The following is a 71,914-nucleotide window of genomic DNA, read 5'->3' as shown; positions in this document are numbered from 1 at the left end:
AATATACTCAAAAACCAAATCAAACTCACTGCCATTGAGTCCATTCCAGCATAGTCAATAAACATCCTGGGGCCTACGATGTGCCCCAAATGGATGTATATTTTTTGGTGGAGAATCAAGCTACCCAATCTTTGTTGACGTATCTCCAAGTGGCAGCTCTGCTCCCTGGGCTTGATCCTATTTGGATGATTAGAAGAAGGCAGACCAATGTCAGTTAACTTTTTCAGGAATCCCTTTAGGTATCCATTTCTTTTTTTAGATATCCATTTCTATGATGAAAGCATACATTTAGGCTGCTGTCCTGTCCCGTGGGACATTCAACATGGATCCTGGAGGAGAGAGTGGGAATTGGGGGGGGGTACAAGAGGCACGGAAAATGAGGACAAGACAGTATCCTGATCAAGGCCTGATTTAATGAACAAAGAGTCACAGCTTATAATGTCCAACAAAGGGGGTAAGCCTCCGCTGCACATGCAAATTAGGCTACCTTGGCAACAGACCAATCAGGGAGTTCAGGGGAGCGGCCCTGCCCTGTGAGTCTTCAAATGAGGTACACTGCGGAGTGGCATGCTTATGCAAATCAAGCACAGGCGAGGACAATCTTTTACCCAATCAAGGGGATGCAGGACTCGGGTGCTTATCTAAAGAGCATCACCCCTTGTTTGCTCAAGCTTTACAGCTGCAGTGCTCTGTCAAGTAGGCTGGGGTAGAAGATTACCCAGAGCTCAGGCTAATAAGTTCCAAGTAATGGCCGGGCCTCACGGCTCCAGGCAGACTGCTACTGTGAATATTCGTACTTGTCACAAAAAAGAGAATAATAGATTGCAATATGTATTAAAATCTCTATAATGGACAGCTGGGGAGGGGGGAGGAGTCGGGGGAGGGAAACAGCATTTCTATTCAGGTCTCCCTCCCCTTATTGGTACTCTTGAAATAAAAAGAATAAATTAACCATTTATCTGCCGCTATGCTACAAGTACAACACCTAACAACAACATACTACAAGTAACTGATAAACTTGCCAATTGCAAGAAAGTCCAACTGAAGTTTCTACATTCTTTCATAACATTTTGACTGAATAATAGCGTTTCCCTTCATTTTCTTTTAGCCCAAGAATAAGGTCCCTGTGCAGTTACCAAGGCCCCCTGTTTCCCTTGGATGGATACTTCAGCAGAAATAAAACAAGGTATCACACAGGTCGATCAATGGTCCCTCAGCTCAGTATCTATCGTGTCAAACTCCCCCTTTTACTAAATGTTTCAACTCGCCATGCTCAGGGATTAGATCATTATTATAACTGATAATGGAACCATCACAATTTATGTGGAAGTCATTGTTAAGGTTTTGACCCAGAAACCAATTTTTTTTTGTTTTTTAATCTATGAGAAGAACAGTGTATATTGACAAAAGCTATTTCTCATGTAAGTCTGAGCTCACTGCTGGGACCAATTCCCTGTAATCATCAAACAGTTCTTCCTAATGTCCCATTTCTTTCTCTCCCGAAGACATCACAGAAGCACAATCCCAAAGGCATGGCCTGGTGACGACCTTGGATGATGCCTGGTGCAATCCTTGGGTCTTAAAAGCTTTTAACTGGCAGGGGGCCATCCATGAAAAATAAGGCAATTTTTAAAGTATGATAAAATGTACAGGGAGGGGACCCTGGCCAAAGCCTGTGAGAAAATCTCATTTTAAAAGAGCCGTTTTTCTCTCCTGTGTGTAACTTTTAGTCACCCTTTAAAATGAACGCAGAAGGAAGTATTTTTCTCTGTGGTCAAGCAGCCCGCAGGATGAATCACAACTTGATGTAAAGAAAACGCAAATCCTCCCAAGTGCATCGGTGGACAATGAGAGCCTGGAGAAAAGACAGAGACGTGGTCATGGAGTTCGTCTGGCTTGGATCCACCATGGACACTCAGGGCAGCGGCAGCTGAGAAAACAGACAATGGAGCGCACGGGGCAAACTGGGATGCAAGACCTCTTTAGAGTGTGTAAGTGCAAGGATGCCTTTCTGAAGACGGGAATGCCACTGACCCAGGCCATGGTCCTTCTCAATCGCCTCATGTGCACGTGGAAGCTGGACAAGCAACAAGGAAGAGGGATGCATGGAGCATTTGAATGAGGGTGTTGGCGACGGCTATTGAAAGTACTGTGGGCTTCCCAAAAACAAACAAACAAAAACCAGTCTTGGAAGCAGTACAGCCAGAATGCTCCTTACAAGCAGGGATGGTGAGATTTCATCTCACTTACCATTTATACTCGATATAAGCCGACCCAAATATCAGCCGAGGCACCTAATGTTACCACAAAAACCGCGTTAAAAATATACTGGAAAGCTTGGCTTATTAACGGTATTCTGGAGATATTATCAGGAGAGACCCGTCCCTGAATAAGGGCCTCAGTCTCGGTCAAGTAGAAGGTCACTGGGGAAAGAAAGAAAAAAGATGAAAAAAGCAAGGCCATCTAGGAGATAGACTGACACAGTGGCTGAGACAATGAGCTCCAACCGAGCGTTGGGGAGGGTGGGAGAGGGTGGTAGTGTTCCTTTCTGTGGCACACAGGGTTGCTTTGAGCTGGATCTGATCTGAAGGCACCCACAACATGGTCAAGCAGAGGGACAATGTCACAGCCTGTTCCCCAAAGGCCTTGTTGCAAAGCATTATCAAAAAATCTCTTTTGCAATGTACCCCCCCCCCCACAAAACACATGATTGAGAAAGCAAGTTTAATAGCCAGTCCTCAGCCCTGCGTGTTCTGTAATTTCTGACACTGACTCATGTGTCATGAACCAGCCCTCGCTTTTAGAAAACCCATCCTTAAGACCAACCAGAATATCACAGCCTCTGATCTTCATCCAAACCCTCTAACCATGTTTGTGCCTTGGATTTCATGGCTTCATTTTTTAAAACATTTTATTGGAGAGCTCTTACAGCTCTTGTAATAATCCACACATCAATTGTATGGAGCATATTTGTACATATGTTGCCATCATTATTTTCTAGAGCAGTGGTTCTCAACCCCCTAATGACACAACCCTTTAATACAGTTCCCCATGTTGTGGTGACTCCCAACCACAAAATTATTTTCATTGCTACTTCATCACTGTCATTTTGCTACTGTTATGAATCGTCATGCAAATATCTGATAGGCAGGTTGTATTTTCATTGTTACAAATTGAACATAATTGAAGCATAGTGATTAATCACAAAAACAATATCTAATTCTATATTGTGAAATATTTATTTCTAATTACAAATAAATGAAATTTTGTCTTGAAGCCTGGTGTAGCATGGGTAACAGTTTTCAGGCCGGGTACTCACATGTGGGTGTATCTGCATATGGGTGGACCTGCCTGGAGATGGATAGAGGAGCGGTGTCTTGGTTCCTAAGACCATCGGAAATATGTTTTCTCATGGTCTTAGGCAACTCCTGTGAAAGGGCAGTTTGACTCCCAAAGGGGTTGCCACCCACAGGTTGAGAACTGCTGTTCTAGACATTTATTTTCTATTGAGCCCTTGGTGTCAGCTCCCCGCCCCCCCCCCTGCCACCCACGACCCCTGGTGACTCCCTCCTGGTATTGCTACTCCCATTCCTGTTCTTGGATTCTGTGTGTCGTAAGCTCTTATGTCTCATCTGTACCTGTGCACATGCTTCAGTCTAGCCCCCAGTGGAAGGCAGTACTGGGGTCATGATAGTGAGGGGGTGGTGAGGAAGCCTTGAGGAACCAGAGGAGTATTGTGTGTTTCAGTGGAGCTTTACTGCACCCTGATTGACTCATCTCTTCCCTGTGACCCTCTGTTTGGGATGTCCCATTTTCTACAGATGGACTTTGGGCCTGTGCTTGGACCTCCCCCCACACACACCTGTCCTTAACAATATGGCTTTTTGTTTGTTTGTTTTGGGTCTTCTGATGTCCGCTACCTGGTCACAGAGACACCTCATAATCACACCAACTGGATGTGCTTCTCCCATGTGGGCTTGTTGCTTCTCTGCTAGATGGCCACTTGTTTACCTTCAAGCCTTTAAGACCCCAGGCATTATATCTTTCCATGGGAGTGAAAAGTATCATCTTTTCCCCTCAGAGCAGCTTGCAGAGTTGAACTGCTGACCTGTGGCTAGCAGCCCAATGCCTAACCCACTACACTTTAATGATGGCCATTCCCCATAGGGATCAATCATCAGTGATCTTGCATAGGCTTCAGTCACAGAAACCCTGGGGCAGAGCCTCATGTCCTGTGTGGCTGACACCTGTGGAGTGTGACATATATTAAAAAGTATATGAATGAGACAAGATTGGTCATGAATTAGTAAATGTTGATGCTATTGATGGGCCCATGGGTTTCATTGCACTATTCTACTGAATAGATTTCAGATCTAACCTTAATAGAAGAAGAAAATTAAAAATCCTGATACCTGGACTCCACCCAAGGTGCCGGAAGTGATCTGGAGTCAGCCTGCAACAGCCCTGGGAGATTCTCATCCTACCTAGCCCCACACAATGATAGGGAGGAAGATTAGGGAGAAAAGGGGTTGGCTCCACTGAATGCTTACAGAACACGAAAATAAGCTCTTCGTGCCACAGTCTGAAAGCAATCAGGCACACGTTAGACCCCAGTTGGTGTAGGAGGGGACAAAAAGCAGAGACTGGGGGGCAGGCTTTCTCTTTCGACTCCCAAAGGCCAATTCTTCCCCATGTGCACAGCACGCCCTCACTTGACCTCACAGGGCTCGCCCTCTCCCTCCAAAGCTGGCTTTTCGGGGGGTCTGCGTCCCTCTTTTGGGCCATTTTCCAGGTGGTTTGCATGCTTCTCTTAGCGGTCATGTTCAGTCCCGAACTCTCTCCCCCCTCCTGCCATGTGGCCTTGCACATTTGCCAGGAACAGTGTGGACTAGCTGAGACTGTATTACCCGAAACTTCCCTTTCCTTCATAAAAGTTGCTTGGTCTTACTGAAGTGCTTCTGCAGCGTGAATTCTTTCAGCAGGAAGAAGGAAGACCCAAGGTAAACCCACCCAGAAACCTAACATAATCGTATATCCCAGTTGGTCTGCTGAGCCCCAAACTCCAAGCGGAAGCAAAGAAAGGGGAATCGGCCACGTAGTAACCTAGTTTGGGTTTCAAACTGCCTTCAACCCTTGCTAGTAACTAGAGTCCAAATCTAGTCTAGCTAATGCCTTCTTGCTTCTGCAAATAAGGTAAGCTACCACGTAACAGGCATGTTTTACTGGGAGATTATTAACAAAACAGGATGTTTCAACAGCACACCAGACATCCAACAGCACACCAGACATCCAACAGCACACCAGACGTCTCAGCAGGACAGCAGACATCCTGCAGAGCACTGGGCACCTTGAGATAAGACTGTGAAAACAGAAATGAGGAGTGCTAGTGTAGGAAATTCCCCAGCCCCATGAAGCTGCCAGTCCTAAAAATGCTTGACTAACCGCTTTTGTGGACAGTATAAAAGCCCAGCCGTATCTGTGCTGAGCGCTGCTCTCTTAAGCTCCCGTGGTGAGCCGACAGTCCCTGCCCAGCCAATAAGGCTCTTCAATCTCAACTCTGCTGCTCCATCTTACAATTGCTAACTCCGTGGACCAAAAAGGGGAGTCCTACACTCACAGTCAGCTGTCCCCTTCCCCTCCCTCCTCCTCCCTACTCTCCCGACAGACCTTGACCATCCTGGGGCTGTCTCCAGTCTCTGCCTGCCCAATTAGGGAGACAAGTAAACTATTTTGTTAGACCATGTTAAACCCGCACACTGTGCTCTTCTGCTAAGAATGTAACAGTTTGAGTCTCCCTCCCCTGGAGCCAGCACACTACTTGAAACTAGAAAAATCTTGGAATTTCTTTGTCCTGGATAGAGTGTGTTTTCAGCTCTCAATGAAGCTGTTTAATAAAGGCTTTGATTGTTAATAAAGTGGTGTGGTTGATCTTGCTGGTCACCCATGCGACCTAACTGTAAATCTTTGTCATTAAGGTAAAGAGAGCCGCTGTCACCCAACAAACACGGGGAAACACACACACACACACACACACACACACACACACACACACACACACACACACACACACACACACACACCCTGGTCCAGCTAGCTCCCTGCTGCCCCACACCCAGTCAGCTACTACCTGGAGTACCTCAAGTACCTGCCCCAAACGAACCTCGATTTGTACCTGGATTCCCAGCATGGCCTGCCGGGAAATGTAGGGCCAGGTAATCAAGCACACTGCGCCCCCAATCCTCGGGCGGCTTTAGGGTCCTGCCTGCACACCCAGCCACTAGGATCTGCCCCGGGCGGAAAGCCTCCCTGGAACGCCATCCAGCCCGGAATGCGGTCCAAGTCCGCTTCTCAAGCGGGAGTCGTTTCTACCTGGCAAACCCCACCCCTTTCGAAAAAGATCTCGTAAGTCCCTCGTCACTCCCCGGAGTGCCAAGCAATGTAAGGATTTAAGGCTGCGTCTTACCCGATTGCCTTGCCCGCCGCCGTGTGCGTTTTGAGGCGCGCCCCCTTCTGCAAAACCACCCAGAAGCCAGGGGAACTGCAGAGGCTGGACGCCCGGGCCAGCGCAGCCAGCCAAGGCCGCCTTCGGCCCCAGCCTTGCCCGACCCCGCTCGCCGCAGGACAGGGCACGCTGGGATCCAGGACCAGGGAGGCCCTCGCTTGGTCCACTTGGGTACCGAGTTCTGGGGAACCAACCCAGAGCTACAGTTCCTAGAATCCTCGCCGCCGGCGCCTCCCGTGGGCGGTCACGGGCTTGTCCCGCTTTGGCCCAGACGTGGCGACAGCCTCCCTCCTTTAAGGTCCCTTAATTCATCAAACCAGCAGTGGTTCCCCAGTGCCGTCTCCGTTTGCCCCCCGAGGCGACAGCTTCCCCGGGGACGCCGATCGGTACCCCTCGGCTGGGAAGACTCCCGGTGGCTCCGCGCAGACCGCCGAGCAGTCTGGCTGGAAACCGCGCTTTGGACGGAACCTTGGCGCCCTGGTGGCGCTGTAGGGTAAGCACCGGGTTGCCAGCGGCAAGGTCCGGAAGCTCAAACACACTCGCCGCGCGGCTGCAGAGAGAAACGACTGTCGGCCCTGGTACAGATTTATAGCCACAAACCCTAGATGGGGTCGCCATGTGCCAGACGCTGTGGCTGCGGCTGCTGCTGCTGGTGTCACGTGCCCTCGAGTCCGTCCGACCCTACTATGAAGGAAGCACCACAGGCCCTGCGCACAATTGCGCTTCGGCTGGAGCCCATTGCGGCAGCAGCCGCCGGGTACCATTCATCTTCAGTGGACCAAGATCAAGGATTACAGTAAATCAGTGTCCCGAACAGAAATCCTCACGACTAGACCAATAGATGACACCGTGACAAAATGGAGAAAAGATTGAAGCTGTCAAGGGTTTCGTTTAACTTGAATCCACAAAGATGGAAGAAACCGTCAAGAACTCAAAGCCCCCACCCCCCTTGCATTGGGCAGATTTGTAGGAGATCTCTTTTAAGTGTTAATGAGTGAGAATGTCATTTTTAAAAATTAAAAGATCATTTTATTGGGAGCTTTTACACCTCTTATAACAATCCATACATCAATTGTATCAGGCATATTTGTATATACGTTGCCATCATTCTTTTCTAGACAAATACTTTCTATTGAGCCCTTGGTATCAGCTCCTCTTTTTTCTCCTCCCCCCACCTGAGTGAACCCTTGATACATTAAGGACTAAGTTGTCATGGTTCCACTCTTTCAGACCCCAGAAATCATGGCCCCAATCTTTGAGAATGCGGCAGATCTGTTCCTGATGGTCCTTATCTCTTCTGTTTCCTAGTTCCTTAGTGATTTAAGACTGATTCTCAGAGAGGCCAGCACCACCTCTGCCCTGTTGCAGTCAAGAGTTACAAAGCCCTTCAGCGCTACCAACGGTGCCTGGAGGCACCCAACTCTGCCACGGAGCTTCAGCAGGATGCTGCTTAGATTCTTGCTTCATACACTGGCTGGCCAGCATAACCCCACTGAGAAGTTCCCAAGGCCCTTGAGCTCCACCAGTAAGCTTGCTTGAAGGCATTCTGCTCTTTAGCTTCATGGGTTGGTTCCCATATCATGGCATGCCAACCTCTTAGTACAACTGTTGCTATTTATCTTCTACTTTTCCCACACTGTCTGTGCCATCTCCAGCCTTGCAGCTCTCCTCATTTCCTTCTGTGCTCTCATCGAACATTACATCTGCTGCCCATAATTCCACCAACATTCTCTTCAAGGGAATCTAGGCTTCTACTGTGAGGTACCTGAAAGCTCTTCTGGATTCTACTCATTAGCAAGTTCAAAACTGCTTCCATATTTTAGCAGCATCTCACTTTCCTGCAACCATATTCTTAGTTCTGTATAACAAAGTTCTGTTATAAGAGAAATCCCACACATCCATGTCTTTAACAAACTGAATCTGATCGTCTCATGGTCGAGGAGTCTAGCAGTTTGTGTTCAGAACACCAGCTCTCAGGGAAGGAAGGTTTTCATTCTCCCTCTCTCCCCCCACCCCCAGTCCTGGCCCTCCTAGCCTTGCAATATCTGTAGTCTTGTGTCGTCCCTTGGAAATCTTTATGTGTCTTGGCATCGATCTTCTCCTGAGTCTAGGAGGTTCATATACAACCCAGGGACTCTGAGTCCAAAGGGTACACTTTATTCCCAGGGTTTGCTGGTTTGTTTGTTTTTGTTGGTTTGGTTGTTTAAAAGAGATTCATTCAAGATCTAGCCTAATCCTGTAGGCTGCAACCCGCCCCATTGACATACGTGGCACCAATCTTGCCTCACTAACAGCACTAAAACACACAGGATGTTGCTTCTTGGCCTGCGGGCTAAGATCAAGTGTGGTGAAACACGTCGGATAATGACATCAGGTCACAAAATAGAGAATAATTACATAGCACAGTGGCTAATGGCCTAGGCAAGTTAATGTATACTTTGAGGGAACACAATTCAATTAATACTTACCAATTTGTATACCTTTTATTTGCCTTAATGCTCTAGCTAGGATTTGTAATACACTAATTGAATAATAATGGTGATAAAAGCATCCTTGTTTCATTTCTGTTATCAGGGGAGAATGCTTTGAAATAACATTGGCAATTGGGTTTGTAGATAGGCCCTCTATAATTATGTTGAGGGATTCCCTTTCATCTATCTACCTATCTATATTTAAATCAATTTTTCCATCTATTTATATTTCTCTGGGAGTTTTTTTTTCATTAGGAATGGACTTTATCGAGTGTCTTATTTTTAATCGACTAAGATGATCCTTGGTCCTTGTCTTTGTTTTACATTTATTGGTTTTCTAATGTTGACGCACCTTGCAGACCTGTTATAAAGCCTAGTTGGTCATGATTCATTGCTTTCTTGATATGCTGTTGATTTTTGTTGGCTAGACTTTTGTTGAGAATGTTTGTGTCTAGATCAATGAGGAATATTGATCTATAACTTTATTTTTAGTGTTTAACTCTCATTTTAATCTCTTCTATTGTATGGTTTTAAAGCAAGGGCTTTTCAATGTCCTCATATTTTATTTTCCCGTTCTACCTGCTATTCATTTCTAGTCTTGTGGTGTTGTGATCAGAGAAGATACTTTGAATTATTTTGAGTTTGTTTTTTACTTTTTGAGCCTGTTTTGAGGCCCAAAATATAGTCTGTTCTGGAGAGTGATACACGTATGTTAGAGAAGAAAGTGTACTGTCTAGCTGTTGAGTGGAGTGTTCTATGAGGTCAGGCTGTTCCTGTCCTTTCGAGTTTCTGTATCTTTGTTGAGATTCTTTTTTGTTGTTCTGTCCTTGGAATCACCCCACTTTGCACATAAAACAAAGCAAAAATAAACAACCTCCGAAGCCCCCTTCCCTTGAGTGATTCCAACTCAGACGGGGGTGGGGGGAGGCTACCTGGAGTCTCATAGGTGGTAGCTCTTTAGGAGCACAGGTAGCCTCCTCTCTCTGACATGAGGTGGTTGGTAAGTTTGAACACCCAACTCTGTGTTTAGCATCCCAATGCTTACCTGACAGCACCCTCAGGCCCCCTTTTCTTCTTTGAAAGTCTCCTCCAATTATTGCTGAACTGTTTTCCTTTTCAATAAAATTAGAGCTTGTTTTCCCATATTTTTGGAGCACTGTCATGGAATGCATAAGCATTTATTTTTATTTTTAAATAATTTTATTCAGGCTCGTACAACTCTTATCACAATCCATATATCCATCCATTGTGTGTCAAGCACAATTGTACATTTGTTGCCCACATCATTCTCAAAACATTTGCTTTCTACCTGAGCCCTTGGTATCAGTTCCTCATTTTTCCCCTCCCTCCCCACTGCCCCTCCCTTATGAACCCTTAGATAATTTATAAAGTATTATTATTTTGTCATATCTTACACTATCCAATGTCTCCTTTCACCCACTTTTCTGTTGTCTGTCCCCCAGGGAGGTTATATGTAGATCCCTGTAATCCGTTCCCCCTGTCTACCCCACCTTCCCTCCACCCTCCCAGTATCGCCACTCTCAGCACTGGTCCGGAAGGGATCATCCACCCTGGATTCCCTGTGCTTCCAGAGCCTATCTGTACCAGTGTACATCCTCTGGTCTAGCCAGATTTGTAAGGTAGAATTGGGATCATGCTAGTGGGGGGACAGAGGAAACATTTAGGAACTAGAGGAAAGTTATATGTTTCATCGCTGCTACACTGCACACTGACTGGCTCATCTCCTCCCCAAGACCTTTCTGTAAAGGGATGTCCAGTTGCCTACAGATGGGCTTTGGGTCCCCAATCTGTACTCCCCCTCTTTCACAATGATAGGATTTTTCGTTCTATGATGCCTGATGCCTGATACCTGATCCCATTGACACCTTGTGATCACATAGGCTGGTGTGCTTCTTCCATGTAGGCTTGGCTGCTTCTGAGCTAGATGGCCGCTTTTTACCTTCAAGCCTTTAAGACCCCAGATGCTATATCTTTTGATAGCCGGGAATCATCAGCTTTCTTCACCACATTTGCTTATGCACACATTTGTCTTCAGCGATCATTTCGGGTAGGTGAGCATCCGTATAAGTATTTATTATGATCATGTTCTGTTCTTCGTTTGACTCTTTAATCATTAGATAATGTACTTTGTCTTTTTAATTATATCTCCCCTAATATCTATTTTATCAGAAATTAATATTTTTATTCCTGCTATTTTTGGTTGCCATTTGCTTGATATGTTTTACCATCCTTTGATTTTTAGTCTATTTTTGTCTCTGTGTCTAAGGTGTGTGCTTTTTTATTTTTAAGGTGTGTGCTTTTAAGCATATTGCTGGGTCACTTAAAAAAAATCTACTGTGCCACTCATGTCTCATGACTTATGCATTTAAACCAAATTTTTACATTCAGTTTGATTTTTGTGAGAATTGATGGGTATGAATTTACTGTTGTCATTTTGCTGTGGTGGTAGTGGTGACAATTTCTTTGTTTTGCTAAATTTTCCGTTCTGAGTTCTTTTTATTTATGGGTTTTCTTTTCATTTATTTGTTGTTTATTATATTTTTGTTTCCTGAGTCCCTATAGTTTTATTTTTTATTTCATTAAGTTTCTTAATTTTCCTTTATGACTACTCTATGATTTACTTTTGTCTATCCTGCTTTAAGCACTTCATTATTTCTTAATAGTCCCTTGACTCCCTCCCCCTATAGAACTTCTTTGCTAACTATTTATTCACAATTTTTATTTGAAGTTCTCATCCCAGACAAATGGACAAATCTGGACCCTGTTTTAAATTTTATGGCTTTAACTTACTCTTGAGATTTCTTTGTCTGGGTTGGCACCTGCTGATGCTGTTGTGTGCCTCAGCTTGCTGTTTGTTGTTACTGGTTTCAACTGTTTGTTGTTACTTGCTGTTTGTTGTTACTGGTTTTCTGAGGCACCTCTAAGATTTTTGTAAGGTTTGCTTGTCTGTTTTACAAATTCCTTTTTTGTTGCTGTTTGCCTAGCAGTGTGCTAGTGTCGACATTGTATTTGGCACTATTTCTGTAATTTTGCTGGATCTATGATTCTTGGTTGGCATTGTTTTTGTCTTTTGTGGTTTTATGTGCTATCTCATTGCCTTCTGGTGCACGCGGCTTCTGACAATAAATCAGAACTTAGTCTCATTGGTGCACCTTTGCAGGTGAAAATTTTTTTTTTGCTTTGTTTTGCGTTTTGAGCTGCTTCAGAATTCTCTGTCGTTGGTTCTGGAAAGTTGGATTATGACATGTCTTGGTGACTTTCTTTTGTGGCCTATCCTGCATGGGATGCGTTGAACTTCTTGGATAGAAAACTTCTCAGCTTTCATGCTACTAGGGAAGTGTTGGCAGCACTTCTTCGATAGTTCTGTGGTTTTTAGTGTCCTCCTCTTCTGGAATTCCCATCAGATGTCGATTATTTCTCTTGACAGTGTCCCACATAACTCTTACTCTTTCTTCGCTCTTTTTTTTTCTGATCTCCTTCACATAACTCATTATCAAGAGACTTGTCCTCTAGATTAAGGATTCAAATTTCCACTGATTAAATTCTACTTCTTGGTCCTTTCATTGCCTTGTCTATTTTTCATATGCTATTGTACATTTCTGATTTTCCATTTGCATTTTTGTATGGCTTGCAGTTGGCTATTTATCATTTTGTTCTTGTATTGTTTGCCTGAATTCTTCTGGATTTCCCCCTTATAATTTGCCTCTATTTTCCGTGATCTCTTTGAATATCCATCTACGTCTTTTGAATTCATTATGGTTCTATGAACCTTTTTCCCTTAGGAAGATTTTCTGTTCCTTTATTTTGGTAACCTGCTTGAGCCATCTTGTCCTGCGTGTTTATGTGGCTTGATATTGTCTTCTATTTCCCAGACATTAAAGTGTTGTTTTACCTGTTTATTGCTTGTAATCTCATTTGCTTCATCTTGTAGTTTATGTTTTGACATATCCAGATGGCAAGGTGGCATGCTCTGCTGGTCACTGACCTGGCAGCATGAGAGCATTCACCACCTGTCTCCAAGTGCACGGGACAGTGGTTGACATTGTACAGTGTGCTTCTTCCAGGTTGGTGCCAGCAGTTAGTGACCCACTGAAAGTCAGGGTAGGGCATTTTTTGGTGAGTTCTCTTACATTTTCTCCATCTTCTGCCCCCAGTCAAGTACTAACTACTTTTAACACAAACCCTACAGAACTTTCTCTTCTCTTTCTGCATTGCTCTTGCTAATGTTCAGGTATAGAATTTGCCTGGATAATTGCAACACTTCACACCATTCAAACCTAATCTCCCACTCTCTTAAGTTTCCTCTCACCTTCCTAAAGCATGCCTCACCCCCATTCACTGCTGTACCATTGCATTCAGAAAAGCTGGTGTTTCCATGTTTAGGGCAAACTTCTAATTTTGCAAAATTAACTTGCTCTCCAATATTAATACAGGGCGAATTCCTCTCTCAAAAGTAAGCTTCTTTTAATGGCAGTGTTCAATTGGTGCAGAAGGTATAGGCCCTCTTATTTCTATCCATGATTACATGAGAACATAGATTTTATCCCATGTTCATGCATATTGGAAAGAAATAATAGGAATAACATGATATTTACTGATGGGAAAGATCACAATTTTGATAGCGCCTCATGGATCCATAATCAATGCTCACAGAAGCAGCAGTCAAGAATAAATTTGCTGAACACGACCTCTGAAAAGTGTTGAAAAACAAGGAGGCTGCTCTGAGGACCATGAGACACTTGATCCAAGCCATGGTATGTTCAGTTGCTTTATCTTCACATGAAAGTTGGACATTGAGTAAGAAAGTCGAAGACGAATCGATGCATTTGAATTACGATGCTGGCTAAGAATATTGAAAGTACCATGGACTTCAAAAAAAAAACACAAGTCTGTCTTGGAAGAAGCACAGCTGAATGTGCCTTCTCAGTAAGGATGGTGAGGTTTCATCTCATATACTTTGGAAATGTCAGGAGAGACCAGTCCCTGGAGAGGGACATTATGCTTTGTCAAGTACAGGGGCAGCCACAAAAAGGAAGGGCCTCGGCAAGATGGATGAACCCAACAATGGGCTGCCCCCCAGGCTGAAACGTGGGAGGGGAGGTGCAGGGCCGGCAATGGTCCGCTCTGCTGTGATGGGCTCCCTATGAGTCGGAACGGACTCCAGGCACCAAACAACATGCTTCTTGAGACTCTTTCATCATCTGTTCTCTTCTAGAAACAAAAGCCCAACCAAATCCAGTTACACAACTAAATCTGTTCAGAATACAATGGTGTACAACTGGTTGTTGTCAGTTGCCACTGAGTCAATACTGACTCATGGTGACCCTAAATTGGCCAGAATGAAATGTTGCCATCTTCATGGTTTGGGGTGTTTGAGTCCATTGTGGACCACTGTCCCTAATTTCACAGTCAAGTTCCTCAGATGGCCAGGCATCTTGAATGTCCCCTCACCGACACCTATCTACTCTGTAGTGGCTTTCACATGGACACGTCACACAAAGTGTCCACTTTGCTGCCCAACCAGTAGCATTTCCACAAGCTCTTTTGTCAGACCATAAAGAGGGGCATCTGAGACAAATAATTCTAAGTACCATTAAAACAGGAAGGAAGGAAGGAAGGATGGAAGGAAGGAAGGGGAAAGTGGGGTAAAGGTGGAAACTGATGACCAGGTGCTTTGTCAAATATTCACTAGGTCAAGTATTTCCACATTAAACTTATTAATTTTTCAGTATCCAGCCCAACCTGTCAGAAAACTCAGCAAATATCAACATGAACGAGGTCATTGTGAAAGGTGAGCACTAATGGAGGGTTCTGGATTCCAGGCCAAAGCTCAATGAGAGGACATAGCTTTTGCTTTTTTTTTTTTTTTTTTTTGCATTTTATAACTTTATTGTAAATTAGATGAAGGTTTACAGAGCAGATCATCATTCTTGCAGTTAACAAATCCTACACATTTGGTTTCAACTCATCCACTGCAATTCCCTTTATGTAGCGTCACTTCTCCACGTTCTCTCCGCATTTGGTTTCTATTCCCCCTTCTTCCTAAGGCTCTGAGTATTGTCATTGGGTAAATGCAGCCCTTCTGTTCCTAAGTGGTTGGTTGTTAGACCCAGAGTGAGTGAGTTCAGTGCTAGAGCTGAAGGGTGACAAAGGGGTCTTAGTCTCTGGGGTCCTGCCTGTGTCTAGCTTACCAGTAAGATGGGTCTCTTTTCTGATTTGGCGTTTTGTCCCACATTTTCCTCCCACTTTATGTAGGACCTTCTTCTGTGGTCCTTTTCAGAATAATTAGTTGTGGTAGCCAGGCACCATCTAATTCTTCTGGTCTTAGGGTTGTAGAGACTGCTATTCGTGTGGTCCATTAGGCCGTATTGTGGGGACTAATTGCTTCCGTATGCCCTTTGATTTTCTTCACCCTTCTTTCTTCCAGAAGTGGAGAGATCAATGGTTGCATGTTAGATAGCAGCTCATGAGCATTGAAGACTCCTGCTGCTACACAAGCAAGGAGGATGTAGAGCACTGTCATTGTGAACTAGGGTTTGCCAGTAGACCTTGGTGTCCCCCAAGCTATGGTTCTGATGCCGAGCAATTTATTTCCACAAAGAGATTGGCTATGCCGATGATGTATTTATAACTTTGCCAGGAGTGTGTTCCGCCTCATTCATGGGTATGTTTATAGCAAAGGTAAATACATATATACTAATATCCTTTGACAAATATGTATATATTATATATTCGTGAGGATACTCCTATTCTCCCTCCCACACCTGTTTGGTCTGCATGTCTATCTAAGCATCTACTCATAGATCACCCTATTGAAGAATTGTGTATTAACAAGATCTATCTCTGTTACCTTTAACTTTTGCAAACCTCCTAATGTCTTTATATATATATTTACCAACCTCCCTTTGAGGTCTATTGTCTTCCCCATCAAGTAAGTTAGCTTTTGTCTACCTGTGACTTCCTCTCCCACTTGTGGTAACCATCAAAATATGTTTAGTATGAAACATTTAGTATGAAAGTAATTTCTTGATTTTTATAATGGCTTCATTCAGTATTTTTCCTTTTGCAATTGACTAATTTTACTCAGCTTAATGTCCTCCAGGTCCACCTGTGCTATGAACTGCTACATAGATTAGTTATTATTTGACACTGTATTCCATTGTGTGTACGCAGGAAAGCTTATTTATTCTCCCATGGAAGTACACATTTATGTTGTTTGCATCTTTTTGCTATTGTGAATCGTCCTGCAATGAACATGGGTGTGCATGTATTTATTCATACCATGACTCTTATTTTTTTAAGACAGATGTTAGGGAGAGGAATTTCTGAGTCATAGGACATTTATATTCCCAATTTTAGGAATCACCTTACTGCTTTCTACAGTATTGTACTGCTTTACAGTCCCCCAGCAGAGTATGAGAGGTTGAGTCTCTCACCACCCTGACCAGAATTTATTGTTTGTTTGTTTATTTTTAACTTTGCTCTTAATGCTGGGACATAGTCATATTGGCTGAATGTGTTCAGTTCTTCTACGTCTTTGCTTTGTAGAGTTTCTTTCTAGTTCCACCCCTTATTAAGAGCGTGTATTAAGGAAAGTCTCCCACTGTTATTGTACCATTGTAATTTCTCACTTCAACTCTGTAAAAGTCTGATTCGTGAATTTTGAAGGTCTTTAATTGGTTGCATAGCCTCTTCTTACGGCATGTCTTCTTGTTCAATTCCAGGAGCACAGCTTTAAATGAAAACCCCCAAAGGGTGGTCTCAGAGACTCTTTGGAGCAGGGTCAAATGGCAAGGCCAGCAAGGATGACAGGAAGGTACTTGAGCTTCCTGATTTTCCAAAGTACTTCTCTACCCGCATCTGGGTCTGGTTCCCTCACTAACAGGATTTGTCTGGGTTCTTCAGGGACTTCGGTTTGAGGCCTGTCAGAAATAAGGGTTGTTCCTAACACAAACACCTAGCTCCTTCTCAAAGGCACCAAAGCCACAGTCCATGTGAACAGGGCATTGTACCTCCCTTTCTACAATCCTCCTCCTCCCTGGAGATCTCAGCACACCCCAATCGTGTTTCACTCTGGGATGGAATGGTGGGGACCATCCAAGAGACAAAGGATGAAGCGCGTAGTGGTCTTGGGAAGTCCCTTGCCAGGCTGACAAAGATGATCCCTTGCCTCCTCCCTCTGCCAGGCGAGGAATAACCATCCGCTCCCTGGGCATGGTTGAGCCCGCAGGTTGTCAGGATGGAGTCTGAAGAGCCTGCTTTCTTGATTGCATCTCTTTCCCAACAGCAGGAAAGGGGCTTGAGGGCCCCTGGAATCCTCACTCCCTAAACACCTGGAGATGACATAGCCACATGCATGTTACCCGTGACTTCAGTTCTGACCAGAAATGTGTAGTGTTAACGGGCAGTTCAAGATAGGAAAGGATGAGGTTCCCTAGTCCCAGGTCTTCCCACCCTTTTTTTTCTCTCCACCTGAATGGCCTCAAGTGCACCTGGAAAGTGGATGTCAAGGTGGAAGTGGGCAGAGCTGTGGGGCCAGTGAGTCCCCTGATAATTTTCCATGCTCTGTTGTGATGGGGTGTCAAAAAACAGTCCATGCGTTTTCTCATTCTCAAAGTCTGATATCCATTTTGTGGACGTAGCAAACTCCAACTGGCAACCCAATTTTCTGGAGCCCAAGCAAACCCTCTCCAGTGTGCACATTTATTGCTCAGGACACTTAGGTCAGATTCAGCACATAGAGTCATAAAAAAAACCCAACCAAAATAACCCCGGTAATCAGGACTCTGAAGAAGGAACATTAGAGAAGGCCGTGGGGTGGTTAGTTTCTTTCAGGGCAGTTACAGGATGACATGGGTTAGTTTGTATCAGGGCGGTACTAGAATGACATGGGATAGTTTGTATCAGGGAAGTTACTAGGATGACATGGGATAGTTTGTATCAGGGCGTTACTAGAATGACATGGGATAGTTTGTATCAGGGAAGTTACTAGGATGACATGGAGTGTCCCTAGAAGAGTTGGCTATTGGGATCAGAGGACTGAGGGGACATGGCTAAAAGTCTTTATATGTGGTGTTTGAAATGTGCTTAGGAGTGTTTAATTTTTGTCATTGTGGATCTGACGTAGGGAAGAGCTAAGAGGTCCAAAGTAACAAGACTGGAGAAAGTTTGGATGGGGTTAAAGGATCAGACCCTGGGATCTGGGAAGCACTAGAGCTGATTTCCAGGCAAAGGAACGAATGGCTGAAAGGATGCTGGAGCGAAAGGCCTGGCAAATGAGCTTTCGAGAACAGCAAGCCTTGGATGAGCGGAGAAAGATCCAGCAGACCTGCTAGTGCAATGATCACTTAGGAGAAGAGGCAATCCAGCCCCTGGAGACATGGACATCCCCTCCCTTCAATTGGCACCTGTCTCCAAGTCCCAGACCACGCCTCTGCCCACGCAAAGGATTGGCTTCTCCCATGAATGTATTTAGGATTTCTTTTATTTAGGATTTCTTCTTCTTCTTCAAGTTTGAAATAACTCTAGGAGATTTGCCTGTAAATTTTAACTGCATGTACCTTTCAGCACAGATGAGCAACACAGCCTGAATTTTGGTTTATTAGAGAAAGATCTTACTACAACAAAGGGACAAAGAAAACATGGGAAAGAACTGGTGTATTAAAAAAAAAAAACACCAAGCCAAACCATTCTTAGATCACTAAGGAAAGTGTTCTACTTTTCTATTCTATGTGGTTACTACTGACGCCTTCACCCCCATTTGGAGCACAGGCCGTCCGGAGACTTCTGAAACCCTCCGAGGCGGGTGAAGCAATGTATGTGGTGGCAAAACTCTGTCCTCCCAAAGTCAGTTGTTGAGGGTCGCTGAAAGAAAGCTCCCTCTGTAGATTCTGCCCTGAGTGTGTCTTCCAGAGTAGGAGGAAGCATGACTTCCCTGCCCACATATTGCTTTTCCTCCCCTAAATTAAGTCATTCTCTGATGTATACAATGAAGCGTGCCTTTTCTCCAAATATGTGGTCACTCTTCTTGAAAGCCAGAGTGTGTGGGATGGTTCGGTTTTGTGTCCAATGGACTGGACCAGGCTTTTCTGCCGTTTGACATTCGAGGCCTGCCCCAGACTGATCTGATATATTCAAGTCTCTGATGGGATCTGATGTGAACCAGAAAGCAGTTGTGGGAAGATTAGGGTGATCTGCTTCCTCCTGATTAGGTTGCAACCCTGACAGAATTGGAAGGGAGTTTCACTGGGTGTGGCCTACTCCCATATAAGCCGACACTAGTGGGAAGCTAGCTTCTTGCTGGCTCCTGCATCTGTTTCATTGACCTCCGGCTCTTTGGACTTGAACCAACAGCAGCTACCATATGGCCAACCAATCTTGGATTCATTTGGCCCTGCAGTCACAAACCTGACCTGGTTAACCTGGGATCCATTTGTCTCTGCCTCCACCAGCCTGCAACCTTCTTTCTTTCGGGTTTTGCAGCACCAGCAGGTACATGAGTTAGAGAAAGCCTCCAGATTGACTTTTGACCCATGGACTCAACCTGGACTCGACTTACCTGTCTCTACAATGGTGTGAGCCATTTTCTTGTATGAATGTCTTTATTTACACACCTAAGTGCCACTGGTATTGCTTCTCTGGAGAACCCAGCCTAACACACAGAGTTTCTTCTATGACGTGTTCTCTGGTGTATGAGAAAGTGCGATTTACAGTTAGGCCATCAGCCGCACTTAACGGTCAATACGACAGTTCTCATCTGAGCCTGTCTTCTGAAGTCCAATGTGGTCTGACCTCTCTCGAGAGCTCCCACGCTCACTGGAAACCTGCCTTCTCCCGAGGGAGCCTGCTGATATCCAAGGAGGCTTTGTTCAGCACAAAGGCCTCCCCCATGCTGCCTGCATGTGTGGCTTCTGTGTGTGTCCCCAGGTGGAGGAGGAGGCCCGATTCCTGGCTAAAGCCTTCCCCACACTCCAGGCGCACATAGGCTTTCTCGCCGGAGTGCATTCTCTGGTGGCGGGCGAGGTCTGACTTCTGGGTGAAGCGTTGGCCGCACTCACTGCAAACAAAGGCAGTCAACTCTGAGTGTGTCTCTTGGTGGAAAAGAAGGCCTGGCTTCTGACTAAAGCCTTGGCTGCACTTCAGAAACACGCAGGGTTTCCCAATGGCGTGTGTCCTCTGGTGTGTGATGAGGTTTGACTTTTGGCTAAAGCCTCGGCCACATTCCTGGCACTCATGTGGCTTCTCCCCCGAGTGTGTCCTCTGGTGTCTGACGAATGAGGATTTATCCCCAAAGCCTCGGCCACACTCGCTGCAAACATAGGGCTTCTCCCCGGAGTGAGTCCACTGATGTCGGATGAGGCTCTGCTTATAGCTGAAGCCCCGCCCGCACTGCTGGCACACGTGTGGCTTCTCCCCTGAGTGTGTCCCCAGGTGGAGCAGGAGGCCTGACTTCTGGCTAAAGCTTCGGCCACACTCCAAGCACATGTAGGGTCTCTCCCCGGAGTGTGTCCTCTGGTGTCTGATGAGATTGGATTTTCGGTCAAAGCCTCGCCCACACTCCTTGCACACGTGGGCTTTCCCCCCCGGGTGTGTCCTTTGGTGCATAATGAGGACTGATTTCCAGTTAAAGCCTTGGCCATACTCACTGGAGACACAAGGCCTCTTATCGGAGTGTGTCTTCTGATGTCTCATGAGGCCTGACTTCTGGCTCAGGTCTTGCCCACCCTCCAAGTGTATGTAAGGCTTCTCCCCAGAGTGTATTCGCTGGTGCATAAAGAGAAGGGATTTCTGGTTAAAGCCTCTCCCGCACTGCCTGCAAACATAGGGTGTCTCCTGTAAGAGGGCCCTCTGGTTTGTGATGAAGTGTGACTTCAGACCACAGTCTGGCCCATCCTCTCTAGAGGAGACTGCTCCAAATCTTGAGGTTTCTAAGTCCTTCAACCCCTTGTCTGTTTCCACAGAGCTTACCTTTTGGACTGAGTTGGGCCCTATTCCTACCACTGTGCTGCCTTCTCTGGGGCTTGGTGAGGATCTCTGGGGTAGGATGGAGAATCTCCTTGAAGTCTCTCTCATCCCTGTCCTCTCCCACAAGTGTGTGGGGACGTCTTCTCTGTCCCGACCTTCTGTGTTCTCGCTCCTGCAGCTCTGAGGAGACTCCTGCTGCTCCGGCTGCTTCTGTGCCCCTGGACTGGGACCCGCTGGACGGAAGTGATTTTCTGCACAGAAGCCTGGGACGATCCGAAGCACGTGTTGGCTGAGGAATGGCTGACAAAAGAGAGGTAGAAGGCAGGAGGGATCGGGATAGATGTCTGGCTTTGGATCTGCTGAAGAGAGAAAGTGTCTGGTTAGAATAGCCACCATAGGGGTACATGGCTGTCCTGTCTTCTCTTATGACCATGCTATCTCATGGGTGGGGTTCTTGGGTGGCACAATTAGCATCCAACTCCCAACAAGACGTTGGTAGTTTAACAGGTAGACCTGGCAATCCGCTTCTGAGAGTCCCAGCCATGAAAGCTCTTAGGAGCACACAGGGGTCTCAGGATTTGGAATCAATGGTAACCAGCAACACCTTCATTGGCATCTCTCTCATTGACAATACACAACCCCATTGGCCTCTCACCAATCAACTACAGTCCTTTTGGCACATCAATTAAACTTCCCATGGCAATCCAGGAGTCAGGGCGGCACACAGGTTAGAGTATTGCCTTCCTAATCAAAAGGTCAGGGGTTTGAATCCAGTGGCAGTCGGCTCCATAAAGATTTATAGCCTCATGGTGGTGATTGGACAACTCTTCTTGATGTGAATGACTATCAAATGATATAATATGTGAACTATATATGCAAATAAAACTGTTTCAAGAAGATCTGGAGCCTTAGAAATCTTACAGGGCAGTTATTCTGCCCTATCAAGTTGCTGCCAATTGGAATCGACCTGAGAACAGTGAGCTTTGGCCCTGCAATCAAGATAGTCCACGCTGAAAACCTCTGCAGAATGTCCGTCAGGCGAGGACCTTCTCCAGCATGCACCAGTATGTCCGTCAGACGAGGAACTTCTCCAGCATGCACCAGTATGTCAGTCAGACGAGGAACTTCTCCAGCATGCACCAATATGTCAGTCAGACGAGGACCTTCTCCAGCATGCACCAGTATGTCGGTCAGACGAGGAACTTCTCCAGCATGCACCAGTATGTCGGTCAGACGAGGACCTTCTCCAGCATGCACCAGTATGTCAGTCAGACAAGGACCTTCTCCAGCATGCACCAGTATGTCGGTCAGGCGAGGACCTTCTCCAGCATGCACCAGTATGTCCGTCAGACGAGGAACTTCTCCAGCATGCACCAGTATGTCCGTCAGACGAGGACCTTCTCCAGCATGCACCTGTATGTCAGACAAGGAACTTCTCCAGCATGCACCAGGCCCTGCTTCTGCCTTGGAAATGGCTTCTATTATAGTTAGCTGGTTTCTTCTACTGAGAAACCCTATACGCTGATCCTTCCAGCATGATCCTACGTAAGACCTCATAACTAGTTAAATCTATTATTATTTTCTGGTTTATCCATTTTTTAATATTCTGTAAAAAGAAGCCGATGGGTGATTTTCCTCTTACCTTTTATTTTGTTGTTGAGAATATACACACAGCATACACCAGTTTGACAGTTTCAGCATATTCAATTCAGAGACATGAATTCCTTGAATGGTGCAACCAGTCTCCCCTTGTTAACATAAGGTCGGTGCCTGCTAAGGTAGGTTCCTATCTAATATTTTGAGTTGTAATTATCAGTTTGATCCCATAGATATAGGTCTTAAAAGAGAATAATGTCTCAAGGGAAACTTAAAACTTTTACTCAGCCAGCTAAAATGCTGTTTGTTTTTAAGACTTCAGGGGAGATGTTTTTTTGGTATAAAGATGATCTCAGGGCAATAGGTCCAGAGGTCCGATCATTCTCCCTGGCTGCAGAAAGTCTGGGGAATTTGAAACTGCCCCTGCATTTCGCCTCTTTCGATGGGGATTCTTCTGTAGAATCTTTGCTGAAAGTGTTCAGTCGCGGTAGCCAGGCAGCACGCTATTCTCCTGGTCTCACGGCAAGAGAGGCAGCTATTCAGAGAGACAATCGACTCCACCATCCACTTTCTCCGATTCCTGACCCTCTTCTGCTTCCTCTGGTGTTCCAGACCAACTCTCGTGCCTTTCAAGGCCGTGTGTAAGTTTTTATGATGCTAGACAATGGACTATGAGGCAGACCAGAAGCACTAGACCTGTTATTAGGACAATTAACTGGGATGCCCTGTGAAATCGTGATCCTAAACCTCCAAACCAAAGAACCACCAGAAGCCTCGGGAGCTACACTCTTTTGCTTGTTAATATACCACACACCTTTTGCCAATTAAACTGTTTACAGGTGTACAACTTATTAGCAACAACGACAACCGTTGGCTGCAACTCTATCCTCAACCCATGAGATTTTTGATCACTCTTCACCCCCTGCTCACCCTTCCCGCAGCCCCAGGAAATCACTAATAACCTTTGGCCTCCGAGCACTTTCCCTTTCTTGGCTTTCTATAGAAGCGAGGTCAGATACCATTTGTCCTTTTGCGACTGACTGCTCTCACTCCGCATCGGTGTCTTCCAGCTTCACCCATGCTGGAGCATATGCATCCAGACTTCATTTCTTCTACTGGCCAAGTGGTGTTACAGTGTATGCCAGCGTGTAGCTTGGGGCCGACAGTGCTGCCGGGAGTATCAGTGTAGAGTGGTGGCTTTCAAGTCTCATTCTGTGCAGTTCCGGCGGGAATGGCGCGGCAGAGTCTTGACAGTTAGTGCCATTGGTAGTTTCTGGAGGACCCATCACCTTATTTCCCGCAATCGCGGGGCCAACTTGCATTCCCGCCAGCCATGGATAAAAGTTCCAATTTCTCCACATCCTCACCGCTATCTGTCATTTTCATGATTTTACTCTTAGACATACACAAAGGCAAAACGGCTCTCAAGTTCATTTTGACTCACAGAGACCCGATATAGGGTTTCGTAGATTGTGATATAGGTTTCGTAGACTGTGATATAGGGTTTCGTAGACTGTGATATAGGGTTTTGTAGACTGTGATATAGGGTTTCGTAGACTGTGATATAGATTTCGCAGACTGTAAATCATTCCAGCAACACATATCCTCATCTTGCTCTCACAGAGAAGCTGGTGGGCTTGAGCCTCCGACCTTGTGGTTAGTAGCCCAATGCATAACACACAGTGCCACTGGTGAGCAGGAAATGGTATCGCATTGTGGCTGGGGTTTGTGGCAATGACTCAGTGGCTGTGAGTTTGGCTTGGTTGGTTGGTGGCTTATGCCACTGGTGCATTGTATGTCGTCTTAGGCGTGGGTCTATTGAATTAGCATAGCAGGCTTACAAAAATGACTTACATGGGGAGGTTGCCCAAAAATGTAGACTATGCCAATTCTTTGTTTAAAACTATCATTTATTAGTTAATTTGTTGTTTAAAGCTAGGTCTAATAGCATTGTCCCTGCATTTTTTTTTCTCTCCTAAGAATCCAATGCTTTCAGTTTGCACTTTTAGATCTTTAGCCCATGTGGCTTGGTTTTTGTTATTGTGTGAGGTATGGATCTGGTTTCATTTTTCTGCTTATAGAAAGCCAATTTCCCCAGCACTATGTGTAAACACAGTTTTCTTCCCCTACTGAGTGACCTTGGCACCCTTGTCAGTTTCCTGTAGATGGATAGGTTTACTTCTAGATGTGTAAGTCTACTCCATTGATTACTGCAGCTGCATAAAACCTACTGCCAGCGACTTAAGTCCAACTCACAGCACCCCACAGGACAGACGAGAAGACGCCGGGGAGCCCCTCGAGTGTCTGAGCCTGTCGGTCTTTACAGGAGCAGCAGCTTCATCCCGCTCCTGCAGAGCTCTCCCCCGGGCTCCTCAGGGGCCAGCGTCCCGTCTTACTTTGAGTTGTTGAGTCCTACAGGTTTATTACACCTCGTTTTTCCTACCCAGTATTTGCTTTCCCTCCCTAGAACTCTGAAGCTCTCGTGCATTAGACAGAAGAACTTCATATGGGACAAGCGCGGCAAGTGTCTCCCGATGCGTCATTGGGGTTTGGGCGTTGTTTCTAGAGCCACGTTTACCGGTTTGTTCTGTGACCCGCAGTGCTCGCAGCGCTTCCTGCTGTCACTGCCCTGTCTCCCACAGCCCCGCTTTTCAGCGAGCGAAGTCCCACAATTCGTTGCAATGGCCACACAAAACTCATAGGCAATGCTCCTAATTTGGGGGTTTAGGACGGGAGTTCACAGGCTCCAATTTAGGAGATAAATGCTCAGGATCAATGTGTTCAGTCAGGGCAGCCTCTTCTCTGCCGCGCCTCACTCTGGTCCTCGACCTCTTGGCCTGGCCTCTGCCCCATTCAGGCAATGTTACAAGGCTCTTCCAGGGCTGCCAATGAATGCCCACAGGGCATGCCACTCCCTTCAACTTCAACCCCAAAGCACTCAACGCTAACTCAGCGGGTCAGCCAAACTCAATTCCCCCAACTGAGTGGGCAGAGCACCCCACTCCACAAGCCAGCCTCCTGCCCCAAAGCACTCAGCTTTATTTGCTCTGAGGGCTGGGAAGTCCACCACGCTGCCTCAAGCTCAGGCTCTTGGTGCTGCTGCTGTACTGCCGCTCTTCTGGTGTCAAAACCGTTTCCCGAATCAAGGAGGTTCAATGCACAGGGATGTGGGCATCCCAAACGGGTGCTCCCCTCCTGGCCCTGGTGGTGAGCTCCCACCCCCTGCTACTGAGATGGCTCACTTTTAGAGCCGGGGGGTGGAACTCATATATCACAGGGAGTGTCTTCTCCCATCAGGAAAAGATAAACCCATCAGGAAAACCAAGGTTGCTTGGCAGGGCGAACAAAGATGATGACAAGAAGAAAGAGCTCTGGTGTCATAGTGGTTCTGCGTTGGGCTACTAACCACAAGGACTGCAGTTCAAAACCACCAGCCTCTTTTCAGCAGTGTCTGCGGGCAGTTCTCTATCTGACCTCTCTGCTCCTTGGCCTGCCCTCCGCTCTATATAGGAAAAATGTTACTAAACTATTTTAGCTCTGCCAATGTGTCCAGAGACACTCACTCTGCCAGCCAGCTCAGTGCTTTCACTCCGTGAGGTGCCAAGTCAAGTTCTACTTACAAATGTCCGGAGGCATCCCACTGTGCCAGGAAGCCTCCTGTCCAAATGCTCTTCCCTCTATCTTGTTCCATGGATTGATGAGCCTGGTGCTTCCAGGCGCCCAGAGGTGGCCTGTTCTACCAGCAAGCCTCCGGCCTGAAGGCTCTCAACTGTCTCACTGTATGGACAAGGGAGCTTATCGCACCCTATGCTCCAGGCCTCCCGTCTCTGCTGATGTCTACTGCTGTTGTTTCTCTTTGGCTACTTTTCACCATCATAGGCATTGCACTTCTCTCTAAGTATCTCTTTCCTGGCGATACAAGGAAACCTAGGTTCAAAAGATGTGCTCCACTCCTGGCTCTCGGTGATTGTCACACCCTCCCCATCGGCTCGCCAGTGTCCTTTTATCAGTTGTAAGTTAAAGAGTGGTTAAAGGAAGCGTGTGGCTTGAGTAAGGGCAGTTAGGGCAGTGATTGGGGTAACCAGGATGACTTGTTCGCATTATCTGGTGTGGTAATGTCTCAAGGTAACCTCCCCCCCCCCCCCCACCTAATCCTGTCTCATTGCCATCATGGACAACTCACTCCCAAAGGGGATCTCACCCACAGGCACACAGGCTAGGAGTTATAGCACACCCCAAAACAGAGGGCAATGAATCAGTGCATCACTGCCAAAGGGCTGAAAATCACACGGTCAGCCAAGTTGACATCTAATCTTAACCATCACGGGTTCCATACACCTTATTTGCATTAGCAGCAAGCTGTCCAATCCCCTGGCGAGTCACAAAACCCTTATTTGCATAGTCCAACCTGATGCCTGCATAGTCATAAACACTGTAGCTAGAAGGGTCATGTTAAGTAATTCACTGTACTGTACCTCTACCCTCATTTTTGACATTTAGACCTCTGATCATCAGCCATTTCTCTTGTGTATATGTAAAAAAGTCGGGGTGCAGCCTCTGACCTCCTCTCATTTCACTAGGGGGAACAAGAACCAAACTCTACATTAGTCCAAGCCCAATTCCTGGGAGGCATGGTCAGGTATGCCTCCACCCACTAACCTTGACCAGGTCCGATACCAACTGTGCCTCCTAAGACTCTGCGTCTCTGCTGGGTTCTGTCACTGACTACAATGACCACAAAGAACTCACAGACAAGAATCAGTAGTAGGAGGTTGATTAGGGACCTTGTCAGGTTACAATGCAGGATTCGAAATGCTATGGATACGCCTTTCCTCGGTCATGCCCACAAGTGTGCCTCTCTCTGACCCTTTGTCTCTCGATCCCTTAGCCCCTTGACCTCGGCGCTGCTTGGGCAATGTTACAAAGCTATTTTAGAATTGCAGATAAATGCCCCAAAGGTGCTTCACATCGCCAGTAAGCTTCAACTGGACGACTCTGATTCAGTGCTTGGATGTAACCTAACCTGCAAGCAAACCCCCAAGCGCACATCACTCAGCTTTCTCCCTCTGTGCATCAGGAAGACCAAGGCCCTGTCTATGCTCTTGGTTTTGCTGCCGTGGCTCATCTATTGCTGCTCTGTATGGTATGAGGTCTATATTTTCTCGGCAGATTTTTTTGTTCCCTCGTGTTCTGGGATCCCAATGAGATGTAAGGGTGTTTCTCTTGATAGTGTCCCACACAATTTTCATGCTTTCTTCTGATTCCTTCCCTTTTTGGTTCATCGTTTCTCCAGAAACAATCTATTTCTTCACTATGTAAATGTGATCCCCGGGTCACTGAGTGTGGAGTTTGGCTAATTGTTTCCACACATCTTTGATTTTCTTCACTTTTTTTTGCTCCAGATGGGGAGAGACCAATAATTACACGTTTAGATAGCTACTCAGAAGTTTGTAAGAACCCTGTGAGCTAACATCCCATTTTTGTAAATTACACGATGCCAGTTGACCTTGATGCCAATGTCCCCGGCACTGTGCTCCTGAGTAAACAGACCCATTGCTGTAAATCTTTATGGAAGCTGACAGTCACATTTTTTTTCCCACTGAGAGCACCTAGTGGGTTGGAACCGCTGACCTTTTGGTTGGTAGTCAAGTGCTTCACCACTACCACCATGATGCTTCAGGCACATAGTAGGTGGCCAATAAGCATTAGTAAATTAATGAAAAAGAAAAGAAAGGCATTCTCACCCAACAAGAGCAGATCCCTGTACACCTCCAGCATCACTTCTCTGTAGAGGTTCTTCTGCTCCGAGCTCAGTCTCTTCCATTCGGCCTCCGTGAAGACCACCGTGACGTCCTCGAATGTCACCGGCTCCTGTGAGAAGCATGATTCGATGCACAGCGCATCAGTTTTCCCAATCGTAGGGTTTAACTGGTGGCCCTTAAAGAGCCTGTATCTGAAGAAGCCAACTATTTCCTAGCACAGAACACCAGTCTCCGTATCAAGTCCTTCCGTGACTTTGTTCTAAAATCTGTGGGGAGCACAGGCATGTACAAAATACGTCCTGGCCCTCAAATCTGTCTGGCATCACTAGGGAAATGCTTCATGAATCACTTTGAAAGAGCTAAGCAATATTCAGAAAGAGAGTGGCTGTGAGAATTCATAAGGGATGGACTAGAAAACATCAAGAAGTATCAAGGAGGTGGGGCTTGTCCTAGGCAGTGAGGGATGGTGAGGATTAAAGTGACAGAAGGAATTTTTCACTCTAGAAGAAAAGGGGAGAGAACAGAAGGAGTTGGGAATGAGCACTTCTGACCAGTTCAGGGAACTAAATGGGATCCGTGAAACCACTATCTTTGTTTCTTCATCTTAATAAGCTTTTCCAGTAAGATCTTTAACGATGTACTCATGTAGACCAGTACCTCATCTAAACATAGCAGGTAGTAGGGGAATGGCAGAGACATTCCAGAAAAAGGGCATTTACAGATAATTTGATCTTTAAAGACAGACTTTTGCTTTGAGTCGATTCTAATTCATAGTGACCCTTTGGGGTGGAGCAGAATGGCCCCAGAGGTTTTCCCAGACTGTGGGTCTTTACAGAAGCAGATCATCCTGTCTTTCTTTCATGGAGCAACTGGTGGGCTTGAATTGCAACCATTCAGTCAGTAGCTGTGGACCTAAACGCTATCCCACCAGGGCTCAGGGTGCAATGTAGCACTGATGAAGAATACAGTTTTCCTCCAGTTCCTAAATGTTTCCTCCCCGCCCACTAGCATGATCCGAATTCTACCTTGCAAGTCTGGACAGAGCAGAGGTTGTACACTGGTGCATCCAGGGTGGATGATACCTTCAGGGAATCCTGAGTGGATGATACCTTCAGGACCAGGCGTGTGAGGGGCGATACTGGGAGAGTAGAGGGTGAGTGGGTTGGAAAGGGGGAACCAATTACAAGGATCTACATGTGACCTCCCCCCTGGGGGACGGACAACAGAAAAGGGGGTGAAGGGAGATGCCAGATAGGGCAAGATATGACAAAATAATAATTTACAAATTATCAAGGGCTCATGAGGGAGGGGAAAAAAGAGGACCTGATGCAAAGGGCTTAAGTGGAGAGCAAATGCTTCGAAAGTGATTAGGGCAAAGAATGTACAGATGTGCTTTATACAATTGATGTATGTATAAGTATGGATTGTCATAAGAGTTGTATGAGCCCTTAATAAAATGTTAAAAAAAAACTTTATTGAAATGTAATTTAAAATCCATTTCTTTTAGAATTCATGAACTCCTCACTTGGCACAGTTCCAATACACATGAATTTCAGTTACCACAGTTTGTTAACTGACCCCAGTGCCGAACAAAATGGTTCAAATTTCAAACACTATAGCCCATCACCGGAAATTTCACCAACTACAAACTCTTCTGTTAGCGTTTCAGTTCACAGATCACTACCTCCATCAATATCATAATCATTAGCAATGAAGCAAATCACTTCATTCAGAGTGCAATTAACCTTAAAGGAGGGATAGGCTGATCCAATCCATGGTGGCTGTGTAAGAAAGTCAACAGCAAGTGGAATAAGATTTTGGGAGGGTCCGGTGGGTGGGGTGGTGGGGAGAGGGGTGTATAAGGGAGAGATGTCAAGGAGTTCAGGAAGGACAAGAATGTATGGAAAAGGATTGTGGTAGCAATTGTACAATACTGCTTGATGTGATGAACTATGGAATGATATGATAGATGTATTACCTCCCGATTAATAAAAATGTTTTTAAAAATCTTGAATTGGCAAATGTTTTATATACATAACAAGCGAACAACCTGTAGCCTAAAAACAAAATCAACAAAAGCTCCAGACTCAGCAGCTCCCTGAGCTTCCTGGTTGGTTAAAGATTTCAATGTGCATGAGATGGCAAAGCATCCTTTATGGGCCTCGGAAGCCCTCTAGTGGGGATCTTCCCAGACCTTGCCGTGTACCTCAATTATTATCCTTATTGTTTCTATTTAAAAAGCCGCAATTACAAATAGAACACTTTTAAAAAGTCTGTGAGTCATCCAGCATATTTTCACACTTAAAGGAATTGTAAAAGGTCATAGGTCAGAAGTAAGGGAGCCCCTGGGAAAACTTCCACCCTTGGAGCTGGCGTCACCCCTCCTTTCTGGAGGGACAAACACAACTGCCGTGAATTGTAGTCAGCAGATCAGAAGTAAAGGAGCCCAGGGGACATTCCCAAACTTATGGCTGGCACCCAAAAGGGATGGAGGGCACCTCAGATTTGCAACCAACTGGTCAGAAGTGAGAGTGTTGTACAGACTCTGAGCCTCGTGGTCAGAATCAGCTGGTCTGGCATAAAGAATAGTGTCCTTTCAACTTGTGAAATCTGACCTCATTCCAAGTGGGTAGGATCAGACAAAGAAGCACTGTACTGGGAACTGGCATCAGAACGGAACAAAGAAATGGGAAAAGGGATATTTGGGTGTTTTCCATTGGAAAATTTGAGGCTTATTGACACACTCATATTCCTGGAAATCAGACTGGCCATCACAGGTGACTGCTGAAATTACACGATGGTTCCTGATCACTTATTTTCTTTCTTTTTTTTTTTTTTTGCTAATATCTTTTTAAAAAATCTTTTTTTTTAACAATTTATTGGGGCTCATACAATTCTTTTCACAGTTCATACATATACATACATCAATTGTATAAAGCACATCTGTACAGTCTTTGCCCTAATCATTTTTTCTCTTTTCTTCTTTTACATTTTATTAGGGACTCATACAACTCTTACCACAATCCATACATATACATACCTGATCACTTATTTTCATTATGTGCTCTATTTATTTATGTTTAAAACATCCAACAATTAAAATGTAAAAACGATGCCGGTATAGATGGTGTCATTAAATTGCATGCACGTGGATATAAAATTACATTGAACAGTACACACTGAGAATTTAACAATCTCAGTTTTTCAAAATAATCTATAAGTCACCTGGAAGAAACCATTCTAAAATGCTGAAAATGATCAAAAGGCATGCAATACCCAAAGGCGGATCACCATCTGCCTTCTCAAAACAGAGAATATACAGTCTGCCTATTCTCTGCGAAATGGGCTATTTCAGAAAAGAACGTAATTTTTTTACGCACCAGTATTGTGGGCTTCCTCTTCCCCTCTGGGGACCAGTTCTTATCCTTAGAAGACAAATCTAAAGGGAGAAAGACAAGCTATGAGGAAAGGGACTTCCCACAATGCCCCTGGAGCAGCTCTTCTGAGCCACGGGGTGAGATGAAGTAGGCACCGGGCTCAGTCGTGCCCATTAAAGCATTCTTACCTGAGCCTAGAGCCTTGGGTTCTCCCCACTCCCTTCACCTCTCCAGACAGATCCTTCATAACTCTCACCTTTTGTCTTATGCTTTTGAGTCTGCTTCTTCGAGGTCTCCACATCTTCCTTGCTCTTTGAAGCAAAAATCTTCTCCCAGTCCTGCTCTCCCCGGGCAGAAGGACCAGGCAACATACGGGCCCCAGATTCAGTCCAGCGACTGCCTTGAGATTCTGTCATAGGGCCAGTTGAAAGTGACTTCCGTTTCACCACAAGACAGGGTTCTGCTGCTTGGGCTGACGTCTTCAAACCTCAATTACACAAGTCCCTCTGGTTTCCAAGCATCCAGGACCTGCGGGATGGAGAACAAACTTGACAAACTTGACAAGCTCTGAGCCCAGGCCTCTCCGGCAGGAATCCTGGCCTCTCACAGCCTCCTCACTCCACAGCCAGAGTCCAGTCTACTCAGGTTCTTGGGGCATACCACCTTAATCATTTCTGGTCTATAAGCTCTCCAATGTGTTCCCCCTCACAGTCTCCCTTATCTGTCAGATTTTTCCATTCCCAACTTGGTCCCTACACCTCAGATTCAAGTTACAAGACCCAGATAATTTTCTGTCGTTGTGGTCAGCGGGAAGACAGAAGAGAGTCTAATGCCTGTGGAGAAAGAGCCCCTCGCCTCTCCTTGCAGACAACTCATGGCATGCAGCAGTCAGCCCGACTATCCTCACGCAAGGTTCCAGCTGGTTTGGATCCAAGGCTCAGTGCTCCGTGTTCCTGTGCACTGAGGAGCTTAGGGGTCAGAGCAGTCTCTTCGGGTCTCACAACGACTTCTGCAAAGACAGCATTCCACCGTCCACAGCTATGGACGAATACCACTCTATCAGTCAAAGTTCTCCACTCATGTGGTCCTTCAAGGCAGAGGATGTTAGGAGCTCCTCAAACACACTGGCCAGCAACGTAATCCACATAGCCACCGTCCTACCCTCTGCTTGCAGCTAACGTTAGCTGCCGTTCCATTGATGCCAGCTCACGGTGACCTTGTGTGTGCTCCAAAGGTTTTTCAAGGTTGTGACCTTTCAGAAGCAGTCTGTCAGGACTATGTTCTGGAGTGCATCCGCGTGGGCTCACTCTGTCAAACTTTCTGCTAGGAGCGGAGACCTAAGTTATCTGTGCTACCCAGAAACTCCAGGCCCGCATCAGGATTGGAGGAAGGCTTATAAAGCCTTCAATATGCTGACGACACAGCCGTGCTTGATGAAAATGAAGAGGAGTTGAAGCACCTGCTGATGAAGATCAAGGACTGCGGCCTTCAGAATGGACGACAGTTGAAGGTAAAGAAAAGCAAACTCCATAGGACAGGCTGGATGAACTATCTGGATGAAAAACAACGGGACCGACAGTTCCGGGGGGACTTGGGGTGGGGGGGTAGGGAGGGTAAGGAAGTGGTGTTAACAAACCCAGGGACAAGGGAAAAACATGGGACCCCAAATGGTAGAGAAGGGGGAGTGGCAGGCCTGGTGGGAAATGATCAAGGGTAAGGTTGCTTAGAGAAGAGGTATACTCTAGCCCAGGTGGCGACGAAGCATGGTAGTAGGGCAGGAGGAAGGTCAAGGGAGATGGAGGAAAGAGCTAGGAGTCAAAGGGCATTCATGGAGGTCTAGACAAAGACATGTACATGCAAATATATATAGGAGGATGGGGAAATAGATCTATGTGTCTATATTTATAGGTCAAGTATTAAGGTGGCGGAAGGACCTTGGGCCTCTACTCAAACACTCCCTCAATGCATGAATACCTTCTTTTATTAAATTGGAACTCTATGATGCTCACTCTCCCGACACAACGGCTGGAGCCAAAGTGGGTGAACAAGTAAATGTGGCGAAGAAAGCTGATGGTGCCCGGCTATCAAAAGAGATAGTGACTGGGGTCTTAAAGGCTTGAAGATAAACAAGCGGCCACCTAGCTCAGAAGCAACAAAGTCCACATGGAAGAACACACCAGCCTGTGTGATCGAGTGGTCCCAAAGGGATCAGTTACCAGGCATCAAAGAACAAAAAATCATATCATTGACTGCACACCTCCATGATAGGATCGCTGAAGACAAATGGGTGCATAAGCAAATGTGGTGAAGAAAGCTGATGGTGCCCGGCTATCAAAAGAGATAGTGTCTGGGGTCTTAAAGGCTTGAAGGTGAACAAGCGGCCATCTAGCTCAGAAGCAAATTAGCCCACATGGAAGAAGCACACCGGCCAGTGCGATCACGAGGTGCCCAAGGGACCAGGTATAAGGCATCATGCAAAAAAAAAAAAAAAGATATAAGTGTGTGTATGTATGTGTATATGTATATATGTATGTGTATATATGTATATATATATCATATTAAATGAAGGGGGAAGTGCAGAGTGGAGACCCAAGGCCCAAGTGTCGGCCAATGGAGATCCCCTCATAGAGGGGTTTAGGAGAGGAGATGGGTTAATTAGGGTGTGAGGTAGTATCGATGAAGAACACAGCTTTCCCCCAGATCCTGGATGCTTCCTCCCCCCAACTACCATGATCCGAATTCTACCTTGCAGGGCTGGATAGGACAGAGGCTGTACACTGGTACATATGAGGGTTGGAGGTACAGGGAATCCAGGGTGGATGATACCTTCAGGACCAAGGGTGTGAGGGACGATGCTGGGAGAGTGGAGGGTGAGTGGGTTGGAAAGGGGGAACTGATTACAAGGATCCACACGTGACCTCTTCCCTGGGAGAGGGACAGCAGAGAAGGGGGGAAGGGATACTCCGGATAGGGCAAGATATGACAAAATAACGATGTATAAATTACCAAGGGCACATGAGGGAGTGGGGAATGGGGAGGGAGGGGGGAAAAAAAAAGAGGACCTGATGCAAGGGGCTTAAGTGGAGAGCAAATGCCTTGAGAATGATTGGGGCAGGGAATGAATGGATGTGCTTTATACAATTGATGTATGTATATGTATGGATTGTGATAAGAGTTGTTTGAGTCCCTAATAAAATGTAAAAGAAGAAAAGAGAAAAAAATGATTAGGGCAAAGACTGTACAGATGTGCTTTATACAATTGATGTATGTATATGTATGAACTGTGAAAAGAATTGTATCAGCCCCAATAAATTGTTAAAATAAAAAAAAATAAAAAAGAAAAGCAAACTCCATACAACGCAACCAATAGGTAACACCAGACCCACAATCTCCTCCACCTGAATTAACTGGTTTTTCTGCTTCCACCAACTATCAGATCACCTCTGGATGAGCCATATGGAAGGGATGACAGTGCCTACCAAGTTTGCCTGCTGAATTTCAGGCACCCTGCTTCAATCTAACCCAGAGTAGAATAAAAAAATTATTCTGAAACAGACTGGAAACTTTCAGAGTGTAAAAATAAGCACTTAGTGTCCTATAATGTCCTCAGATTTTGGAAAACAACTTTTTACAAGAAATGTCATGAAGCATCTACAGGAAACGAAGCCTTTTTTGGGTATTCATCTGTGGAAATGGCTAAGATTCAGACGACTGCCTATATCTAACCACCCCTTCACAGAAACCGCACCTGACTAATCAAATCAAGCCACCTCTTGCCCAAATAATCTGGATTAGCAAAATATATGTCCCCTAATATATGTGTAAGTAGAGAATCAAGATACCCAACCATTGCCAATCCAAATCCAAGTGAGGAATCCCAGACGAGGGCTTCAATTATCCTGTTAAGATGGTTGGGATGTGTCAGGACAAGGCGCGTTAGCTCTTTTAGCTGTCTCCCTAGAATATTTCTGTAATGAAAGCACATTGTTGACCAACAATGTGAATGTCCTTCCTCATCACAGAAGGGAACGATAAGATCTACTAAAACCTCTGTAATGACCAACTAGTTCCTTCTTCTTGGGTCCCGTTTTCCTTTTTCCCACGAACATCATGGAAGAGCAATGCCAACGGCATGTCACTTGAAGAGCTCATATGGTGCCCTGCTACTAAGAGTTATAGATCCTTCCTGGGTCTTAAAAGTTTATAATAAGTAAGTGGCCATCCAGAGGCCCACCAACTCTGTGAAAATGAGAGCATTCCTGTAAGTGTCATAAAGACATTTCCCTTAGAGGAGTGAGTAAGATATGACAAAATAATAATCATTTATCAATTATCAAGGGTTTATGAGGGAGCGGGGACCAGGGACAGCCTGGGGAAATGAGAAGCTGATACCAAGGGCTCAAGCAGAAAGCAAATGTTTTGAGAATGATGATGGCAACATATGTACAAATGTGCTTGACACAATGGATGGACGGATGGATTGTGATAAGAGTACAAGCCCCCGATAAAATTAATGAAAAAATATTTCCCTTAGAAATCCTTGATCAAAATTAGGGTCTGAGAGAGAACCTCAAAATTCTAGGAGGCACTTGATATGTGTAGAGGACCCCTGTCCATGTCTGAGAACCATTTCACTTGAAGAGTAGTTTTTTTCTTTCCAGTGCTTAACTTTTAATCCTCTTTAAGAATAAACACAGAAGAAAAAAAATATTTTCTCTGTGGTCAAAAAAAAAAAAAGTTGGATGCTCCACTTCATGTTCCTAGAGGGTCTTGAAACAGGTTTATAAAAAACTCTCTTTTACAATTGACTCCAAGAAATATAGTTTTAGTACCTTTAACATCCCCGAGAGAGTTGTCTTAACACATGCTCCCAAACCACTATGACCTTTCATTGTCCTCGCACTCCCTGCGTGCACATCAGCAATCTAAGTGGACAATTACGGAACCCCCTGAATATGTTTACTTGTATCACTCTCCAGTCCCCAATTTAAGAAACCCCCCTTCTCATTTCTATGGTTGGCAGAAAACCAACCAGAATATTGTGACTCTACAAAAATGTATGTGCAGATTGATTATTGTGTCTCAGATTTAGTGGTTTGATTTTTATGAGCTGTGTGGTTCTAGGTTCTATCCGTGTTGAAAACTTAATAAACTTCTTTGTTTTGCTTTTAAATAGAGCCTTTATTTATGAAAGATAGTTGATAAGTGCTGTCAATTCGGCTCCAACGCAGAGAGACCCTATGGACAACAGAATGAAACACTGCCCAGTCGGGCACCATCCTTACCATTGTTATCCCTGAGCTCACTGGTTCAGTCACTGTGTCAATCCATCTCCTTGATGGTCTTCCTCGTTTTCAGACCCTCTACTTTACCAAACATGATGTCCTTTCTTCAGGGACTGGCCTCTCTTGATAACATGTCTATAATATGTGAGATGAAGTCTTGCACCATCATTTTCAAGTAGTATCTGGCTGTACTTCATCAGGACAGATTTGTTTGTTCTTCTGGCCATTCAGGGAACTTTCAGTATCCACCAAGACCCAACTATATCAATTCTTCTTTGGTCTCCCTGATTAATGGTCTAGCTTTCACATGCATATGAGGTGACTGGAAATACTTGAGTCAAAGCCACCTTAGTTCTCAAAGGAACGGCTTTACTCTTTCACACTTTCAAGAATCTTGCACAACAGACTCGTCCAATGTAACACACCTCTTGTATTTCTTGTCTGCTGCTTCCATGAGTGTTGATTGTGGATTCCAGCAAAATAAAATCCTTGACTTTCTCCAACCCTTTCTACCTTTATCACGATGACATCTATTTTCTCTGCATTTAGTTGCAATCCATACTGGAGCGCTATAAGCGTGCATGGCTTTTAGCCAGCAAGGTTGTATCATATGCATGTTGCAGGTTGTTCATGAGTCTTCCTTCGATCCAGAAGCTTCGATCTTCTTCAGATAGTCTAGCTTCTTGAAGTATCTGGTCGGCATACCGACTGAATGAGCAGAGTAAAAGACAACACCAGGGGTGGGACCCAGATACTATAACAACTGGTTCCCGGCCCTAAGGACTGTTTTAAGGATGAAAAACGATGTACAGAAAGGTAGTTTATTTCGTCACACAGTTAGTACTTAAATAAAACCTGACAAAAAAATAAAACTGTATTTAAGATATTTCGCTATTCCTTCCTGATTGGCATCCTCATTTTTAATAGTCTTCACTTTATCTGTGCATCATCGGCTGAATGATGTATCCTTCATCATCTTTTCCCTGTAGGAGTAGGTGCTCATTCCTTTATAAGTAGGCCAACTAGGCAATAGTCATTGTGTATGATCTATTAGAAACAGGCGACTTGTCTTCTCTGGACATATGTTCATCTTTGGAAAAACCCCTTTCTGCTTCGGCTGATCTTACAGTAATTGTTCGGACACTATTTTTAACTCTTTGAACACTCTGAGGAATTGCATAATTCACTCATGATATTGCCTTGATTTATGGGGCATAACACAAAGGTGAATCCAATGACAATGTGTCACCCTCTGATTGTTTGGCACTTTTTTCTCTTCATGTTATATGTTTGTTAATGGAATTGGCAAAGGCAGGGGAATGAAAGTGTAATATTCCATCCTCTGGAGGAATGACCATTACTACGGGGGCTTAGAGTACGTGGTTGTGCAGATGCACATCAAAAAGGAGTAAGCAGTGTAGATTTGTGATTTCTACATTGGGTGGCTGCTTAGCCACACACCTTAGAGAGAACCCTGATTACAAGTGCCATTTCAGCAACCGTTGGCCAAACTCAACCAAAAATTAGGTATCGGTTCTGCCGAACAGGTTTGAATTGGCTGGATCCCACCACTGGAAACAAAGATGGCATGCACGCATTTGCTGATTGGAAACCACACCGTACTCTCTAATTCTGTTCAAACTGTTTCTCGCTCTGTAAAATGTTTTAGACTTCCCATTGTTCTACATGTTATCCGTAGTTTAGGATTCACACCATCAAATGTGACAGTCAATCAATTGTACAGTCAATCAAACACATGTAAACATCTTTCTGGTCTTCTCTGCTTTCAGCACAAATCCATCTCATGCCAGTAAGGATACATGTTGTTTCACAACCTCTTCTGAATCTGGTTTGACATACCGCTGCACCCAGATGAATGATCTTCAGCAACATTTTACTTGCATGTGATATTAATGATATTGCTTGGCAATTACCACATTCTGTCAATCATCTTTCTTTGGAATGGGCCCAAATATGGGTCTCTTCCAGACAGCCGGAAGCATTCATCATTAGTCTATGCCAATAAACAGCTGCACGGCTACATGGCCAGCTCTCTAACCACCTCTGCACTTGCCTTAGCTACTCTGTGTTCAAGAGCAAGTTTCAAAGTTTCTTCTGGCACATATTTTGTGTTTTTCTTTCTTGACTTTTTACTCATCTTTTGCTTTCTTCATATATGATATTCTTGCTGTCAGCCTACAACATGTTTCATCTTTGGTCATTAGTGTTCAATATGTTAAATCCGTTCTGGAGATGGTCTCTCAATTCAGGTAGGATATACCAGGTTGTAATTTGGCTATCGTGGATTTGTTTTAATTTTCTGAACTTGCGTGTTCCAGAGTCAGCATCTGGCCTTGGATGGGTTGATGGCATTGAACTTCTCCAGTTTCTCTTCCCGCAGATGGAGTCCATTTGTTCCCATCTAGTGAGTTCTGTATGTATAATCACTCTTTATGTTGTTGAAAATGGTTATTTCCAATGAAGAAGTTATTGGATTTGCAAAATTCTCTTGTGCAATCTCCAACACTGCTTCTATCACCAAGGCCATACTTTCCAATGACTGACCCTTCCTCTTACTTTACAACTTTTGCTTTTCAATCACCAATAATTATCAGTATCTTGGTATGTGTTTGATCAATTTCAACAGAAGTGTCAGAATTCTTAAATTTCTTCACTGGCTTTAGCAATTGGTAGGTACGTTTGAACTACAGTAGTAGTAACTGGTCATTCTTACAAATATTATCCCATCACAGACAGCATTGTCTGTCAAAATAAATTTTGAAAAAAAATTGGCAATGAATACGATGTCACTCCTTTTCAATTTGTCACTCTTAGCACACTAAACCATATAATTGTTCACTTCAAAATGGTCAATACCAACTCCTTTCAGCTTGCTGATATCGAGGGTAGCAATTTTTAAAAATCATTTTATTGGGGGCTCATACAACTCTTAACACCATCCATCTATCCATCCATCCATCCATCCATCCATCCATCCATCCATCCATCCATCCATCCATCCATGTGTCAAGCACATTTGTACATTTGCTGCCCTCATCACTCTCAAAACATTTGCTTTCTACTTGAGCCCTGGATATCAGCTCCTCATTTTCCCCCTCTTCCCCACTTCCCCCTCCTTCATGAACCCTTGATCATTTATAAGTTATTATTATTTTGTCATATCTTACACTGACTGATGTCTCCCTTCACCCACTTTTCTCTTATCTGGCCCCCAGGAGGGGGTTATATGTAGATCCTTGTAATTGGTTCCCCCTTTCCACCCCACCTTCCTTCTACCCTCTAGATATTGCCACTCTCACCACTAGTCCTGAAGGGATCATCTGTACTGGATTCCCTGTGTTTATAGTTCTGATCTGTACCAGTGTACATCCTCTGGTTTAACCAGATTTGTAAGGTAGAATTTGGATCATGATAGTTGAGGGGAGGAAGCATTTAAGAACTAGAGGAAAGTTGTATGTTTCATCGTTGCTACCCTGCACCCTGACTGGCTCAACTTCCTCCCAGCGGCCTTTCTGTAACGGGGTTTCCACTTGCCTACAGATGGGCTTTGGGTCTCCACTCTGCACTCACCCTCACTTACAATGATATGATTTTTTTGTTCTGATGATGCCTGATACCTGATCCCTTCAACATCTCGTGGTCACACAAGCTGATGTGCTTCTTCCATGTGGGTTTTGTTGCTTCTGAGATAGATGGCTGCTTGTTTACCTGCAAACATTTAAGACCCTAGACGCTATATCTTTTAACAGCTGGGCACCATCAGCTTTCTTCACCACATTTGCTTATGCACACATTTGCCTTCAGCGATTGTGTCGGGAAGGTATGCGTCATGGAAAGCCAATTTAATAGAACAAAGTGTTCTTGCATTGAGCAAGTACTTGAATGGAGGTCCAATGTCTATGTGCTGCTTTTAATACTAAACTTATAAATACCTGCATGTAGATCTATTTCCCCACCATCCTATATAAATATATTTATATATGTACATGCTTGTATTTAGACCTCTATAAATGCCCTTTGTCTCCTAGCTTTTTCCTCTATTTTCTTTGACTTTCCTCTTGTCCCACTATCATGCCCGGCCTTCATTTGGGTTTCAGTAATTTCTCGATTACATTGCCTTTGATCAATCCCTACCAGGCCTCTCACATAGGATAGCAATCTTTATGTGTCCCATTTCATTTTTAAGGACTTTCAGTTTTCCTAGACTCATACTTTGACTCATCCATGTTTCAATTACTAATGGATGTTTGTAGCTGGCTCTGCTCATCTCTGTTTCTGCTCGTCATGCACATTCGCAAATGGAAGGTTCTGACTGCTTTGCTCCAGCAGCATCACTAAGATCATTAAGGGCTACTCCACGTTCAGGGGCACCTCTTCCCCAGTCATAGCTTGAGTGGCTTCCAACTTGAAGGGCTCATCTGCAGACACTAAATCAGATGAAGACCCACTGCTGTTCATAAGGATTTCAGTGGCTAATTTATCAGAAGTGGACTGCCAATTCCTTCTTCTTAATCTGTTTTTAGCCTGGATGCTCTGTTCAAACCTGTCCCCATGGGTGATGGTAAGGAGAACGACAAAGTCCCCATTCGGTGCTGGTCTACCCACCTCTCGAAGCCAGGGGGTGGTCCAGGGTGCGGGGAGGGTGTGGGCCAAGTGAGTGACCTTGCTGGTATTTGAAATGCCGGTGGCAGAGCTTCCAGCCTCACAGGAATTCCCAAGTCATCACATTATGACAAACTTTCAGACTGCTGGGAGCATATTAAAAATTGTCAACTGCTTACTTAACTTTCACTAGATACCAAAAACAATTCCAAGCAATATACAAGTCTGTCTCTCAAAAGTCCCAAGATTGAGGAGTTGTGATAAACGTGGGCACAGAGAGGTTATATCTTTTGCTCAAGGTGACAAAACTTCACGTGTTTACATTTGAGATTTAGCCACTGCGGAATGCCATAGTTTTAGCCAGTTGGGTCAGTAACAATGTCAGTATTGACTGACCCTGTGGGGTGAGAAAATCCTCAGAGTATCCACTCAAGTTAAGGGGAGGCAGATGAAACAAGATGGGTCATGAATTAATAAATGCTGCATTTATGATGGATCTGTGGATTTCACTGCACTAATCTAAAGACAAACGAACAAAACCCCATCACCATCCAATCACTCAGACTCACAGTGACCCTACACAGGAGTTTAAATCTTTATAGACGCAAATAGCCCTATCTTTCTCCCAGAGTGCCTGGTGGGCTTGAACCACTGTCCTTGCGGCGACATTTAATGCTTGCCTGACAAACCTACCTTGTTGCCGAACTATCTACTATTCTAAAGAGTAGATCCGAAATATTTTTTCAAAAATTAAAATCCTGAGACCTAAGCCCCACCAGAGATTCGGAAGTGTTCTGGATAGTCAGTCTCGGAGTTTTCTGCAACACCCAACCAAGACTGCCAGCAGGAGTCCCAACAAAAGCACACAGAGGACAAAGAGATTGGCCAAATGACCAACCACAATACACCAAGCTGAGATCATCCTCAGCAAGTAGAGAAGGTCCTGCCACCTAAGAACCCCTGAAAGACGCAGATCCGTCCCTGCTCAGAAGGAACCCGTCTAGATACTGGTACCGGCAGCTCTTTAGAAAATACAGAAGTACTTCCACAGGCGGTCCCAGGCCTAAGACCCACTCCCTGCCGCACAGACACCTTTCCAAACCCAAGAAACTCTCCCACGACTCCTTAATGGAAATTGAAACAGTACCAAGCTCACTCCCAATCACCTTCTCACCCCCAAGCCCCTCCAGCAACCAACCAAGACACAACAGGTCCCGAGACACCGCTGCATCGTCACTGGGGTACCACCACCTGGGAAGCCGTCAGCCCCCACGGAAAGCAAACATAACTTCAATGCAATAAACTCCGGATTCCCACCAAGACTCGGACATGCAGGGCCAAGTAAGCACTCCCCACCAAAAGAATTCGGGGTTTTGCAGCCCTCTGTGGGGCCCCACTAACAGAATGGTAGGCTGTTTGCCTTTGGCCGATCTCATCCCCCCAGTCCAAATAACAACGGGAATGCAGGACCTCTCGATTAGGGAACTGTTTGTCCAGGATAATCCCACCCAAGAAATTCCAAGATCCAGATGACTCTCTCTCTCCCTGGTCTCATCCAGTGACAGAGGCAGGTGTGCTCAGCCCCATGGAGCGATCCTGTAGGTCAGAACAGACCTACTTCATAGGGTTTCCGAGGCTATAAATCTTTAGAGAAGCAGACTGCTTAATCTTCTTCCTGCGCAGGGTTGCTGGTTCGATGCCTAACACGCATCCCACTGCGCCACAAGGCCGCCTTCGGGTCTGCGCAGCGGATTGCAACTCAAGGATTCAAGGCTGCGTCTTATCTCAATTTCTTTGCCACAAATGCGCGTCTTGAGCCGCGCCTCTTTTTCCAAAAATCGCCCCGAACCTGAAGGCTCAGAATGCACAGCGCCAAGCCCCTCCACCCACCAACAGCCCCACCCGCTGCCTGCCAAGCCCACGGATCCCAACGCTAGGACCACCCCCTTCTGATGCGCCTTACCTCGCGGGAAAGCACGCGCCGGGATCCGCGGGGACAGGACCTTCGGGTTCTCGGGAAAAGACGCCGGGGTCAAGGACCAGGGAGGGCCTGTCTCCGTCCATCCAGACACTGCCTGCGGAACCACCCGAGAACTACAGGCCCCAGAATCCTCGCAGCCGCCGCCTCCCATTGGTCGTCGCAAGAGCTTCCCACCCGGACCCGGACAATAGCCATTGTGGAGGCAGCCTCTCCAGTCGCCCCAAACGCCTATCCATCAAACGGATCGCCGCTCCCGAGTGGACTCTGCTTGGCCAATACACTGAGGAGAAGCCCAGGCATCAATCAGACAGCGCTCAGACTCCGCCTTGGGGTCGCGAGCTCGGCCCGCCCCGCACCCAGCCTGGAAGCCTGGCTTTCCATCCGTCTGTCTGTGGAGTCCGGGCGGCGCTGTGCGATAAGCGCTGGGAGGCTGGTGACCGCCAAAGGGTCTGGCCTTTCAGACCCACCATTTACCGTCTCTGACCCTACGATCGCTATGAATCAGACTCCACTTGGTGGCAGAAGGTTTGGTTTCCTGCCCCATGAAGCTCAGCTTCCTGGACAATGGCTCAGCCACGTACATCCCTCAGCCACGTAGATGCCTTTCTATCCGTGAGCTCCATAGATGCTCGGCCTCAGGCTGGCTGTTACAGCCCTGCCTTCAGCCTTATTTTACTCAAGGAAAAGCAAAGCAGGCTCCTCCATTGTAAGGGTAAATACAAATTATATTAAATTTCACCTGTAGTCTCAGGAGATGACATCTGGATGATTCTGTTTCTATCACGTTCTGAGAGTTTGAAACCCCAGTGGTGGAGAACAGATCTGTGGTTGCCAGGGAAGTTGGGAAGGTACAGCTACCAAGGGATTTGTGTTAGTCCAGGTAGACTAGAGAAACAAATCCAGAAACACCCATAAGTGTATAAGAAAGAGCTTTATATAAAAGAGCAATTGTATATTAAGAGAACATCCCAGCCCAATCCACATCAAGTCTGTAAATCTGATATCAGCCCTTATGTCAGACACCAGTCTATAAATTCTTCTTTAGACTCATGCAACACATGCAATGACGCTGAGTGCGGGAAGATCACAGGCCAGTGGGTGGAAAGTCTTGTGGATTCAGTGGTGGTAGCAGCATCTTAGCGCTGGTGTGGGTCTCCACATGCCTCCTCCAGCTCCAGGGCTCTGGCTCCATCAGTGTAGCTCCATGTGGCTTGTCAATAGGAATGTCTCCCAGGGAGTTAAGCAGAGAGTGTATCTGGCCTGCTGTGAGATATTTATCTCTTTCATGCCTCCAAATGAGGTCATCAAGCTGCAACCTGATTGACAGGCTAGACTCCACCCCTTCACAAATGGACAGATTATGTAACTGCCATAGGATTGAACAAGAAAGACTCCCCACCTCCCCCCAGCTGATGAAACAGCTCTGCATGCTGACTGTGGTCATAGTTAAAGCAAATGAAATTAAACTCCTACCTCACGCCATATCACCTCACATCAATTAAAAATGATCACAATGAACCACTTCCCACCCACTGGAATATCAAAAACCTAAACAATGACAAGTATCTGGAGCACTCATACATTTGTGGTGGGCATGTATAGCTCCCCGCTTTGTTCTTTTATTATTATTGTTAATCATATTATTGGGGGGTTCTTACAAATCTTATAACAATCCAGCATTCAATTGTATTAAGCACACTTGTACATATGTTGTCATAAGCATGCCAAAACATTTTCTTTCCACTTGAGTCTTAAGCATCAACTCCTCTTCCCCCACCCCTCCCCCACCCTACCCTTGTGAATCCTTGAAAAATTATATATTATTATCCTTATTTTGCATCTTACACTGTCCATTGTCCCCCTTCACCCATATTTCTGGTATTCATCCCCTTGGGAGGGTATAGCATTTATGGAAAACATTTCTGGTCTTTTAGTGGGCTGTCTAGAGTCCCCTCAAAATTCATGTCTATAGAGAACTTCAGAATGTGACCTTATTCAGAATTAGGTGCTCAGAACAAATTCTGATTTAGGGTAGCACTAAATCTGATTCCTTATAAGAAGAGAAGATATAAACAAGAACACAGACAGGAAGTCCATGTGGGGCTAGAACAAAGTGGAGGCCCCCAAATTACTCTTACATCTATGGTTTATATATATCTCTAGTTCACCTTAGATACATCATTGTCATTTTATGTTAGAATACATGATCAATCATCTCCTCCCCCCCCCCCGCCCCCAGGTCATCTTTTCTACTGCCATCAAGCAGAGAGTAGCAGAAATATGTTTACTTACATGTTATTGATGATGCCCAAGCCATTTGACTGTGCGGACCATAATAAACTCTGGATAATAAGCTGTGGATAACCCTGAGAAGAATGGGAATTCCAGAACACTTCCTTGTGCTCCTAAGGAACTTGTACGTGGATCCAGAGGCAGCTGTGCCAACAGAACAAGGGAACACTGCATGGTTTAAAACCAGGAAAGGTGTGTGTCAGGGTTGTATCCTCTCACCTTACTTGTAATTTCCACCACTTTTTTACTTCCTTTCCAATGAATCTTAATGATTACTTTTCTAGTCTCATTGCATTATCTAGGATCGATAGCACAGTGTTGATTAGATACTATGGGATACCTCAATGTTCTTGGTTCTAAAGGAACTTGTAAAGTTCCTAGAAGATGACGTTGACACTAGAGAGCTTTTGGTAGCTAGATGATCAGATAGATAGATAGATAGATAGATAGATAGATAGATAAATAGATAGATAGATATTTTTTCCTTTTTGTTTTTTGCTGTTTAAACTTTGTTAGTTTAGAAATCCTGGCAAGAGTAATCAATATCCAAAGTAAGAAAGACACAGGAATGTCAACCCCAAACAAAGAAACAAGGTGACCCCAGGGAGGGGCTTACGCCCCGTGGTCAGAGAAGTTCTGATCCTGGCTCTACCAAGTGCTACAATGTTCCTCATCCCTGTTATTGGTGCTAGGTGCCATTGAGTAGGTGACAAGCCATAGTGACATTACACACAACAGAATGAAACACTGCCTGGCCCTGCGCCATCCTCACAATTGTTCCTATGCTTGAGCCCATTGTCGCAGCCACCATGTCTATCTATCTTCTTGAGGCCCTTCCTCTCTCTCGCTGCCCCTCTACTTTACCAAAGATGATGTCCTTCTCCAGGGACAGATCTCTCTGATACCACGTCCAGAGTATGCAAGATGAAGTCTCCCCATTCTTTCCCATAAGGAGCATTCTTCATCTAAGCCAAGCTTCTTCCAAAACAGATGGTTTGTCCTTTCGGCACTCCATGGTACTTTCAATATTCTTCTCCAGCATCGCAGTTCAAATGCACCGATTCTTCTGTGGTCTTTATTCAATGTCCAACTTCCACATGCACCTGAAGCAATGAAAAATATCACGGCTTAGTTGTATGAGCCCCTAATATAATGATTAAAAAATAATTCATAAATACATTAGAATATAATGATTAAAACAGTAACACGGTTTGGATCAGACACACCTTAGTCCGTGAAGGTACATTCTCAGTACTCTAGCGTGGGCTTGTGCAGCAGATTTACCTAATGCAACTCGTCTTTTGAGCTCTTAGCTGCTGCTAACAATGAGCATTGATTGTGGATCCAAGCAAAACAAAATCCTTACAACTTCAACCTTTTCTCCATTTATCACAATAGCATCAAGCATAGTTGTACATACTTTCCATCTTCATTTCCAAAACATTTTCTACTTGAGCCCTTGGTATAAGCTCCTCTCTTTTCCCTTCCCACCCCCGTGCATCCTTGATTAATTATATATTGTTATTTCGTACCTGACACTGTCCATTGTCTCTCCTCACCCACACTTCTGCCCTTTGTCCCCTTCGAAGGGGGGACCTACACATTTAATCTTGTGATGGGTTCCCCCTTTGTCACCTCTCCCCCTCCCTGACTATCCCCCTACCTTCATGATATCGCTACTCCCATTACTGTTCCTGAGGGGTTTATCTGTCCTGAATTCCATGTGTTTTCTCCAGTCTAGTCAGATTTATAAGTTAGAACTGGGTCATGGTAGTGAAAGCTGAAATTCTTGATCTTCATCAGCAAGTGCTTCAAGATCTGCTAAATTTCACTAAGCCAAGTTGTTCATCAGAATATCGCATGGTGTTAATACACCTTCCCCCAATCTTAATGCCACATTCTTCTTCAAAGAGGCCAGCTTCTCTACTTATTTGCCCACCATACACATTGAAAAATGTGGTGAGAGGACACAACCCTAAAAATACCTTTCCTGATTTTTAACCATCCAGTATTCCCTTGTTCTGTTGGCACAGCTACCTCTTGCTCCATGGACAGGTTCCTCAGGAGAGCAAGGAAGGGTTCTGTAATTCTCATTACTCTCAAGATTCTCCTTAGTTTTTTATAAAGCACATAATCTAATGCCTTCACAGAGTCAATAAAACACAAACCAACATCTTTCTGTTATTCTCTGTTTTCAGTCAGGATCAATGTGACATCAGTAGTACTATCCCTTGTTCTATGTCCTCTTTTGAGCCTGGTCTGAACCTCTGGAAGCAGCCTGTCAATGTACTATTGTAACCCTTTTGGGGTGATCTTTAGCAAAATTTTAATGGCTTGTGATGTTAGTGGCATTGTTCTAGAATTTGGGCATTCTGTTGGGTCATCTTTCTTTGGAATGGGTACAAATATGGATCTTTTCCAGTCAGTTAGAGAGCCAGCTGTCTTTCTCATCTCTGCTAGCCTCATTTCCTTATCCATAAAATTGGCATGATCATATCAAATCATAAAGTTGTGAGAATTAAAATCATATAAAGCATAGATGAACTAGTCCTGGTGGCACAGCATGTTATGCCTTGGGCTTTGAATCAGAAAGTCGGTGCTTGAAATCCACCAGTCCCTCCACAGGAGAAAGATGAAACTGCAAAGGATTACAATCCCAACATTTCTCTGGAGCAGTTCTACTCTGTCCCAGAGGTCACTATAAATCAGTGAGGCCTTGATAGCTGTTGGTTTGGATGGATTTTAAAGAACATAAGATGCTGTGTGGATCACTGTGTTAGGCCAGGTTGACTAGGGTAATAAGTCCAGTGACACTCATATATGTTTAAGAGAGAACTTTATATCAATAAGTAACGTATATACTCAAGTATAAGCCGACCCGAGTATAAGCCGAGGTACCTAATTATGACCTGGGAAACCAGAAAAACTGATTGACTCGAGTATAAGCCTAGGGTGGGAAATGCAGGATGTGAAATAACACAGAGACCAGAGGGGAGAGAAGGAGCGCAGCCACAGGCACATCCTTACCAGTTCAGCTGCTTGCTTAAGTGAATCACTACAGGTGCTTCTGCGAATTGGAGCCATCCACGTCATAGGACGGCTCTGATTGGTTAGATGTGAGTAAACAAACATTCAAAACTTTGAATGAACAGTGGAGGAACGGCAATCACCTGTGAAATGTTACATCTCTCTGGGGTATTGCTGACCCGTGTATAAGTCGAACCCCAGTTTTTCAGCACATTTTTTGCGCTGAAAAACTTGGCTTATACACGAGTATATACGGTAATTATATTTTGAGAAAGCATCACAGCGCGGACCCACTCAAGTCCATAAGTCTGATACTAGTCCATAAGTCCCTCTCCAGACTCACACAGCCACATGCAATCATGCAGAATGCAGGAGGATCACAGGCTGGTGGGTGCAGAGTCGAGTGGATCCAAAGTCAGTGGAAACCAGGGTTCCGACAGCTCTCAGCATGACCATCCAGTGGGAAGGGAAAGCAGCATGGACAGAACAGTTCCCAGGTTTCTCCTTATAAGAAGACCACAGCTCCAAGGAGACAGCATCAGGCTATCACCGGCTTGACAGGTCTGACTCGGTCCTTAGGCAGGAGTGTATAATGGATTTAATAATTTAATAATCATCTAACTACCACAACCACCAATGCTAGCTGTTTCTTGCTAATATCTGCCTGTAGTCATTGGATCCTTAGAAAAGCCGTCACTGGGCAGAACGTGAATTTCAACTTCCTGCCCCAGGGCTTCTTTGGAAATAAGATCACCGTGGTGTGATTCCTATATGGGGAGAGGAATCTTATCTCTTGAGATCCAGGGGCTCCAGGTGGAGAACAGCAAGGTCAACACTATCACGAACTCTGCTGGAGTGATTCTGGTTCCGGTGGAACCTGCAGAGGGAGCCAGCCAGGCTAACATCCACCTCATCATTTGTACACGGATTGGTCTGAGAACATTTTAGGTAGGTGGTTCCACACCTGGCAAGGTCATGACTTAGTTTTAGAGCACAGTTCTCACCAAATTGGCTTGCGTGAACAGCACTAACTACCACCTTAAAATGTACAACAACTTCCAGCAATAGGACACTTACATATCCCTGCCCACTGGAAGGAAGATGCTACACAAATGGCCAGAAAGTAATAAAAAAGTCTATCTTTTTTAAAAAAACATTTTATTAGGGGCTCATACAACTCTTATCACAATTCATACATATACATACATCAATTGTATAAAGCACATCTGTACATTCTTTGTCCTAATCATTTTCAAAGTATTTGCTCTCCAATTAAGCCCTTTGCATCAGGAACTCTTTTTTCCCCTTCCCTCCCTGCTACCCCCTCCCTCATGAGACCTTGATAATTTGTAGATTATTATTTTATCATATCTTGCCCTATCCGGCGTCTCCCTTCACTCCCTTAGGGCTGTGGCTGGATTCCAAAAATAGGAATTCCAAAGAGCAAGATGCCAATCCATAAAAATTGTGGAATGTAGCCTAGGAATTCACAGAGCATCACTTGACCTTTAGTCGCAGGCTGCCCAGGTTCAGGGGTCATCCAACAACCCTGCATGAAAGGAGGGCCACAGCACATGGAGGGGAGGGAGGAAATATTCCTGGAACAAACAGTCTGCCATCTTTCCAAAGAGGGGCTGGGGTAGAGTGATGGACCCTACAGGGAAGACTCTGGTCTGCTTCTTGTCAAGATCGCTGCATGGAACCTCTCTCAGAATAAGGATAATGATAAACGCTAGAATAATATATTCTCAACTGGAAGAGGAAAACTTGTCCACGGCTTCATCTTTGGTTTCTCCCCCCTCATCACAAACGTACAGTTAGTCTGAAGGGAGGAGACAGGGCTGGAGGAGTGCAGAAACCAAGTCAGAGGGAAATGCCTGGGGTGAGGTTAGGTTCAGAGAAGGGAAATGTTCAGGGATGAGAGGCTCAGGTCACCATGTTGTGGGCTGCACGTGGTCATTCAGAAGAGAGTAGAGTAGGCACCTTCTTGGTGTGGACCTATTTACCACTATCCATACCCCTCAGCTGACCATATACATGTGGACCCCGCCTCCTGGCTGTGTCTCTGGGTCTCCTGCTCTTCTGCAAAGACTTCCTCCAATCCCCAAACAACAGGCTCCCTCCTTCTCAAAAATATAAACCACAACTCTCACCCAGGGCTTCCCTGCTTGCTCAACCAAAGCTACTTCCCCTGCAGGAAGCAGAAAGAAGGAGCTCCCCCTGATCTGGGCAAGGACTGGGCAAATGCAGGAGCCTTAAATAGACAAAGACTCAGGCTCTTCTTACCAGGCACTAAAACGGTGCCAGTCTGGGACCTGAGTCCCTACAACTTTCAGAATATGCAGTGTTGGCATGCAGTATTCCAACCTCTGCACGCCAAGATGTAGCTCACCTGAGCCCTGATGTTGGTCTAATACACGAGACCAAACACAGCATCCACCATCACAAGATTGAGGGGAAATATCCTCACCGCACACCTGTCCCAGGGCTCTGGTGAGCAAGGACCACCAGCATCCATAAGACGCCCTAGATGCCCAAGGAGAACCAGCAGAGGCACGCAGAGAGTTGGCCATGTCTTGTCCAATATCTTTGTAACATGAGACCCTATTTCCATAACCTCTTGCCATTTGCATGAATTCTGTTTCACAATCACAAAAAAGGAACTACCACATTCCCACAGCCCTCTCCTCCCATCACAGACACTGCCTCTGACATCAAAAGAGAAGACTGCAACGCTCTCCACACAGCAGACTCCAGGATCCACAACACAGCCATCAGGCAGGCTCCAAGAGCCTCCATGATGCTCATCCCGTCTCCACAGTCCCGCCTGCCATTCTCGTCCTTGCTGCTGCCTCTGCTGCTGGACTCACAGGTGAGTGTGGCCTCCCTCGGGCACCAGAGAAGGAAGACTCACCTGAGCAGGAGCTTCACACAGGTAGCTTCCCTCCTGTCTCCAGCTCTCCTGCTGTGACTCTGCTTCTGGAATGACCTCATAGTCAGCAGGACGACTTTCTCCTCTGCCTCTTCCAGACATTTTCTTCAAAGTTTGCTTTGACTCTACGGAAATCCCCAGGAAATTTCCCAGAAGTCTTGCTTCTTCTCTGGGGAAGTCATGGAGGTACTAGGGATCCTGTCCTCTCCCATACAAGCCTGGAGTTCCAATCCTTTATGCACTCCTTCTCCATCTCTCACAGAATGACTGGAGGGGGTGGATACTAGGCTTCCTTTGATGAAGGTGTAGGAGGTGCTGCGGAAGAAAGGGTTGGCAATATACATCTATAAAAGCTCAGTCACTGAGACCGTGTGTAGCTTTGGGGCCAGTTAATGAAGGAACAAAATGTCTCAATGAGAACAAGGCTAGAGGCTAAATGGGGAACAAATGATCAACTCCTCTTAAGTAAGCTGTAATTGAAGCTAGAGGTTTGAAAACAAATCCACGATAGTTAAAGTATGACTTGCGTATATCTATCTGTTAAGAACTCACAGACTAGCTCACAAATGATTAGACACATTCAATGCTATGAATGAAAACTACCAGTTGAGTTTGGGATGAAATCAAACACATCATATATGAAGACAAAAAATGATCTTTTCAAAAGACAAGAGGGGGTTGGGAATAGAGAAGAAATTCTGAAAGCTGCTCTTGAGAGCTGTCGTGGTTGGCGGGGCTGTGTCTGTGATGACGCAGTAATGCTGTTCAACAGAATGGCACCCACCGCCTGTGCCATCGTGACGGTTATCACTGGGCTTGAGCCCATCATTGCAGCCCCTGCGTAAACCCACTTTGTCCGGAGCCTTCCTTTTTCTTTGCCCTTCTCTTTACCAGCAAGATGTCCTTTCCCCTGGACTGGTCTCCCTTGGTAACATGTCCAACCGACATCAGACGAATCTTACCATCCCTGCTGCTAAGGAGCATCTGGCTGTACTTCTTCCAGGTGCATTTCTTGGTTCTTTTGGCAGTCTGTGGTACGTGCAATGTTCTTTACCAGCACCTTAATCAAGTGCACCAGTTCTTCTTCGGTCTTCCTGATGTCATATCCAACTTCCATATACACAGTAGGTGATTGAAAATAATACCAGGACTTGGGTCAGGTGCACCTGAGCCCTCAGAGTGACACCCTTGTCTGCAGCACTGTAAGAGGTCTGGTGCAGCAGCTTTACCAAGACAATGTGTCCTTTGATTGCTTGACTGCTGCATCCACGAGCATTGGTTGCGGACAGAAGCAAGTTGAAATCCTCGACAACTTCAATCTTCTCTCTGTTTATCATGATGTTGCCTACTGGTCCAGTTGTGAGCAATTTGGTCTTCCTTATACTGAGTTCTAATACTTACCGAAAGCTACAAACTTTGATCTTCAGCAGCGAGTGCTTCAAAACCTCCTCACTTTCAGCAGACAAAGTTGGGTCATCTGCATATTACAGGTTGTCAATGTGTCTTCCTCCAATCCCTGATACCGCGCTCTTCTTCATAAACTCCAGCTTCTCTTACTATTTGCTGAGCATTGAATACACACAGGGAGCGCATGCAACCTTGGTGCACGTATTCCCTGATCTTTACCACGCAGAATGTTCTTGTTCTGTTCACACAACTGCCTCTTGGTCTCTGTACCAGTTTCCCAGGAGCACCATCAAGGGTTCTGGAATTTCCATTTTTCTCAACCCTATCCATAGTGTCTTATGACTCACACAGTCTAATGTTTTGGCATAGTCAATAACACATAAGTAAACATCTTTCTGGTATGCTCCGCTTTCAGAAAAGAACTACCTGACATCAGCAAAGGCACTTCTAGTTCCATATCCTCTTAATTCAGCCTGAACTTCAGGCAGCTCCCTATCAATGTACTTCAGACGCACCCATTGTTGGGTGATCCTTAAGAAAACTTTCTTGCATGTGATATTAATGATATTGCTCTATAATTTGCACATTTGATGGGTCACTTATTTTTAATGGGTACAATATGAACCTCTTTATTCAATTGGCCACTTGGGTGTCTTCCAAAATTTTTGGTATACATCAGTGCTGCCAGCGAATGCTTCATCATGTTGTTGAAACTCTTCAATTGAAAATCTGTCGATTGCTGGAGTCTTATATTTGACAATTACCTCCAGAGTAGTTGAGACTTCTTCCTTCAGGATCATTTGTTCGTGATCATATGCAATTTCTCCAAATGGTTGAAGAACCATTAGTTTTGTCAACTCGTTCTTTTTGGTACAGTGTTTCTGTGTATTCTTTCCCTCTTATTTCAATGCTTCCTGCAATGTTCAATAGTTTACCCACAGAATCCTTCAATATTGTAACTCAAGACTTGACTTTCTTCTTTCACTCTTTCAGGTCAAGATATGATGAGCGTTTTCTCCCTTTTGGTTTTCTAAGTCCAGGACTTTGCACATTGCTATCTATAGTCCCCAATCCATCAAATCAGTTTTCATGGTTCAGGTGGGATCTACTCAAGTTCCTATTTTTACTCTCTGAACTTGCTTCCATTCTCTTCAGCTGTAACCTGAATTTAGATAGGAGTAATTGTTTATGTGCCCCACAGTCTTCTCCTGGCCTCTTTTTACCTGAGCTTTTCCATCGTGTCTTCCCACAGCTGTAGTCAATTGATTTCTGTTATTCCATTTGGAGAATTCCGTGTGTATAGTTGCTATTTGTGTTGTTAAAAAATGTATTCGTGATGAGGAAGTTGTTAGTCTTGCAAAATGTTTTCATGTCCTCTCCAGATTCATTTCTATCACGAAAGACATATTTTCTTTTCTTTTAATAAGTCATTTTATTGGGGGCTTGTACAACTCTTATTACAAGCCATCCATCCATCCATTGTGGAAAGACACAACTACTGTTCCTTCCTGTTCCATATTTGGTTTTCCAGTCACTGAAAATGACCAGATTATCTTGATTGCATGTTTGATCAATTTCAGACTGAAGACGTCTGAAAAATTCTTTAATTTCTTCATCGCTAGCTTTTGGTTGGTGCATAAATTTGAATAATAGTTTGATATTCTCTAATTCCTGATATTCAGGTGGATATCATTCTATCACAGGCAGCAGTGTCCTTTAAGATAGAACTATATTTTCCCAACAGTTTTATTGGCACAAAATTCATATATCATAAAATTGAATAGTTCAACCGTTTGATCATCTCAAGAGAAATTGTATGATCACCAGCACATAGATCCTATAGGATTCACCACCACCACCATGATTAATTCGCCTTAAAATGAGTGATGCATTGAAGATCAGTTCTAGTGCTCCCTGCCTCTTCCAATCTTCATTATTTACTCCAGAATTTCCCTTGCCCTCCCTATCACCCATCCCCCGACTGTTGCATTCCCTCTTCCACTTCTGCTATGTCCCTCCCATCACTAAGCCCCATCCCTCTGACAGGACCACCTCCTTCTCCAGGTGACGTCCCCCAGATCCGCATGGCTACCGCTCAGCAGACAGCATCCCTACTCCTCTCCGCTGTCCATTTGATCCTAGCTGTCCTACACTGTCCTGATCTGCAGCAGGTATGTTTCATTGGCACTGGTCTGGCTCTTTACCAGACTCTCTGGTCCCCAGCCAGAAGACTGGATGCCCTACAAGATTGTGCCCAGTCTACTGCTTTTTCCTGTCACAGTGGCCTTTTAATAAAGTCTTTGTCCTATTGTGCTTGACTAACTTCACTCAGCATGCTGTCTTCCAGATCTGGCCACGCTTTGAGGTGTTAACTGCTGTTTACAGGGCTATTTCACCCTGTATAGGAACCAGAGTTTCTTTAACCCATCATCTACTGATGGAAATTTAGGTTGTTTCCAGAATCTTGACATTGTGAACAGTGCTGTGATGAACATGGGACTGGCAAACATCTGTTCCTGATCTGCTTTTTATTTCCCTTGAGTATATGCCCAGTTATGGTATTTCGGGGTCATATGGTAGTTCAATTGCCATCAATTTTATGTATCGCCATTCACCTTCCACAGTGGTTGTACTTATTTACAAAGTCTACCACAGTGGATAGAAGTTCCTATCTCACCAAACATTTGTTGTTCTCAGTGTGTATTTTCATAATTGTGCTACAGTAGTGGTATCTTAGGTGGTATCTCATGGTTGTTGTGACTTGCATTTCCCAGATGGCTAATGACCATAAGCATTTACTCATGTGTGTAAGAGCCATTCTAGTGTCATCCTTTGTGAATCGTCTGTTAAGATCATTTGCCCACCTTCTCAGAGAGCTGTTCATTTTTTTCTTGGTGTAAGCTTGCAAAATACTCTGGATTAGTGGTTCTCAACCATTCTAATGCCTCCACCCTTTAATACAGTTACTCATGGAGTGGTAACCACCTCCCAACCATAAAATTATTTAACTACTACTTCATAACTGTAATTTTGCTACTGATATAAATCAGGAAACCCCTGTGAAAGGGTCGTTCGCCCCCCAAAGGTGTTACAAACCACAGGTTGAGAACTGCTGTTCTAGATGTTAGTAATTAACCCTTTGTTATGTAATTAGTAAATATCCTTTCCCAGTCTGTGGGCTCTCTGTTGACTCTTTCAATAAAGTGTTTTGATGAACACAGGTGTTTTACGTTTAGTAGGGCTCATTCATCTATTTTATCTTCCATGGAGTGTGTTTCTTTTGTTAATTTGGAGAGCCTGTGTATTCCCTGCACCCGGGCTCCTTTCTTTCTCCCAAGTATCTCATTGATGATCCTGATAGCTTTGGGTTTTACATGGAGATCGTTGATCCACCTTGAGTTTGTTTTTATGCATGGAGTGAAATGTGGGTCTTGTTTCATCCTTCTGCATATGGATATGCAGCTTTTCTAAGATGGTTTACTGAAGAGGGCATCTCCATTTCATTTTAGAGGGGGGCTTTGTAAAAAAGAAATTGTCTGCATGAGGAAGTTTATATTTCTTGAATTTCTGTCCTGTTCCACTGGTCCATGTGTCTATCATTCTACCACGACCAGGCTGTTTTAACAACTGTAGCTGTCTAGTAGATGTTGAGGTCAGGTAGAGCAAGACTACCCACTTTGTTCTTCTTTTTCAGGAGTTCTTTGCCTACCTTGGGTCTCTGCCCTCTTCATACGAAGTTGGTAATCATTTTATTTCTTTGAAGAATGATGCTGGGATTTATATTCTGATTGCACTGAATCTGTGTAGTGCATAGGTCATATTGACATTTCCACAATATTGAGTCTTCCGATCCATAAACATGGGATGTTATTCCATTTGTGTATAACTCTGCTGATTTCCTATGGTAATGTTCTGTAGTTTTCTTTGTGCAGATCTTGGGGGTGGGGGGTGGTTAGGCTTATTCCTAAGTATTCCAGCTTCTGTGTGGCTATTGTGAATTATATTGTTTCCTTGATATCTTTCTCAGTATTCCCATCACTGGTATATAGGACAGCAAGTGATTTCTGTTTGTTCATCTTGTATCCTGCTACATGACTAAACTCCTCCATTGTTTCCAGTAATCCAATTGTGAATGTCTTGGGATTCTCCATATATAAAATGACATGGTCTGCAATGATCAAAAGTTTCACTTCTTCTTTACCAATTGTACTCCCTTGATTTCTTGCTCATGTTTTATCTTATTGGCTGAGACTTCCAGCTCAATGTTGAATAAAAGTGAGCACAAGGGACATCCTTGTTTGTTAATAATTTTATTAGGGGCTCATACAACTCTTATCACAATCCATAAATACATCAATTGTGTAAAGCACATTTGTGCATTCATTTCCCTCATCATTCTCAAAACATTTGCTCTCCACCTAAGCCCCTGGCATCAGCTCCTTGTTTTCCCCTCCCTCTACTCTCCCCCTCCCTCATGAACCCTTGATAATTTATAAATTATTATTGTGTCATATCTTGCCCTGTCCAACGTCTCCCTTCACCTACTTTTCTATTGTCCATTCCCCAGAGAGGAAGTCACATGTAGATCCTTGTAATCGGTTCCCCCTTTTGCACCCACCCTCCCTCTTACCTCTCAGTATCCCCACTCACACCACTGGTCCTGAAGGGATCATCCACCCTGGATTTCCTGTGTTTCCAGTTCCTATCTGTACCAGTGTACATCCTCTGGTCTAGCCAGATTTGTAAGGTAGAATTGGGATCGTGATGGGTGGGGGGGGGAAGAGAAACTTTTAGGAACTAAAGGAAAGTTGTATGTTTCATTGTTGCTACATTGCACCCTGACTGGCTTGTCTCCTCCCCGAGACCCTTCTGTAAGGAGATTTCCAGTGGCCTAAAAATGGGCTTTGGGTCCCCCTGCGCACTCCCCCCTCATTCACTATGATAAGATTTTTTTGTTCTGATGATGCTAGATATCTAATCCCTTCGACACCTCGTGATTGCACAAGCTGGTGTGCTTCTTCCATGTGGGCTTTGCTTCTTCTGAGCTAGATGGCCACTTGTTTACCTTCAAGCCTTTAAGACCCTAGACGCTATATCTTTTGATAGCCAGGCACCATCAGCTTTCTTCGCCACATTTGCTTATACACCCATTTGTCTTCAGCAATCATATCATGGAGGTGAGCACACAATGAAATGATATTTTGTTTTTTGATGCCTGATAACTGATCCCTTCGGCATCTCGTGATCACACAGGCTGTTGTGCTTCTTCCAGGTGGGCTTTGTTGCTTCTGAGCTACATGGCTGCTTGTTTACCTTCAAGATTTTAAGACCCCAGACGCTATATCTTTTGATTGTCGGCCACCATCAACTTTCTTCACCACATTTGCTTATTCACCTGCTTTGTCTTCAGTGGTTGTGTTGGGAAGGTGAGCATCATAGAATGCCAATTTAATAGAAGAAAGTATTCTTGCATTGAGGGAGTACTTGAGTGGAGGCCCAATGTCCGTCTGCTACCTTAATACTAAACCTGTATATATATGCACATAGATCTATTTCCCCATGCTCATATATATATTTGTATATGTACATGCCTTTATCTAGATCTCTATAAATGCCCTTTGCCTCCCAGCTCTTTCCTCTATTTCCTTTAACTTTCCTCTTGTCCCACTATCATGCTTAGTATTCATTTGGGTTTCAGTAATTCCTCTTGGTTACATTACCCTTAATCACACCCTACCAGGTCTTCCTCACCCTCCTCAAAGTGTTGGATCAATTATTGTTCCCTTCTCCCTGGGTTTGTTAACACCACTACCTCCTCCGCCCCCTCCCCCCCTACCCCCTGGACATCCTTGTTGGGTTCTGTTTTTCCATGGAAATGTTTCCAGCTTTTTTCTTTGAGTCTAATATTGACTAATGGTTTTCCATGTATGGCCTTAATTCTATTGAGGATTTTCCCTTCCAATCCTATCTTCTTGAGCATTTTTATCAGGAATGGGTGGTGGATATTATCAAAAGCTTTTCTGCATCACTTGATATGATTCTGTGGTTCTTCTCCTTATATTTGTGAATGTGGTGGATTACGTTTATAGTTTTTCGAATGTGAACCACAGCCGCACCCTTGATATGATAGCACTTGGTCATGATGTATTATTTTTTGATAGGTTATTGGATTCTATTGGCCAAGATATTGTTCAGGAGTTTTGCATCTATGTTCATAGGAAATAGAGGTCTCCAGTTCACTATCTGTGGGGTTTTGCCCTCTTTTGGTATCAGAGTTATGCTGGCTTTGTTGAATGAGTTTGGGAGTTTGCTGTCCCTTTCTTTGTTCTGGAAGAGTTTTATAGGATTGGTGTCAATTCTTCTCTGAGTGCTTGGTAGAATTCTCCTGTGAAACCATTTAAACCAAGGCCTTTTTTCAATGGGAGTTTCTTGATGACCTTATCTATATCTTCATGTGCTATGGGTCTATTAAAGTTCGCGATGTCCACATGTGATCATTTAGAGAGAGTGTGTTTTCCTAGCTATTTTTTCCATATCCTCCAAGGTATTGAATATGTTAGCTTACAGATTTTGATAATACTGTGTTATTAATCTTTTTTTTCATTATGGTCTGTTATGACTTCCCCTATTTCATCCCTAATTATTGATACATCTGCTCCTCCTTTTTATGTTAAGTTTGCTAGCGGTTTGTCAATTTTGTAAATCCTTTCAAAGAACCAGTTTCTTGTTTTGTCAAATTTTTCTTTCATTCTTCTGTTTTCTAGTTCATTTATTTCTGCTCTTATTTTTTATATATATTTATTTCCTTTTACTTTTGGAAGGATTATGCTGTTACCTCTGATCTAATTGTGGCAGGTGCTGTGTTAAGGAGGTGACCATGATCTCTCCTCTTTTTTCATGTGTTCATTTATTGAAATAAAGTGACCTCTCATAACCTCTTTGATTGCATCCCATAAATTTGGGTATGTGGTGTATCATTCTGGTTAATTTCTATGAAATTCCCAATTTCCTCTTTTACTGGGACTATTATCCATTGCTTTTTGAGAAGTGAATTTTTGAGTCTCTAAGTTATTATCTTTATTTGTCTATTCTATTATTGATTTCCAGCTTGGGGCTGCAGTGGTAAGACAAGGTTGATTGAATGATCTCTATGGGGTTGGATTTTCTCAACCTTGCTTATGGCCCAATATGTAGTCTAGTCTAGAATATGAGCCATATGCATTGGAGAAGAATGTGTATTTTCTTTGATGATGGATGGGGAACTGTACAAATATCTATGAGGTCAAGTTTACCGATTGTCTTGTTCAGCCCTTCCATTCCTTTATTGAGTTACTTACTTGTTGATCTATCTTTCCTTGAGGGTGGTGTATTAAAACCACCTACTACAATTATCGATGTAGTGATTTCTTCTTCATCTCTTTGAGGATTTAGATGATGAATGTTGAGGGTCTTTTCTTGGGCAAATCTAAGTTAATTATGGTTATATGTTATTGGTATATTGGGCCTTGAGCATTATGAATACTCATTCTTGTCTCTCGTTATCTTCTGTACCTGAGGTCTATTTTGTCAGAGATTACAATTACCACCCCTATTTTTTTCAATTGCATTAGCTTGGTGAATTCTTTGCCAACCTTTGACTCTCGGTCTGTTTTTGTCTGTGAGTTTCCAATGTGTCTCTTGAAGGGAGAAGATCTCTGGATCTTGTTTCTAATCTAGTCTACTACTCTTTGTCTTTTTATGGGTGCATTTAACCTGTTAACACTCAGTCTCACTAAATCTAAATTCATGTTAGACACTGACATCTCTTATTATTTGTGTTTGATATTTTCTTTTCTTCCTCATTTATATGGTGGTGTATGTGTGAGGAGTTTATTTCTGTATTAGTTTTCCATTTGATCTTTGATGTTTTGGGTGTAATTTTCCATGTTTTCATTTCTGGGTATTGTTATACCCTGTGGTGATCGCGTGTTCATGTTCTGTGCTTGTTGGTCTTCTGACCATAAATAACTGGATAGTAATTTTTTTCTAATGCACATTTCTTTTCACATATTCTCTGAATATTTCCTGATTTGAAAAAACTTTTATTTCTCCTTCAAATTTGGTGGAAGAGTTTTTCTGAATAAAGTATTCTTCAGTTGCAGTTATAGTCCTTCAAATTTCTGGATATGTTGCTCCTGTTTCATCTTTCTTTCCTGGTCACTGCACGGAGGCCTGGGCTTAATCCTATCTGTTTACTGTTATCTGTGACTACTGTTTTCTCTCAAGCTGCTCTCATGATTCTCTCCTTTTATTTGAAGTTGGATAATTTCACTACTTTAAGTCTTGGTATCGTTTTGTAGGGTTTAAACTTTGTGGTGTTCTCTCTGCTTCCTGGATGGTTATCGTCACCTCCTTTGTGATATTGGGGACATTTTCTTCCAAGAATTCCCTTACTATTTTCACTGTAGGCCTACTTGTTTAATCTTTCTCATGGACCCCAAAATTCGGATGTTGTTATTCTTTAGGAATCCCCCATAAAACACTGGCTTCTTCTGGTTTTTGTTTTGTGCTTTTGTATTAGATTGCTTCTCTTGTGCACTGAGTTCTGCTTGGTTATCTTTGGGTTCGCTGATTTGATTTTCCATTTATTCCATTCTATAGTTGAGATCTTTCACCGTGTTCCTTAGTTCTGTTACCTCCTCCCTTAACTCTTCAATTACCCTTAGGTGTTAAGATTCTGGTATCTCTCTATTTTCATCTGTTTTCAGGATGGATGCCCTAATTTCTTGTATGGTGCTCAACAATATTCTCTTGAATTCTCTATTTGGAAACTCAAGGGCTGCTTCTTCTGTTCAGTTTGTGTCATCTTCAATAATTTTTTTTGTTTTTATACATTTTTTGTAGAAGCTGTTGGTGTTGGCTGTTGTCTGTGATGCATTATGGATTAACTGAGGTGCTGCTTTGTCTTCTGTGATTTGTAGGGAAGAGGGCCTGCCTCTATGTGTTATGGGAGAGTCAGCTACCTGTCAGAAAAGGTATTCTGTATAGCTGATGAGGGCATGTTAGTTGGGTGAATAGGAGAAATATGATATGGTGCCTGGGAGTATATTTAGTGAGTAGTATTAATCTTATGAAGCTTTCCTGATAGGTGTGTTAATTTTTAATTAGTTGGTGAAAAGAGTTATGGAAGATATATTTTAACTTGGTAGGTTACAAGAGAATTGGCATTGTATAGATGTAGGAAGTAGGTTCTAGAGAGGTTGTGGTGATTGGGTTGCCTGAGGGTTATATTAAATAGACCATAGTTCCTTAATCACCCTGTAAATTATGAAAGGAAGTGTGCAGTCCTTCAGCTATTTGTCTTTATAACAGAAGACCCCTAGCTTGCCGCACAGCTCAGACTTCTCCACTCTGTATGTACAGCCCAGTTTGGATATAGTCTATTGTAGCTGGTGCCCCAGGGAGGAAGGGCTCTGATCAGAGAGTAGTCTGACTAAGACCAGTGGGACCCTGTGTTTGCTGGCTACATCATCAGGAGCAGGGAAGGTCAACAAGTAATCCTGACATGCTGAGCTCCAAATCCTCTGTGAGGAAAGGAGCCCTATGCTTTCTTTCTCAGAAGCTGATGAGTCTAACAAGTGCATGAAGCCAGCTGTGCCACGGGTTCAAGCACCATCTCTGTCTCACTGGGGAAGGATCTCTAGAAAGCGGGGTTATCCAACTGGGGGGCCTAGTTGTGCTCTTGCTATTTGGAGATTATGCAGAGCATTGGCGATGGGATAATCACAAGTGGGATTCCGATCTACTGACCACAGTAGTATCTATCAGCCTTGTGATACACTAAAGGGCAGACTATCCTGGGCTTCTTCCCACCATGGAATACCTGGGCACAGGTGGGAGGTGCAGAAAAGGTCACCCAGGGGATGGGGACAGCAATGAGCAACCAAGGGATTGGGGGGCAAGGGTCATCGGGGTAGGAAACACAGGGAACCATGACAGGAGAGGATGGGGGAGGATCACAGGGAAACAAAGCAAATGTGGTTTTCAACGCTGAGAAACAATAGTGATCCCAATGCATGGGTCTCACTTGTGCATAAACCCAGGAGGACGCATGTCATGGTGAGTGCAGCTGTGCCATTTGCAGGGAAAACATCAAATGGTCCTCAGTGTGCTGAGAGACCAGGGATCGATCTGAATCACCCTTCATGGTCCCTCACCCAAAGTCCGGTGACCACATACAGAAAACAGTGCACAGGTGTCCCTGCATGTGTGCCATCTTCCCAGAAGTCAGAATGGGCCCTACATATCCTGTTTGATGGTGGATGGGATGCCATTCCTCCTGAACATCTGGTTTCTGGCCCTATAAGCCATATGAATACCTGATTCGAATTATTAAATGATGCAGGAAGCGTCAAAAGAAGATGGATTACCGAGGATTTATTTATTCAAATAAATTTATTCTCTCTCTCTCTCTCTCTCTCTCTCTCTCTCTCTCTCTCTCTCTCACACACACACACACACACACACACACACACATGATGTAAAGAACTCACACACACACACACGATGTAAAGAACACACACACAAATACAGTAGGTCACTAAACCAAAAAGAACCAGCCAACATTCCGGAGAATGAAATACCTTATGAGCAACAACCAATGGAAGCGAAGGGAAAAGTCGGACTGCATTGAAAGCACTAACTCAAAACGAGGCTCCAGGAATTGTTTGAAAATGAACTGACATGTTTTAACAAGCTGATAAAGCACTCAATACACTCACGTGTCTGTGCCAGGAAATTTGGAACATAGCTACTTTGCCAACTACAGGAAGAGATCCATATTTGTACCCATTTCAAAGTAAGCAATCCAAACAATGTGCAAATTGTAGAACACTATCATGAATCTCATATGCAAGTAAAATTTTGCTGAAGATCCTCCAACAATGGGTACAGCAGAACATTAGCAGGAGACTCGGGCCAGATTCACAAGAGGATATAGAACAAGGGATATCATTGTTGACACCAGACTGATCTTGGCTGAAAGCAGAGAATGCTAGAAAGATGTTAACTTGAGCCAATTGACTATGCAAAGTGTTTGACTGAGTGGAACATAACTAACTATGATAGCCATGAGATGAATGGGATTTCCAGAACACTTCATGGGTTCGTGTGAAGCTTGTACATGGAACTAGAGGCTGTTGTGCAAGCAAAACAGATAGAGCACTAAAAGTTCAAAATCCAGAAAAGTGCCTCATGGCAGCATCCTATGACCACATTCAGTCTGTCTCATGCTGAGCAAATAAAAAGGGAAGATGAATTGTAAGAAGAAGGACACAGTGTCAGGATCTCAGGAAGGCAGATTAACAACCTTCACTATGCAGATAAGGCAACCTTGCTTGCTGAGGATGAGGAGGGTACAAGCACTTGCGGATGTAGATCCTCTCTGGAAGCTGTCAGTATGCGGTACACCTCAATGTAAAGACAACCAAAGTCCTCACAGCTGGATCAATGGGGAATAGCTTGATATACACAGGTAACATCGTGACTTTTTTTAAAAGGCAGCACCATGATAAGCAGAGGAAAGATTGACGTTGTCAACGGTTTCATCTAGCTTGGAGCCAAAATCAATATTCATAGATGCAACAGTCAAGGTATCAATGATGCATTGCATAAAATTAGCAGCGGCATGAGACCACCTTCTTTATTGTCTGTTTTTAAAAATAATCATTTTATTGGGGGCTCTTTCAACTCTTGTTACAATCCAGCCATCAATTGTATCTGACATATTCACACATAGATTCCATTGTTCTTTTCTAGACATTTACTTTCCATTGAGCCCCTGGGATCTGCTCCTCTTTGGCCCCTTGATAGATTGTAGATTGTTAATTACTTTCAAATCTCACACCAACTGCTGTCTGCCTTCCCCTCTGGTTTCTGTTGTTATTCCCATGGGAGAAGGTTTGGGGTGATGTGCCATTATTGTGATCTGTGCCCCCTTCTCTCCCCACCGCTCTCTCCCTCCCCACTACCCTTTGGCATCTCTATTCCCATTGCTGTTCCTGGGTTCCCTGTGCTGTGAGTTTTATCCCTTGCCTCTACCTGTGCACACGCTCCCGTCTAGTCTAGATTGGGAAGCAGCACGGGGGAATGACAGCGAGGGAGAAGGAGGCCTTAAGGGATCAGAGGTATGTTGTGTGACCCTTAGTGTTCTACTGCACCCTGGTTGACTTATCCTCTGCCTGTGACCCCTCCGTGGGGGGATGTTCCATTTTCCATACATGGGTCCTGGGTCTCTGCTCCAAACTTCCTCCATTCTCATCGATGTGTTTCTCTTTGTTTGTGTACTGTTTGTTGTGAGTCTTCTGATGCACGTTGCCCGGTCACAATGACACCTCATGATCACACATCAGAACTTCCAAAACTGTTGATAAACTAGGATGTCACTTGGAGGACTAAGGGGCAACTGACTCATTCCAGAATATTTTGAATCACCTCATAGTGATGTGAAAGTTGGAAACTGAATAAGTAGAATAATCGATTCATTTGAATTCTGGTGCTGACAAAGAACATTGAAAATACATTGGAAACAAAATGTCTGCCATGGAGAAAATTCTATCAGAATGCTCCCTTGAGGTCAAGGTGGTAAGACTTTGTCTCAGATACTTGGGACATGTTATCAAGAGAGACCATTCTGTGGGAAAGACATGCGTGGAAAAGTCGAGGGGCTGGGAGAACAGGCTGCAACAAGGGGCTCAAGTGTCACAAGACTTGTGAAGATGTGCAGACTGGACACTGGTTTGTTCTGTTGGACACACGGTCACTATGTGTCAGAATTGACACGATATCACTGAAAAATAACCTTCAGCTGAATGCTGTGGGTGGATCAGTGAACTATCTCGGCTAATTCTCAGCATGGGCCTGGGGGACCCATTGTTATACACAGTAGACAGATGATGAGTCTGAGAGTCCAAGAGGTGACAGGATTCACTCAAGGTCACGCAGCTGGTGAGGGCAGAGCGAGGGTTTAGACCCAGGCCTGTGAACCCTGCTTCACCCTCATCATGGGCGCTCCTGCTCCCATTCTCACCCCCCAGTCCCTTCACCTCATCACTGCTGCAAGTCAGCTCCTCTCAGCCCAGCTCAGAGTGTCCCAGGGGTGCGCTCTGCACGGAGAGTTCATGCCAGCTGCTCACCTGGATGAGGAGTTGGGGAGCAGGGGAAGAAATGGGAGGGCTGGCATGTTCATCTTCCATCCAGTTTCTTTCACCACATGCCTTGCATGCATCGCAGCTTGGGGGGTGGGTGGTGCCTAGAGTGTGTGCGCCTGGCATCCCTGGATGGCACAGAGAATCACTAGCACTCCACAACTGACTCAAAGGATGACAGTTTGAAACCCCCTGGGGGTAACTCAGAAAAAAGGCCTGGAATCTCCTTCCATTATGTCAGGGATTTGAAAACCAACTCACACCCAGCTCGATTTTGGCACACCTGGGTTTGGAGGAGGCAGACTCAATCTGAGAGTTGTTGGTTTTTCCCTGTTGTGTCGGACACTGTCTAGACAGGGGTGACAACAGTCCAGATGGACATTGCACACTAGAGGAGGGATGTGGTGAAGGAGGGGCGCCCACTGCATCTTGATAATGCATCTCTGTGAAGGTGGGGTGGGACAGGAGGCAGTGTTTGGCCAGCACCACCCATATGACAGCCATTGAGGGGGACTGACTGGGCCATGAGGACTTCAGGACTTGCAGGGGTAGATGCTGTTCCCCACTTTATGGGGGATGAGACCCAGAGATGGGTGCTGAGCTGGCTCCTGTGCCCCCACTTCTAACCGCGTGTCCTGCCCATCTCCTCTCTGATGCTGGAATGCAGAGGACAGGACAGTTCCGGGCTCGGTGCTATTGGTAGCTCCCACCCTGCCTCTGATGACACTGGGCTGCTTCTAGTCTCCACCTGGATGTCCCTGTGCCTCCCTGTGTCCCTCTCCCACCTGGACACAGGCCCCACCCCTCCCAGCCAGGTGAGGCTGCTGGCCACACCCCTGCCTTGGTGGACCTGGGTCCTCCGCTCTCCTGTGAAGAGCAGGCTGCTGCTTTGAAACTCTGCTCCACTGGCTCCCCATCCAGGTCCTAGAGAAAAAACTACAGCAGGAACCAGCAAATAGAAGAAGGAAGGGAGACTGGGGAGAGAAGATACAGGGGGATGAGATCTCTCCTTGACCACAAGATTTCCAAGAAAGGACACAATGAGATCCCTAGGTCTACCATCTCTTGGGCACCTGGAGGGCAGGGCCAGGCCCATGGACTGGACACAGTTCCACAAGGTCTCTCTCCTGCTGAGAGCAGCGCAAGAGGGCTGCTCAGGGCATCTGCTGCATTCCCGATAGCTGTGAAAGACAGACGTGCCAGCTCCAGGCAGGACTTTCCAAGGTCACGTTGAGGGGCAATGGACCATGCAGGCTGGACCCAGGTCACCGTGTCCTGCACAGAAGACTCCCACCCATTCCCCACTCCATCTCCACCTCTCTTCCTGTCTCTATCTGCACTCTCCTCTCTCTACCTCTGTCTCTTTCTACTTCTCGCTCTTTTCCTCTGGGGTCCCTTTCCCCCAGTTCATCCCTCTCACTGTGGTGTCTCTCTGTTCCCCAGCCCTCCCTCCTCCCCTCCCCCACCTTTGTTCCTAGTCAGGCTCTGGGCTGTTCTCAGAGGTCCCTGCACATCTCGCATCAACATCTTCCTATGAGGTCATCGCCCTGTCTGAGGCCTCCCCTCATTCCCCACACTCCTCTGCCAGCTCCCTGTCTCCTGACTGCAGTGGCCTGTGATCTGGACCCCAAACTGCTCCCCACTGCCCAGCCTGGGAGCCCTGGATACCCAGACTGCGTGCAGGACCCATGGGACCCACAGCCTGCTCACTGGGGCCTGCCCTCCAGGGGCATCTGCAGGGCTGGGTCCTGACAGCTGAGCAGCAGCCCTTCCCCCTCAGTCACTGTTGGCATTGTGATAAGAACAGCTTCTATGTGCCCAGCCAGGTGCTCAGGGACTTCTGTGTGTTTCCCGTGTCCTTCTCAGGACAGAGCAGGGGTGGGGCATCATCCCATCTCCTAGAGAAGGAGGCGCTCACTCAGAACTCACGGAGAAGCTGGTCACACAGGAAGCAGGGTCCAGCCCGGATCCACTCCAGGTCGGAAGGCTCCAGAGGCAACGTTTTCCTTTCATTCAGCCTCTGCTTCATGCACGGCCCTGGCTGGATCCTGGCTTCTCTTAGACTGGGCTCACACCCACCCTCTGTCAGCACATTGCCCCTGTGTGCCTCAGTTTCCCTGGCAGCTCACTGTGTAGTCTCTGTGAGGATGTGTGAGATGGTCCAACGAAGGAGCTGAGCAAACGGCAGGGCAGGGCTTGCTCAGAGAGGGCTTGTTGCTGACCGATGCTGGAGCTCACAGACAGGGCTGCAGGATGAGTAACAGCCCCGTGTAACCTGCAGGACTGACAACAAGCCAGGAGGAGCTGCAGGTGATCCAACCTGAGACGGTGTCGGTCGCAGCTGGAGAGACGGTCACTCTGTCCTGCCAGCTCTCCTCTCTGCATCCCCTGGGGTCCATCAAGTGGTTCAGGGGGACAGTCCCAAATCGCAGGCTAATCTATGATTACAAAGGAAACCTAGACCAACAACAACTCTTCCCCCGAGTAAGAAATGCTTCAGACCCCACCAAGAGAGAGAACTTGGACTTTTCCATCCGCATCAACGACATCACCCCAGCCGACGCCGGCACCTACTACTGTGTGAAGTTCAGGAAAGGAAGCCCTGATGACGTGGAGCACAAGTCTGGTCCTGGGACTCGGGTGACAGTGAGTGGTGAGTACAGGGTGACCCGCCCCGAGTGACAGCTGCTCAGGACTGAGCCTCTGAGCTGTGAGCAACAGCCGTCAGGGGTGCTGGTCCAGCGCGTTCAGATTCGGTGTCCCCCACCCCCTCCCCAGCCTTCCACCGACCAGGGGCTGAGGCCATGGGGTCCTGCTGTTTGCTCCAGGCCCCCAGCTGGAAGCAGGAGGAGAAAAGTCTGTTTGGGAGCCTGGTCCTTTCCAGCCTGGTCCCCGCAGAGCAAGGCACTGACAGCCTGGGAGCTCCAGGCACAGCCAACCCACCTCCTGCCCCAGCTCCTCCCGCACCATGTTCCTGTCTCTATTATGGACAGACGTGCGCTGAGGCCCGACTGAGTCAGACACTTCCCAGGGAGGGAGAGCCTGAGAAGCAGAGACCTACTGCTTGATGGTGAGGCTGGTTAGTGGCAAGGCCCATAAGGCAGGACCGTAGGCCCTGTCATGACATCCCCTGAGATACGGGGAAGACCCCCCCCACCCCACCCCCACCCCCACACAGCAAACAAAAACAACCAATATCACCAAGGTTCTTGGACGTGGGCACTCATCACAGATATCCGTGTTAGTCACATAACTGTCCCACAGGTCACGCTCTGACTGCTCCGGTGTGAAGCAGCTCTGTCCAGGGCAGGGCTGGCACGCAGTAGGTGCTGAATGAAAGCTCTTTTCACCGACCCCTGAGCAGTAGCCCCGTTGTCCCTTTCCATCAGTTCCCAAAGCTGAGAAGGCCCTTTCCCCTAACACCCTGAGGTCCCTGGGTGATAGGAAATCACTGTCAAACTGCACCCAGACCACTGTGTGCTCACCATTTCTGTGTGGATGGCAATGTGCTCTGTTCATAACGACTGCAGGACGCCCTAGGGTGTGGAAAGGGCCTCACTCACTCCCCGGGCTCCTGCTGATGGAAACCCAGGCTGTCCGCAATCTAGGGACCCTCACCCAGAGTGGCCTGGGTGACCTGCTGCCCTGTCCCCCTCACCAGGGGTATCCTCTTGGTTGGAGAGGGCAGACACTGTCCCGACATGTTGACTGTTTCCCACAGCCCTGGACGTGGGCGTGGTGGGAAAAGGGCGCTTCATCCTGACCCCACACACGTTGCAGGCCCAGGATTGAGGTCCCACAGGGGCGGCCTTTCTCAGTGGGAGCCGGCACTGTAGCCCGTGTCTCAGCCTGACCGACCCACAGCTGCTCTCTGCACGTGGACGCCCTCCCTCTCTGCCTGCTGTCCTGCAGTCACGGCCTGGGGGAGGGTGAGGAGAGGACTCCCCCAGGTACCCTGATGGCTATACCCCTTATCCAGCTCTGAGAGGGAGGGTCCTTCACTGCCCCTCTCACAGGGGGACCTGAGGGTCTGGGAGGGGACCTGTCTGTGAGCAGCCAGGGCTCAGATTTGAAGCCCAGTAGCTGGATTCCCCAGCCCCTGCTCTCTGCCACAGCCTCTGTGCTGGTCAGGGTGTGGGGGATGCTCCATCCCTCTCTGTTCTAAATGCTCGGGTCCTCTGTTTTGCAGCAATGAAGTACATCCAAGCTCGCTGCCATCGAGTGGGTTCCAGCTCATACTGACCCTACAGGACAGGGTGGAACAGCCCCTGTGGGTGTCGCAGATTGTGAATCTTCACTGAGATGGACAGCCTCACCTTTGTCCCTCAGGGTGCCTGGTGGCTTTGACCTGCTCTCCTGTAGCTAGCAACCCAGTGTAACTATGTCACCAGAGCTCCTTTAGCAGCAATCAACATTAAAAACTAAAAGTGACTGTCCCCATAGGGTGGAGGGTCTCCTTTATAACCCAGATCCCACAGACACTGCCCCCAGCTTAGGACATGTGGCCCCCTCCCTACAAGAGGCTTCTCAGCAGCCTTGTAACCCCTGAGACATCTTCTCCCCTACTGCCCGGACCAGCTCCTCCCTGTGCAGCCAGGGAGCCAGCGCATGCAGGGCAGCAGTGATGAGACAGAAGGGTTCAGGGCCACCCCACCGAGAACTAGTGCCCACTGCCCAGTGCTGAAGACCGAGGCAGTCCCTGCAGGATGCTGGGGCTCCTGGGGAAGCAGGGGTTTATACCCCAGTCCCACTTGGTCAGAAACCTAGTCTCACCCATTTATCACTGCAGAGTAACCGGCCTGTGCACAGACGGCGAGGAGGGACATGGCTGGCTATAGCCGCTGAAGCCCCGGGTGGCACAGGGTCAGGGTCAGGGTCCTGAAGGTGGTCATCTGCTCTTGGGTGGCATGTGCGGGTGGAGGGCCATGGGAAATCCCACGGGACACAGTCACTGTGTCCGGGAAAGTTCAGGTTTCCCATGGAAGGTCAGACTTCTGTTCGGAAAGCCGAGAAGTGGCCACACTCAGCTGTCACTCCGACGGGAAAAGGTGGGGCTGCAGCTCCTGTAAAGGTTGAGTGTCGAGGGACCAACCTGGCCCATGGGTCACTCTAAGGTGTGACCAGTCAGAACCTCCTGGGAGACACTGAGTGTGGAGAGTCCTCAAGGACACGGAGTGGCCTCGTCCTTCAGAATCTGCCACCTGAGCCCCAGCTCAGGGCTGTTTGATGGGCCAGGCTGGAGGGAGGGCCCTTCTGGAGCACCCTGCTGGAGACGGGCCTGCTGCTTCTCAGAGGGGTGTCTCCCTGAGGAGGGTGTGTCCTCATGCAGCTCCAGGTTCCATTCAGTAATTCACGTGGAGAAACAGCAGAGGTTTCTTACGTTAGCCTGAACTAGATTAGCAGTAGCCTAATGATTAACCATTTACAATCCTCAGGGAGTCCCCTCGGGGTCACATACTTTCTATACACAGGTCTAGCCTTAGCGTAGGA

At 45.5% G+C, this 71,914-nt stretch overlaps 2 protein-coding genes across 3 annotated transcripts; one reads left to right on the top strand and one right to left on the bottom strand.

The window, feature by feature from the left end:
- Nucleotides 1-18,560: 18,560 nt before the first annotated feature.
- LOC142462207 (uncharacterized) lies at nucleotides 18,561-43,691 on the bottom strand. 2 transcript variants are annotated; one of them, XM_075563872.1, is made up of 5 exons: nucleotides 43,565-43,691; nucleotides 31,950-32,221; nucleotides 31,697-31,755; nucleotides 28,299-28,425; nucleotides 18,561-21,317 (listed from the first exon to the last, which is right to left on the bottom strand). In XM_075563872.1, exons 2-5 carry the CDS (start codon nucleotides 32,107-32,109, stop codon nucleotides 19,807-19,809), a joined length of 1,857 nt encoding a protein of 618 aa, XP_075419987.1. In that variant the 5' UTR covers nucleotides 32,110-32,221; nucleotides 43,565-43,691; the 3' UTR covers nucleotides 18,561-19,806. The 2 variants fall into 2 exon arrangements, with proteins under 2 accessions (XP_075419987.1, XP_075419989.1); XM_075563874.1 differs by having other exon boundaries at nucleotides 18,561-21,314.
- A 19,402-nt stretch (nucleotides 43,692-63,093) lies between these two features.
- LOC142422624 (signal-regulatory protein beta-1-like) lies at nucleotides 63,094-70,216 on the top strand. Its single transcript, XM_075527963.1, has 3 exons — nucleotides 63,094-63,112; nucleotides 68,706-69,077; nucleotides 70,146-70,216. Exons 1-3 carry the CDS (start codon nucleotides 63,094-63,096, stop codon nucleotides 70,214-70,216), a joined length of 462 nt encoding a protein of 153 aa, XP_075384078.1.
- The last annotated feature ends 1,698 nt before the right edge of the window (nucleotides 70,217-71,914 follow it).

The sequence above is a fragment of the Tenrec ecaudatus genome, chromosome 12, assembly GCF_050624435.1.
Source record: "Tenrec ecaudatus isolate mTenEca1 chromosome 12, mTenEca1.hap1, whole genome shotgun sequence".
Classification (NCBI taxonomy): Eukaryota; Metazoa; Chordata; class Mammalia; order Afrosoricida; family Tenrecidae; genus Tenrec; species Tenrec ecaudatus.
This window is presented reverse-complemented; position numbering and strand designations above follow the sequence as displayed.

Coding starts and splice junctions, on each gene's coding strand:
- LOC142462207 (XM_075563872.1), bottom strand. CDS start 32,109: ATGACAGAATCTCAAGGCAGTCGCTGGACTGAATCTGGGGCCCGTATG. Junction 31,756..31,949: donor TCAAAAGCATAAGACAAAAG/GTGAGAGTTATG, acceptor TTCTCCCTTTAG/ATTTGTCTTCTAAGGATAAG. Junction 28,426..31,696: donor AGAGGAAGCCCACAATACTG/GTGCGTAAAAAA, acceptor TGCTTCTCACAG/GAGCCGGTGACATTCGAGGA.
- LOC142422624 (XM_075527963.1), top strand. Junction 69,078..70,145: donor GACTCGGGTGACAGTGAGTG/GTGAGTACAGGG, acceptor TGTTTCCCACAG/CCCTGGACGTGGGCGTGGTG.